At 45.2% G+C, this 71,213-nt stretch overlaps 3 protein-coding genes and 3 non-coding genes across 8 annotated transcripts in view; 2 read left to right on the forward strand and 4 right to left on the reverse strand.

The window, feature by feature from the left end:
* The first annotated feature begins 2,516 nt into the window (after window positions 1-2,516).
* Window positions 2,517-2,598, forward strand: TRNAS-GCU. Its single transcript has one exon. It is a non-coding gene; the product is annotated as a tRNA-Ser (tRNA).
* A 7,855-nt stretch (window positions 2,599-10,453) lies between these two features.
* On the reverse strand, window positions 10,454-13,897 carry POM121L2 (POM121 transmembrane nucleoporin like 2). 2 transcript variants are annotated; one of them, XM_032861673.1, is made up of 2 exons: window positions 12,028-13,897; window positions 10,454-11,985 (listed from the first exon to the last, which is right to left on the reverse strand). In XM_032861673.1, exons 1-2 carry the CDS (start codon window positions 13,679-13,681, stop codon window positions 10,637-10,639), a joined length of 3,003 nt encoding a protein of 1,000 aa, XP_032717564.1. In that variant the 5' UTR covers window positions 13,682-13,897; the 3' UTR covers window positions 10,454-10,636. The 2 variants fall into 2 exon arrangements, with proteins under 2 accessions (XP_032717564.1, XP_032717563.1); XM_032861672.1 differs by having other exon boundaries at window positions 10,454-13,897.
* Window positions 13,898-27,439: 13,542 nt separating this feature from the next.
* On the reverse strand, window positions 27,440-27,511 carry TRNAM-CAU. Its single transcript has one exon. It is a non-coding gene; the product is annotated as a tRNA-Met (tRNA).
* A 5,310-nt stretch (window positions 27,512-32,821) lies between these two features.
* Window positions 32,822-32,894, reverse strand: TRNAK-UUU. The gene has a single exon. It is a non-coding gene; the product is annotated as a tRNA-Lys (tRNA).
* Window positions 32,895-41,441: 8,547 nt separating this feature from the next.
* Window positions 41,442-43,558, reverse strand: LOC116870014 (zinc finger protein 184-like; the record flags this gene model as incomplete). The annotated part of the gene is given in 3 exon segments (XM_032861711.1): window positions 41,442-43,110; window positions 43,226-43,346; window positions 43,349-43,558. Coding segments are annotated over 3 exon segments (1,260 nt in total), but the record flags the coding sequence as incomplete, so codon positions are not given.
* A 24,969-nt stretch (window positions 43,559-68,527) lies between these two features.
* The window catches only part of ZNF391 (zinc finger protein 391), a 7,543-nt gene continuing 4,857 nt past the window's right edge, over window positions 68,528-71,213 (forward strand). For both annotated transcript variants that reach the window (XM_032861698.1, XM_032861697.1), the window contains exon 1: window positions 68,528-68,601. The gene's annotated coding sequence lies outside the window, so the exon portion shown is untranslated. The remainder of the gene's footprint in view (window positions 68,602-71,213) is intronic.

Raw genomic sequence — 71,213 nt, forward strand, 5'->3', positions numbered from 1 at the left:
AGCCTTATCCAGCCTCTCAGCGCAGGCACGTGGACTTCTGCGGAGGCGCCAGCGGCTCCCCCGTGGTGCGGTGAAACCTTTCCAGAGCGCGAGTAAGACCTGATCACCAAGCGAGGGACCTCGGGGCTCTGCCTCAGTTTCCTCACCCCTGAAACAGGGACAGGGGACCCCATCCCACAGGGCGGCCGAAACACCTGTCACGGAGCCTGCACCTCGGGAAGGGCTCGGTCTCCGTCACGGCCTCGCTTGCCCGCTTTCTGGGGCACCCAGTTGCGAACAGCGCAGGAGGAGATTCGGGGACGCAGGGGAGGATGCCTGACGTTTGGAAGTCAATGTTTTTTATTAAGACTCTGGTGTTTAAAAAAAAAAAAAAAAGACTCTGGTGTAGATGGTGTGTGACAGGTAGCAGCCCATCACTTAATCCTACAGGACGGAAAGCAGAATGCTCCCACTTTTCAAGCCACTGGATTTAAGGAAGGACAAGCAGGTCAACAAAGCCTTTAGGGTCACCACCAGGGTGCTGGGCTCCGTGGTGTAATGGCTAGCACTCTGGACTTTGAATCCAGCGATCCAAGTTCAAGGCTTGGTGGGCCCTCTGTCTGATTTCCCTTTGGATCTCGGACACTCAGCTCCTTTCTGAGAGCCATGCTCTTCTTTCCCTGCAAATCGCTGTGTCCAAACTTATTCTTGCCTGCCACCCCCTGTGAGCCAACAAGCTGGGGCACTCCTTCAGAGCCGATTGAAATGCTGTCTCCCCGGCTCAGTAAGACAACGACTGAAACGTTTACCAACCTACTCTGAAGCTGGCCTTTTGTCGTTCCACCTCCCCCCGTGGACCCCTTTGTGCGGATTGGACTAGCGCAGTCGCTCTGGGAATTGCCGGGGACGTTTGGTTTTGGAAAGAGGCTCTTTCGTTTGTTTTTGGAAAGAGGAGGAAAGCGTCGCGGCGCGAGGCGAGGAGCAAGGAAATGTGGAGGGAAAACAGCAGCGCTCGTGTTAGTGGAGATCCGAGAAGCTGGGTCAGAGAAGCCGGCGCGCTCCGCAGCAGAGGCTGGAGATCGGGAGCCCTCGGGACAGAGCGAAACACTTCCCGAAAGTGCACCTGCGCCAGCACGCACCTGCTCCTGGGGGGCGCGACCGTCTCCGCTTCCCAGCCCCTCGCCAGTCCTGCTGTTGTGTTACTTTGCACGAGACAGCTAGCTGCTGCGGCCTGCGACCTGGGGACCGGGGGCGGGGAGGATATTCCCCGTTGCCAAGAAGGAACAATTGGTTGGAAACGCTGGCGTCTCCGATATTCTGTATATATTGTCTGTAAATGAGACCCAGGGCTGCGTCTCAGCGGCGTGTCCTACAGGGCCTCTTCGCGGAGGAGGTGACAAATTTCTCATCCCCTTCCGACTGACAGCACACTAACACGAAAGGGAACGCACGTATCACTAAAGTTAGCGCTTTAATTTTTCTACACTTATTCAGACTCTTAAGAAAATGATTCTCCTTGACTTGTCCAAGGAAATAGATAATCATACTTGGTAAAACTATACTTAGGTGGTTGCAAGTCCCCTCTTCGCTATCCCTGTTATTTACTAGTAAATTTAGTAAATAATCTATTTACCGTTTATTTACTAAATTTAGATGGAGGAAATGTACCGAAGAGCATGCACCTTAAATAATCATGAAAGCACCTTTTGTAAAATGACCCTACTTAGAACCACAAACTAGTGGTCTTTTTGCTGTTAATTCCCACTAAATTCTTCTTATTCCTCTGCGGACACATGACTTGGGGAAAAATATTCCCAGCCCTTTCACTGAAGAACGCGTTTCCAGTGCAATTCTACTTTACATGCATAATAAATGACCTATGCACAAAATTATCTCTGTGCATCTTTTACTATGTGCCACGGCTAAATGCGACAGCTATTCAAGGCAGAAGAAAAGTGCTTAAATAGATGCATCGTCGCTGGAAATAACTAAAATTTGGATTTCAGTGTATGCTGTTTGTTGCACAGTGGCACGATAGGGTGTTTGAGCACTAAAATACTTCATATTAGGATAAAATTCTGTAGCAGGCATGGAGTGAAAATACATTTGCAAGAGAAAACGTTTTATCGAAGAGTCTTCAACGGTAAAGCCGCAGCAAGTAGGGCTGTAAGGAAAACGGGCGGCCGGGGGCTGTCAGGCCTCAGGTGAGATCGGGAGGCTGAGAAGAGACTGAGGGTGCAGCAGGTAGAAAACGAGATTATGGAGTTGGGGGTGAATAGAGAGAATCCCTCGGGACCGGAAGGCAAGTGCGAGCACGGAGGAGGGATGACAGCCGAGGCGGGAGACCCGGGCGGGTGTGACAGGAGCTTCCAAGTGTGACAGGTTCCCCGGGGAGAAGGTGGAAGGAACGGTCGGGTGTGAGAATTCTCTGGGACAACCGCAGTTTGAAAAACAACGGCACGCCTCAGGGTCAAAGTGCAAAGCTTTGCTAAAAGGGAGACTTAAGAGAGTCTTCAAAAAAACGCAGGTAGCCGTAGGACGAGGTGGCCGAGTGGTTAAGGCGATGGACTGCTAATCCATTGTGCTCTGCACGCGTGGGTTCGAATCCCACCCTCGTCGGCCTCTGTCCCTCTCTCGGGAGCGGAAGTTTTGTACCTCACGCATCCGGCGGGTGGACCCCTACCGGTGGCCTTGGGGAAGACATCCCCGCGGGTGCTGTTCCTCGCCGCAATCACCGCGGCTCTGCGCGGAGGAGCCAAAGCTTAGGTCGAGGCCGGCCACCCTCGGAGATCAGGTTCCCCTTGGGAACCTCCGCCCTGGATTTGCTTCAAAATGCGGCTCGACGGTTGCGGAGGCGTAGAAGGACGTCGGCAAAATACTGCAGACCGTTCACGCTGCTTGGCGGGACCTTGGGTGTTTGTGTTACTATTCTTTCTTTACTTTTCCGAATTGCCATTACAAGGATCTTAAACTTTTTACTTGGAAGTAACTTCAAACTTGAAGAAAACTAGTAAGACTAAGAATAGTACAAAAATGACCGGTATACCTTTTTCTGGGATTCACCCCTTAACACTGTAAACCATTCCCTTCCTCCCTCTCCCTCCCTCCCTTCACCCTGCTCCCTTCTCCTCCCTCTCCGACTCAGTCTCCATCTTCATCTTTGTGTTTCTCTATTTGTTTTCAGAACCGTGTAAGAGCAAATTGTATGTTTCATGGCCTTTTGTTCTTAAATATTTAAATAGATATTTCCTAAAAATAAGGATATTCTTTATATATAATGAAAGTATGTGTCAGTTTGGTGTATTTCACATGGTGTTATTTTTAAAATCTCTTGTCTGTATTTCAGTGTTGTCTGTTGACCCTTTGTCTGTTGACCCTAGATAGCATTTCCCCTCCGGTACAATTAGCTCTTTTATCAGTCGCCCATATCCCTTTTTAAATTTTTTATTTTTTTTAAGATTTTATTTATTTATTTATTTGACAGACAGGGATCACAAGTAGGCAGAGAGGCAGGCAGAGAGAGAGGAAGGGAAGCAGGCTCCCTGTTGAGCAGAGAGCCCCTTGTGGAAGATCATGACCTGAGCCAAAGGCAGAGGCTTTAACCCACTGAGCCACCCAGGTGCCCCCCATATCCCTTTTTTAAAAAATGTTTTTATTTAAATTCCAGGTAGTTAACATCAGTTGTCCATATCCTTTTAGTTTCCTTTCATCTAAAATATCTTCACAGCCTCTTTTTGTATTTTATGACAATGCCATTTTTTAAGATACAATAACTGCTTCCTTTGTGTTCTGTGTTCTTGTTGTTTTAAATAATACTTCTCATTTGCACTTTGTGGGATTTTTTCCCCTCATAATTAGGCCCAGGTTTTGCATTCCCAATCATAAGACCATGTAAGTGGTACTAAGTCTTTCTCGGGGCAGAAAACTCAAGAAGCATGCAATGTTTATTGCCCCTCATTAACGTGGTTAATTCTGATCACAGTCAAGGTCACACATGAGTAGACTTTCCCCTTTTATGATGAATAGGCAGTTTGTGGGGAGACCTCTTAAGGCCATACAGGTATCTTGCTCTAGGCAGGAAGGAAGAATTTCCTCTGCCCTTGAAGCTCCTTCAAGAATCAAATTGATATGAGAAAGATTCACAGGAAAAAATAAAAGTTTAACCTTGTTCATAGAGGGAACACACACGGACATGACGTTCCAAGGACAGTCAAGCAAAATGACATATATATGTCACTCTGAACTAAGAAGTGGGGTCTGGGACTTGAAGGGATGAAACGCAATTCTCTGGAAAATGACAAAGAGCAAATGTTTGGGACACAAATATTTGCTGGGCCCCTCAGAAACAACAGGACACAGAGGACCTTCTAGATTCTTCTCAGACCGACTTCATGGTATAACATAGTTCTCTGCTGTAACAGCTCTCTTCCTGGAGCAGGTTCTCTACCAAATTTCTTTTTAGCCATTTGTAGGGGAGATAAGCTTCTTTCCTGAATCTGCTGGGTTTGGATGACTTTTTAACTCAAAATAATCTTCACGCCAAAGTGGCCCATCTTGGGGCAGCCTGGCCTTGGCCCTGCAAAGTTACCCCTTGGAGTTAGCATGTGTTGAAAACCAGTCTTTACTATATGATGGCATATCAGCTCCCTCCTTCTCGAACATTCTACTGTGAGTCAAAGTGCACACCCATGAACGCAGAGAATCAATGCAGCACCCTCCCCGTCCTCCATCCCCCCACCCACTTTATTTCCATTTTTCCATGTGATTTTTTAAGCAATTATTCTTATTTCAGGTGCTTATTGTTATAGGAATTTGTATTTTCTTGTTATAAGAAACTCACTCCAGAGTACTTTACTCACAAAACTTTCCTCAAAGACGCATTTTTGCAAATGTCTTGCTAAGACTTCTGTGTTTTTTTTTTTTCTGATTCTGTCCGTGGGATCCTGATGCACAAACTTCTTTTATTGTAACGCATCCCTTCCATTTTTCTCTACCATTTCCCATTTAACTTCTTGGCTTCTGTTTTGCCCATAAAGTGCCTACAAATGGTGTCTTCATGATTACTGCAGCGTCTTGTTTTAGGAAGGATTCACAAAGCACTCCCGTTAACTTGATCTGATAAATCATGCATCAGGCTGAGTAAAGAAATTAAAGAAGCAGGAGACTAGTGCCCAAGTAAAGTCTAATGCAGTCATCAGGCAAAAATCTCCAATGAGAACATTTTTTTTTTTTCAAGTGTGAAGAAAATACAAAACTGGGCGCCTGGGTGGCTCAGTGGGTTAAGCCTCTGACTTCAGCTCAGGTCATGGTCTCAGGGTCCTGGGATCAAGTCCTGCATTGGGCTCTCTGCTCTGAGGGCAGCCTGCTTCCCCCTCCCTCTCTGCCTGATTCTCTGCCTACTTGTGATCTCTCTTGTCAAATAAATACATAAAATCTTTTTTAAAAATATAAAACCATAGCTAGAAACAAGTGTGTATTCTGAAAGATAATGTTGATCCATTGGAAAGTAAAGGTGAATTTTTCACCTCATCCCAAATAAGAAGGGAGAGAGATTTGTTTCTCTTTTGAAATGAGTGAGGATGTCAGCTTTTGCAGAAAAGAAAGTCTGGGGGATATTAACCATCTGTAGAGATTAGATGGTATGGTAAGGCATCGGAGGAGGGATCAAAGGAAAACTAGATTCTGCAACTTGCCCATTCCGCCTGAGATCTGGGAGGGAAGAAAATGCAGGCATCCTAGCAAAGGAGAGTTTTGACGCATCAGTCTCTGGGGTATGGGCCCAGCTCGCTTCTGCTGCACCACTCTGCTGGTGGGGCTTTAACAGATGTTTCTCCTAACTATGGACATGATCAGGCATCTCATTTTCTTGCACCACATAGATGAATTGTGGTTTGTTTATAAAATAGAATTCCACTTATCAATAAAAACAATACATTTCTATCAGTTCTGTTGTGTATGTAACAGCACAGTTAAATCTCAAAACCATAACGCCAGGCAAAAAATGCCACACAAGGCAATGTACTATAGGATTCCACTTATATGAAGTTCTGGAGCAAGCAAAACTGTCTGGTGATCGAAATCAGAAGAGTGATTGGCCTGCAGGATGCAGTGTTGACTGGTAAGGTGGCCTAAGGTAGCATTCTGGAGTAAGGAGAATGTTCTCTATCTTGATGTGAACGGAGGTCACACAGGATATACATATGTAAACTTCGTCGCTCTGTCCACACTTGAGATCTATGCATTTTACTGTGCGTAAAATATATTTAATGAAATACTGAGAAAAGAGGGGACCACAGCGATATAATAGCCGAAAGAGAAGGGAGGGAGGGAGAGGAGAAAGGAAAAGAAATACCTTCTGTGCATACTTCAGGGAGCCAAGGCAAAAGTGGCCACGAGAGGACAGCTTCCCAAAATAATTTGTAGAACCAAGAAGTGGTCCTTGGGAGCAGGAGAAAATTCACAGCACTCATTGGGAAGAGGGCCGAATCTTGGCCACCCCTCATGCATGAAAGAATGACATTCTCAGCAAGGTGCTGACCCTAAGAGACTTGACAGAATTCTCCTCAATAAGTGAGAGAAAATTTACTTTCCAAGTATACTTCCAGGAATTCATTTCTTTCATATCAGCTTGAGGAGTGTATTGAGAGAGATCAGAACTAAAATAGGGACATTTTTGTTCCAGAAAGCACATTCTTCAACAGGTCAGAATTAGTCCTTTCACCCAGTTAAATATTTTTCACGATTTCTGTAAACAAACAACAGACTTGGGTTTTCTCCATGTTGTCCAAGAAGTCACAGTTCCTCCGCATGGCCACCCTGCCTTCTCACGCTTTCCTTTCTAACCTAGCCCCTGGTGACGTGAATAGAAAGCGTAGCCCTGCCACAGGAAAATGCTGGAATTGTGTGAGGTAGCAAAGCTGAGCAGTCGGCTTCATCTCTGGCCACACCGGTAAAGATAGTACCACCTTGGTTAGAATTCCCTTCTTTCTCCTTCATATGAAACTTATTTGTATTGTTTTAATCTTTTTTTTAAAATAGGCTTCACACCCCCACGTGGAGCTTGAACACATGACCCTGAGACCAAGAGTTGTAGGCTCTACTGACTCAGCCAGCCAGGTGTCCCTAAACTTATTTGTATTTTATATGGTACAGTCTGGACTGCTTTAAAATGAGCCCCCTGAGATTAAAAAAAAAAAAATCTTGTCTTCTGCATTCGACAGATACATGTCTCAACACTACTGGGGTAATCTGCTGGAGCAGAAACCTCATTTAGACTGCAAAAAAGCATAATAAAAAATGAGAAATTACAATCACAATGAAAATTTAGTTTTCTCAAGAATAAGAAAGTATGGGAGTATCTGGGTGGCTCAGTCTTGATCTCAGCTCAGGTCCCAGTCTGAGTCATGAGTTCAAGTTCTGTGTTGGAGCCTCGTAAAAATAAATAAATAAGTCAGTCTGTTTCATGTTCCATCTCCCCTCTTACTCTGCGGTCTCATCTCAGCCACCGGTCAGAATAATAGTACCTAAAAGTGAGTTGACTGGTCATTTCTTTGCCCCAAAGCCCCCTACCCCCAAATCCCACTCTGGAGCCTGGGACCAGTTCTTCTGGCCTGAAATCCTCTTCCCTCATTCGCTGGCGTGTGAATTCACGTCTTTGCTCACTTGTCCGCTTCTCCTAAGACTGCAGATGAAACTCCCGCCCCGTCTCAGTCCTTCTTCGACCTCTATTTGGGTCGTGCCGTTTACCATCGTACTCGTTAGTTTCTATTGTGTTGTTGTTTTTTTGTTTATCATTACCCAGAAGAGAAGCTCGACAAGAATAGGAACTTTGTCTGTTACTGATGCAGCCCACGTGTTAGAAGAGTGCCTAGTAACCAGTCTCGGTCAGCCCATGGTTTGTGAGCGAGCGAGTGATTGAAGAGCCTGCAGAGCGTTTCCTTTCCACCCGAGTCATCTCACAACCTATGCGAAATTCCGTGTATTCTGTCCAGACTGTTCTTCTTTCTTCCAAGCCAGACGGCTAAGAATCCATCTTCTTCAGCAACCCCTTTCCTTCATTCTGCCTCTCTCCTCCACCCACAACCATGCAATCGGTTACCAGTCCCTGCTCCTTGATTTCTGCTCTCTCTCTGCCTGGTGAGCAGTCACTGCTGGCTACCTAGTTTGAACCCACATTTTTAACGTTTGCAGGTGTCTTCACACTTTCCCATGTCTCCAAGCCTCCAGTCTGTCCCCATGCGATTCTTCCTCACGTGACAGCCAGAACCATCAAGCCCAAACTTGTCTCTTCCCTGATTAAAATCTTTCTGAGGCTCTCCGTTGTGTGTGGAACACTGTCCATGCTGCACGTGGTTTGTAAGCACACCCAGGATCTGCCCACGATGTGCCCACAATCTGCTTTGTGATCTGCCCCATGATCTGCCCACGATCTCCCACGATGTGCCCATGATCTGCCCCATGATGTGCCCATGATCTGCCCTACAATCTGCCCACGATCTGCCCCACGATCTGCCCACGATCTGTCCAGATCTGCCAGGGCTTCTCACCAGCCACACCTGGAAGTATCCCTGTATCTCCTTGGAAGTTAACCCAAGAGATCTGCTCTGTCTTCTAGATCTGTCCGTGAACATCTGCCTTCAGCCTGCAATGTCCCTTTCCCCTTGGTGCTCCAAACACATAAAGACAGAACTGAAGTTCTGAGTCCTTTTGTTTGTTTGTTTGTTTGTTTAAGTTCTGAGTTTTAAATAAGATGACTTGCTCCGCTACCATTCCCCGGGCATTTGTACTGGACTCACGGGCTAACTTACCAATCCCCCCACTCAGTTTTCCCAGACAGGAGTCGTCCTTTGCCTCTGAATGGTGCAAAGCACAACACAGGGCATATGGTCATGACTAGATAAATATTAAATTATCATGTAAAGAACTCTTGCCCCCCTCTGTAAGATGGCACTCTTGGGTCATGGAATGCTGTAAACATCTGAAACGGCATGGAGATTTAGTCAGGCATATCTGCTATACAGCTCTAGCTCTGGGGACCTGTTGTCGTGAGGGAGAGGTGACCACAGACCTTGGAATCATGAAGTTTAAAACCCCACATCGGCCTTCACTAACAGGGTGGGCTTGGGCAAGTTTCTTAATGTCTTTCTGCCTCTCTATTGATATGAGTTTAACAGTAATTCCTGTAGCATGTACTTATTTTAACATTTATTTTTATTTTATCAAGCAATTGAAGATTGCTTGTTGTTCCAATTGGACCTCTTCCAAGATATCCATAAAACAGGAGATAGATGTGTTCAGGAAGTCATTCTTGCCTACCCCCCCCGCCACTAGGAAATGCTAAGGAATATGTCACAGTTCACTTACAGACCTCCTGTTGGTTCCAGAGCAGATGTCTGCTGACATGTCTCCCTTTCTCCCATGTTCTCAGCTCCAAGAGGCTTCCTGCCCTGCCTGTCCTCTCCGGGAGAGATGTGAATGTGGAGGTACAGATTCAAAGAAATCATGAAGTGTAAACTTTGGCTCCCTAATTGGGCCTTTCTGGCTCATACTGTAGGATCATGACTAAAATGTAGAGAGAAGAACATGTCCTTCCCTCTCCAGGCCCTATTACTTCTTGAGGACTCCGCCCTTGAAGTCAAAACCCTGTTGTGAGGTCAGGAATCAACACTTGCAGCCATTAAGTGGTCTTGCTGGCCCTAGACAATCAGCCCGGCCCCAGAAACTTCTCACAGGGGCTCTGCTCTCTCTGAGTAACATCACTCCTAAAAGCTGTTCCTCCTCCAGACTCAACTCAAAGTACAAAAGGCACAGTCGTGTTGACAAAGTGATGAGAGCAAGTCTCACAGACGCACTGGAGAGTGGACAGCAGAAGGCCGGGAGCCTTGCTCCAAGCCTGGAGGGACACTGGCCGAGAGCTTCCCTTTTCTGGAACATGGAGCAACCACTGGGGTCTGACAGACGGAGGCTTGACTTTCCCATCTGTGAGGAGCTAAACTGGCAGAGAAAGGAAGGGGCCAGAGCACCACCTCTCCCGGGAAAAGATTAAAACCAGTTTGGTGGGAGGAAGTGACAGCAAGCGCAGCACACGGTGGAGGGGGGTGCCCTCAAGCGTTGATCCGTCAGGGACAATTACACCAGATTTCATCGAATTCAAGAATGTCAAGGTCAAATTACATCCAAAGCTCCTCCAAGCACTCACTGAAGAAAAAGCAGTGAGGGATGAGGGGGAGCACCCCTGGGGGACGAGAAAGGGAATGAGTTCTTCCGGCCAGATGAGAGCAGGGTAAGGTTTAGAGAGAATCTGTTCCTCCCCCCGAAAGATGCAAGAGTGTGGGCTGTACTTGCTGCCTTCCTGGCATGTCTGTTCCCGAGGAGAAAGTCGGGGCGCTGTCCTGACCGCTCTCACCCCGACAGAGAGAGAAGCGGGCGAGAAGGGACAGTTCTTTAGTTGCGAAGGTTCGGTCCCACCCGGTTTCATTCCGCCGTTAGTGCTAGATACCTTGGCTCTTCACCTTCTTCTAGATTGCAGATTGGGACCCACATGGTGAATATGTAAAGTTCTAGCCTGAGATCTGGGAGTCGTTTGCTGTAGAGAATTGGAAGACCCCCAAGGCTCTTCACAATCCTGATGTCCAGATCAGGGGACGGGGGACACAGGCTATTTCCTGTGGGCATGATGCCTTCGGGAATGCCCTTGGTCCCGGTTCTTTGGGGTTTTTGACTTTGCACCAATGGAAAATGAAGAGGCCGGTGATCTGAAAGTTCCTCTCCCAGCACAACCCTGGGCGGGTGGAGAGGGCATCCCAAAGTTGAAGCTGCTGCTTGTCGTTACTGGCCCAGGGACAGGGGTGCTTTGAGCAAAGGGGGCCATGCAGGGGCCCCCAAACATAGATTTTCCTGAAGAAATGCTGGCCCTCCCCAAGACAAAAGGTGGGCTCTGGTTGGTCGGGCCTGGGCTGTTCTGGCTCCAGCCCTTTCCAAAAGGTGAGATGGCACCAGGGGTCCCACTTGGCACTCCTCCAGTGCTGAACACCCCAGGGTTGGAGCTCCTGTCCGGGCCAGTCCCACTGACCCCAGAGTCCCCACAGTCCATAGGGGTCACTAATCCCCCAAAAGCAAAAGGGGGTGGGGCTGTGCTGCCAAACACCGAACCACAGGCCACATTCTGGTGCGTCTGGGCCACAACCCCCAAACCATTCTTACTTGCTTGACCAGAGGGAACCGCTGCGGCAGTGCTGCCAGAGTCGGGCCGGATGGCGGCAGGGAGCGGACAGGCGGAGGCCAAGGCTGTCAAAACCCCAGAGGGTGACTTCGCAGTACTGCTTAAGGCCGGCAGAGCCGGAGCGGGGGTTGGGGTGGGGAAGGCCACAGCTGAGTTTCCAAAAATGAAGGGGCTACTGAGGCTTGGGCCAAGGGCTGGTTGTGGGGCCCCTTGCTTCTGCCCACCTGTAGCCCCCAGTGCCTGCTGGAGAGTGGCTCCTGGGGAGAGCGGGAAGAGTGGCCCTGAGCCGGCCCCTGAGGGAGACCCGAGTGTGGATATGGGAGCGGAGATGAGGGATGGTAATGAGGGCTGGGGCGGAGCTACCAGGGCTGAGGCTGACAGAGGACAGCCCACGCCCCGCAAGCTGGCAGTGCTTTTACTAGGGGATATCTGCACAGCGCTGGAAAGAACCTGGCTAAAGATGGTGACCGTGTGCACGGTAGGAACAGCAGTACGCGGGTGTGCTGGGAAGATGAAGCTTGTGGTCGGGGTGAAGCTGGCCCTGAAGGCACAGGTAGCCCCAAGAAGGAAGGAGTGGCTGGTCGGAGGGGTGGAGTAGGTGTTGCCGGGGGTACCGGTAACATTCACGACGCCCAAATCCAATGGTGGCATGAAAGAACGGTCTTTGGGGGGGGTGGCCATGATGCCAGAGAGAGCCTTGACTGGGCCATGGAGGAGGTGGGTTGAAGCAGGAGAAGCTAGAGGAGAGGTCTGCTCGAAAGAGAAAGGAGCGATCGAGGGCAGGGCTTTAAGGGGTCCTATGCCATCCAACATAGGCTCAGAGGTGGGAGTCAGGATGCTTGAAGATGTTGTAGTGGCCACTGAAGTTGTGGAATATGAAGAGACTCCGATCTCACTCTTGGGTGGGAGTCCCAACATGGGGTTTGACGTGGGGTCCGCAGAAGCTGTGGCTTCGGGGGGTGCAGAGGCAGGAAGATGGGGCGCTGGGCTGCTCATTCTGGACAGAGGACTCAGCTCGGGGACCACCGCAGGGCTGACAGCAGTCCCCTCGGCCTGAGAGGATGGAGGGGGCCATGTGGCATCAGTTGCCGGTGATGTGGGAGAAACAGAGGTCAGAAGGATGAAAGCTGACATGGGTCTGGAGTCTGAAGAGGTGCCTGAAGGGGGCTCTGACTGTGAGCAGCCCTGGGACGACAGCGGGCCGCCCTCCCTCAGGGCGGGATGGGCCACGCCGACTGCCCCTCCTGTGGCTGGTGGGAGGGCCAGGGGAGACTCCCGCATTTCTGTGAGGCTCTCCAGCTGTGGATTTGGGCCCTGGGTTGAAGCCGGGCCTGCAGAAGGCAGGGCGAGAGGCAGGGAAGGCTGAAGAGCAGAGCGCGTCTCAGGGACAGAGTCTGTGGTGAGGTCGGTGGTCTCCTCTTCCGCTTTATTGCTCCCCTGGAGTTCACCTTTCTCCCCTAAGGCCAGGTCCTCTCCAGGGTCTGCATCACCAAGCTGGGGAGGTGGGGTCGGTGCCAGCAGGTCCCCAGGACTAGAGAGCAGCCCAGAGCTGCCAGATGCTTCTGGGGACCCTTCTGATTCCAGTGAGACTGGAGAGGGAGACTGATGACCCTTTTCTGTCTTTTTTACTGGCCATTCTGGTGTCTGTAGGGACTCTCTGGAAACACTTCTCTTCCAGAGCTCAGAGAAAGTTCTCGAAGAGCTGTAAGAACTTGCTATCGCATTTCTTCTGGAGCCGAGCAGGCCACCTGTGTGTGTGCTGGCCAAGGAGCTCAGCGAGGAGCAGCTGGGCCTCTTCGTCAAGCTGCGATCCGAGCTCCAGGGCTTGAGGCTTCTCTTCAGAGGCCCAGGCCTGGGCACAAAAGAAGTGAGGGCTCCGTGTTTCACCAGGGGCCTAAATGCGGATGCTTGGGTGTCTGGACTCCTGCTCTCACTGTGCGAGCCCTCGGGAAACAGTGGCTCATCAAACCTCACTCTCCCTTTCTTGCACTGTCTGAGGGCCCTCAGCACCGTCTCCTTTGCACACGGGTCTGGGGGCTTCTCAGAGGGTGAAGACCCTGCAGAGTCGATGTCCTCTGCGGGAGAAGTGGTGAGAAGCGCTCTCCGCTCAGGAGGAGCTATCTTGATGGTCACCGGGCTCCCTGCTGCCCTGGGGTGCCGAAGAGACCAGAGAGTCCGCTGGAGGTAACTGTCCCACCAGTCTGAGGGAAGAGGCCCCACGATGGAATTCTGGGACCTCTCCAAGGGAAAGCGCCTCCAAGCCTCATGGACCGCCCACGCGATGGGACTGTCAGGATCCCGGTTTGGCGGCCTCCTCGCCGGTGGGTGCCGCCGGGCCGGGTGGGCGCGGTGGACAGCCGGAAGCCGGTGGACTTGATGAAGGGGCTGAGCCGGCCGGCGGTTCCGCGGCCTCTCCGAGTCCGTGCGCGCCTGCGCGGGAGACGACGGCTGGGACCCCGGCTTGCCCAGGTAACTGCCCATGCGGGGCGCCGAGGCGGGTCGGTTCCCCAGGTTTCTGACGGACTCAGCCGGAGTCGGAGTGCGCCGTGTTCCGCTGACGGTTGGGATCCTGGCGCGAGGAAAGTGCGAGGGTCTCGGGGCGCTCGGCAGCCCCCAGGCCCGGCACCCACAGGTCGGCGCCCCGTGGGAACAGAGGAGAGCGTCCCCGGCAGCCCCAGGAGCTTGCGGTGCGGTTCGGAGGCTTCCGCGGGGCGCTGGGGCCTGTGCGCTCTCGGCTGCCGCTGCGGCGCGCGCCGGGGAGGGGCCGGGGTGCAGCGCGCGGCCTGGCTCCGCGCCCGCAGCGCCATCAGGGGCCGTGCGGCGGTGACCGTGAGGCCGTGAGACCTGGCTCCGCGCCCGCAGCGCCGTCCCGGAGCCTCGGTCGAGTGGGCGCCGGGTCTCCAGGCTCTGGCTGCGGCCACTCGGGGGTCCAGGCGCGCGGCCCCGGAGTCGGGGCAAGACGCGCGGTCCCAGCCTCGCGGGGTGGGTGGGGACGGCTCTCGGAGCGCGCAGGGCTGGGGAGCCGACCGGGCCCCCCTGGCCGCCAGCAGCCCGGGGCGCTGATTTGGGGGATTCGGCGGGCGTTCCCCGCGCTTCTGCTTTCCCGCTGCCATTACCTTTTCGCCTCCATGGCCAGCCTCGGCCGGAAGGACGAGCTCCTGACGCCGCCACCTCCTGGACCCGTCCCGGCTCTTCTCCCCGGGGCCGAATCCCGGCCGCCCCTCAGTTGTCAGCGGGACGACGGGAGGCCGGTAGAGAGGGGCCGAGCGCGGGAGTGGCTCCGAGCGCGAGGCCAGGGCGCTGCCGTCAGTCTCAGGTTGCAGCGGGTCGGGACGGAGACTCTAGTGACAGGTTGGAGGGAACACTCTTCCCGGGTGCGCAATAGTTTCCCTTCTCGAGCCCTTCGTGACTTTCTGTGGATGAATCTGCTCCTGGAATTTCCCCTGCCGGCGATTTCAGGGCCCTCGGGAAAGAAAAGTCCTCCCTGCTCCATTCATTCAGTTAAAAGTACAAGGTTCTGAATAGAAGACCCGAGAGGCAGAGATTTCTGGGCAGAGGAAAGGGTAGAAGTCTTGTGCTTCCCAGAAGTCAAGGCCCGAGACTGCTCTCGCCCCCTCTGCTGGACACCCAGAGGCCTGGGTGGTTCCAGATCGTGACTTTCAGACGGGCTTCCCGGAGGGTTTCTGCGCTGTCAGCCTCTCTAGACTCCAAAGTATCCTGAGCCAGAAGCAATTTTTCACAGATAAAGTGACCACAGGGTCAGCCCTAGGGCTCCCCGACCCCGGCGTGCAACCGAGCAGCCATTAAAGTTAACCCGGGAAGTTCCCTGCTCACTTTCCAGAAGAGAGAGGGGGAAGGGTGGGTAGGATCCAGCAGCAGGAGGTCAGCCTGGGGGGAGTTGAACCTAGGGTAGGGGCAGCACAGAGAAAACCTTGAGACTGGTCTCTGAATTAGTGTGTAGGGGGCAGGCTGAGCAGGTGATGGGCCTGGGGAGGGCAGAGGACAGGGCCAGATCTTGGGCATAGGACAGGAGAGGGTCCATGGGAGGATTCTTTTAAGAGAAAGAAAACATGGGAATAACCAGAACGTCGGCGAACGGAACCTAGTTAAATAAATTATAGTACAGCTGTAAGATAGAATAACAAAGATAAGGCAGACCTTTATATATTAATGTTTGTCTATGTCCATGATACATAGGCTTCTTCCCAACCTCATATAATTTTAAATTCTAGGCTTTATTTGTGTGAAAACGTAGCTGTAGATTTCTAAGTAGAGATGTGGGCAGCAAAGAAGGGAGGGTATTGACCAAAGTACTAACATGCAGTTATCTCGGATGTGGTACTGGAGTTGGTTTGCAAGGAATTCTTTTTGGTTTTCCTGCACTGTGTCACATTTTCTACAAGATTCTATCTCATTAAAAAAAAAAACTATTTCCATTTTTAAAAAGAAAGTTTAAAAAGGAAAAAAAGTTAGTTGCAAAGAAGGTGTATTTGAACTCAGTATCTGGAGCCAGGAGATAAGAAGGAGGGTGTTAAAAGAATTCAGGATTCCAGGCAAAGAGGCTTAAGTAGGGATATGGACTTTGATCCTTTGACCACCGCTGCTTGGCCGGGGTGCAGAAAGAGTGAGAAGGAAGAACAGAAGATCACATTGAGCATTCTTTATGCATGATGGCTTGACAATAGTGGCACTGAGTTAGAGGTCCCCACCAGGTAAAGAGACAGCACTAAACATCTTGGTGTTGAAAGAAAACATTGATCAACTGGATTTCATTAAAATTAAAAACTTCCACTCAGCCAAAGACACTGTTAAGAGAATGAAAAGACAAGCCACAGACTGAGAAAATGTTTGCAAAACCTATCTGATAAAGAACTGGTATCCAAAATATACATAAACCTGTCGAAATTCACAATGAGTTTAAAAGCTAGTTTAGAAACGGGTAAGTCACCACGAAAGATACATGGATGGCAAATACGCATGTGAAATGATGCCCGACTTCGGACATCAGGATCAGGAGAGAATCGCAAAGGCAAGCATCAATGAGATACCAGGACAGCCACCTTAGAGTGGCTGCAATCCAGGACACTGGTGACGCCAGATGTTAGTGAGGATGTGAAACAACAGGAACTCTCACTCATTGCTGGTGGGAATGCAAAATGGTACGGCCACTTTGGAAGACAGTTTGGAAGTTTCTTACAAAATAAAACATAGTCTTACCATGCCCGCTGGCAATCAAACTTCTAGGTATTTACCTAAATGAGCTGATAAGTTTTGTTCACACAAAAACCTGCACATGACTGTTTGTAGAAGCTTTATCTATAATTGCCAGGAATTGGAAGCAACCAGAAAACACTCCAATGGAGGAACGTGATAAACCATGGCACAGTCATACAATGGAATATTATTCAGCACTGAGCGGAGATGAGCTAGCAAGTCATGAAAAGACCAGGAGGAGCCTCAAATCTGTATTGATTGCTTCCTGAACAAAACCAGTCTGAAGAAGGCTACCTACTGTGTGATTCCAGCTACATGACATTCTGGAACACACAAACCTATAGAGAGTAAAAGGATCAGAGTTTTGGGGAGTGGGAGCACAGGGGTTTTATTCTCTATGAAACTATAATGGGGGATACATGGTGTTATGAATGGCAAAACCCATAGAGTGTACAGCAGGAGAGTGAGCCCTGATGTAAACTGTGGACTTTAGTTACTAATAATGTATCAGTGTTGATTCATCAGTTTTAACAAATGTCCCACACCAATGCAAGATGTTGCTAAGAGGGGAAACTAGGAGTGGGAAGTGGGGGGAGGAGAAAGTATATGGAAACTTTCTTTCTGTTCAGTTTTTCTGTAAATCTAAAATGGTTCTTAAAAGATAAAGTCTGCTAATTTAAAAAATTAAGATAATTTTTCATTGTCTTGGAGCTTGGACTTCCATGCCTCACTCCTCTTCAAATTGCTTTGCAATTTGTAAAATAGTGCCATAAAATGTAAATCCCAGGAATGTAATTATTTTGTTATTTAAGCAGGTAATGCACACATTCACCACATTATCAGGTATGCAAGAAATCATGGCAATTTTTTTAAACTGTTTTAGTCCACAAAACTGACAAGCAGTTTAGTGTAGCTTAATTTACCCATCTGCCTTCTTGCATAACTTAGCCTTCCCCAGGACGTAGGCCCAGCGCCTTGGGATGAACTGTGAACTCAAATTGGTTTTGAGGAAGCTCCCAGCAAATATGTTTTAAAGAACCAGTAATTAGGGGTGCTGTTACCATGTCCACTACTATTGGGTGGCAAGGCAATGGGGGTAAGGAACATGGATATAACCCGCAGAGTGGCTGGAAAATTTTCCAGAGGCACAAGATTGATGTCGAGGAGGTACTGGGTGGGCTGTGTGGAGAGAGACCAGGGAGGGGTGCTGCCTAGGAAGAGGACAGATGGTCAGTCAAGGCCACTTCCTGAACAGAGGATGGTAGAGCCCAGAAGGCAGACCTGAGGGGAGGGAGGCTGAAGGTAGCCAGGATGGGGCTGGGGTAGGAGGAAAGCCTTGGAGGGCAGGGTTGCTGGAGAGTAAAGCAGATTTGGAGTAGGATAAGGCGGAGGGAGGCCAGGCAGAAAGCCACAGTGGGGCAGGGGTGGGACACAGAGCCCTCAGGCTCTGACCTTGACCAAAAGAGTCCTCTAAAAGAGGGGCCAGTTTCTGTGCATAGAAAGATGCTATATACATTTGAAAAAAAAAAAAAAACTTTTATGTGTTTTGGAAAGAAAGTAAAAATAAAGCCAGTTTCTGGACTCAGACCAGAAGAAAGTGGTGGCTTCCGCTTCTCTCTTGGGATAGTACTCCTAGGAAGCCACAGTGTTAGAATGACCAAAAAGGCTCTGAGCAACTGCAGGGCAGCGTGGCCACGCACAAAGCCGAGAGAACACAGCTGCAGGAGGTCTATACGAGGTATCCAGCAACCGGAGAAGATAAAAGATTGGAGGCAGGGACCCACGTCCTCAGAAGAGGTTGCCGGCCTGCTGCACTGTGAGCCTGAGGGTTTATAATGAGGCTGGTTTGGGGAGTGTGGGAAACAACCCCAGACATCAAAGAAGCCGTTACTGCTGGAACCTACTAGTGTCAGAGTGTGTGGTGAGGGGATGCAGCCCTCTGACCCAAACCGAGCACATGCAGGATGGAGGCTCTCCCTTCTCCCTGCTTCCAGGCTTCCAGCCTCCGCCAGGTCCCCAGGGCACAACCGAAGAAGAAAGAGGAGTGGAGGATGGTTTGCAGTCCCAGCTCCCGCTTCACAAAGCGGACTGCGGGAGTGTTAACACCATCCATGTCAAGTTCAGAAACCCAGGAAGGACCTGTCTCATGATGCAGAGCTCTGTGGCACGTCTGTAAAGAATAGCAAAAGAATGAGAGACCTAAAATAGCAATGCCTCTGGGTACAAAGAAAAGATGAAATTGAAGAGGACGATATCTGAGGCTTTAAAGCTACCGCAGTGTTTGATTTTATAAGCTGTGTTGTGCAAATCCGTGTGTCCGTTTGACCTCTTCCATACAGCACGTTGTTACAGGTGAGAGTAGTTGTAGGCGTTCCCGTTCTCACAGTGAAATATACTGCATCATATTAAATCTTATGTTGCTGAAGGCAATTAAAATACAATAAAAAATTTTCAATCCTAAGTAGGTCATCTTGTACATATCAACTAATACAGGTAATAGGGATGCTATTACCATTTGGGGGTTAGCTCGTGGAAAGAAACAGCGTTTCAGCTTGCTTTTTAATACAACTTCAGAAATATAAACCCACTCGAAATGTTCTGCTGTCACAGCAGTTTTCTAGGGAGAAAAATTCCCTGGGAAGCTGCAGGGAGGCCCACGTAAGAGCAAAGCTGCTGAGTGAAGTTCGTGGCTGAGTCGAATCAGAGTCCTGCAGCCCTGGGGAATACAGTAGGACGCGCCTCATTTGTGTTGGAAAAAAGCATGTGTGCCCAGGTGCGAACCTTCCAATTTTAATTAATGATTCTATTTGCCAGGGAGATGTGGTGTCTGGAAACCAGTCTGTGGCTCCTCTGGACATATCGGAGCAAATCCACTCTGCAGAGACACGTTCCCCAAGGATGACAAGTCCAAGCGAGGCCCAGCCTTGTCTGTGAGTGCGCGGAGCGGTCTGGGCTGCCCTGCACAGCTTGAGGGAGCGTCTGTCTGTCTGCAGCGAGGGCAGCGGAAGCCTCCTTTGGTGAGTGTTCTCCAAAGCCTTCTGCTCTGAGAATTTGAGGGAGGCCTAAGGCCGCCGGAAGCTTTTCTTATTCCCATTTAGTGTCAGCTTCATGGGTCCAGCCCTGTGTTTGGCTTATTGCTTTGCTGTCCTCATCTTGAAATTCCTAATGCTTTTCCCTGAGAGGCCCTGTGTTTGCATCTTGTGCTGGGCCCTGCGAGTTTATTAGTCCGCACGACCCTCATCAATCCGTCCCTTTCCCAAATTAATGTACATTACCCTCACATTTTTCTCCTGCTATTTCAGTGTTAGCTCCTACTAATTTGGGTGTACCAAACACTGATTCTTTTTCTTTTTGTTTTCGCTTTATTTTTTTCTCCCTTTCTTTATTTCTCTTCTTCTTTTCTGCTACTTGCTTGCAGCGGCCGGCAGGGTGGATGGATGTGAGAGGCTGCCTGCCTGGGGTCAGTTCAGTTCCAGCAGCAGAACTGGTTCAGTTCCTGGCTGGTTTCTCAGTCCCTTTGGTCCCTGTCTGTAAATTAGAAAGAATTATTGTACATATCTCATGGACTTTGTGAAAACTAAAGTATCTGTAAAGTATTAGGACACTGCTCTATGCAGAATAAATGCTAAACAAGTATTTATTAAATACCTCAGTAATCTTCTCTTATCCCTATAATGCACTTCCTGTGTTTAAATCTACTCAAGTTTCAGTTAACACTTTCACGTTATTTGTTTTCATGATTCCGCTCACATTGTATTTTACTTTTTATTTTAAAAATAATATTCTGTGTTTTGTTATTTTCTACTTATTTTAAGTCATCTGGACACCCAACGTGGGGCTTGAACTCATAATCCTGAGATCAAGAGTTACAGGCTCCCCCAGCCGAGCCAGCCAGGTGCCCCATCCTTTCACATTTTAAATCTATTTTGGCATTTATCATTTTGCTCAAGCTTTACTTAATTCCATTCATTACATCCCTCTAATATTTTTTTTAATCTTCTGCTCTTCTCTGTACTTGATACATTAAGTGACTTCCTTAAAAGATCTGATTCTCAATCTCCTTTGCTGGGTCACCTGCCTTCTGTTATAACTTCTCTTGTTTCCCTCTGCTTTCTGTTCTATTCATCTTTATTCTGCCCCCGTTTATTTCTCATTTAAGTGTTTTGCATACTTCCCAGATATTTTACATATTCTCTTTATGCTTTTTACAACCACTTGTGTACAGAGCCATCCTCCTTTCTCCTGTAACTAGATCTCTAACATCCATAAGTACTTCTGCTTTTCTCTGATTTTGCAAGTAAATGTGTGGAACTTTTATTCTTCTTCTCTCTGATAGCCTTAAAAATTTTTTTTTCCGCATAATTGTTCAAATTCTAGCATTCTCCTTTTTCCTCATACTGTATCTTCTTTGAGCTTCATTTCTCCCATTACCATAGCGTTTATTTCTTTTTTTACACTTTTCCTTCACGGATTTATATGTTTCATTTTTATTTTCTCTTTCTTTATTCTTACTCCTCTTTCCACTCATCCTTCTTAATTTCTTCTTTTCCCTCTTTATGTATGCTTATCCTTTATTAAATATTTTATATTATTTTTTAATCCTTGTGTGTTAAACAAGATTTCCAGTTTTATTTTAATCATACTTCTAATAATTCTATAAATCTTCTCTCTCTCTCTTTCTCTCTCTCTCTCTCTCTCTCTCTATATATATATATATATATATATATATATTTTTTTTTTTTTCACCTTTTCTGAGCAGCTTTAGCTAGTGTGTATTTTTAAATACTTTCAACAAATGCCACCCTGAATGGTGCTCCATCTTGAGGGGACTGTTGCAAACAAAGGTCTCTGTGCCATTCTCTCAGAGAACCACCAAACAGGTCAAAATGCAAAACCACAAACTGTATTTTAACATGCAGTCTGTATTGCTTCCCCCTTCATTTCAACAAGCCACCCCAGGAGTACAGAGAGCGGTCTGATGGGGAAGCTGGGGAAGGCGGGATGGTAGATGGGTAGGCAGAAGGGCCATAATACTTTCTTAGAAAATCAAGCACTCTTTTTCTCATTAAGCACTCCCCTGGTTCCTGCAAGTTTTCAGATTTCAGTTAGATTTCAGATTTCCAAAAATGTTGGTTCTGTTCATTGTTGCCAGTGGTTGGCCATGGTTGCTCCCAGGGAGGGAGTGATTCTTGGAGCCCCCAGCTCTGACATTTCCGTGATGCCCCTCCTGTGTCTTTATCTGTAAAGCACATTTCATGCAGGCGGATTATAACGGACTCTTGCTTTTTTCCTTTTTTTGGTCTTGTCTGACAACCTATACCTTTTAATTGTTATGCTTAGCCTACTTACATTGGATTTATGTAATTTGTAATTTACGTGGCTATAACGCTACCATCTTGTGGTTTTTCTATTCATCCCCCCTTGTTATTTGTTTCTCTCCGCCCACCCCTTTTTGTCCTTATTCTGGATTAGTTTTAAGCAAGGGTGTGACACAATCAAACACAATTATTTTCCACATAGTAAAAGAGTTGAATGGCAAAGTTGAGCAAGAAAATTGAACTAATTATAAATGTACCACAAAAGAGATTTTCAAGGCATGAGTTAAAAAATAAATGGGGATGGGGTGCCTGGGGGGCTCAACTGGTTCAGGGTCTGCCTTTGGCTCAGATCGTGACCTCGGGGTCCCAGGAACGAGCTTCATGTGGAGCCTATGTCGGGTTTCCTGCTCAGTGGGGACTTTACTTTTCCCCTCCACTCGTGCTCTCTCTGTGTCTCAAATACATAAATAAAATCTTTAAAAAAATGTGGAAGAATGAGCCAGGGAGGGATACAGTGCTTATATGTGGGGAATAGAATCAATATGACATTTCTTTGACTGGGAAGTAGGAGTTATAGAAAATCTTTTTTTTTTTAAGTTTCAGTTTAAAGATTTTATTTATTTATTTGACAGACAGAGATCACAAGTAGGCAGAGAGGCAGAGAGAGAGAGAGAGAGAGAGAGAGAGGAAGTGAAGCAGGCTCCCTGGTGAGCCGGATGCGGGGCTCAATCCCAGGACCCTAGGATCATGACCTGAGCTGAAGGCAGAGGCTTTAACCCACTGAGCCACCCAGATGCCCCTAAAATCTTAAAATAATACTACTTTTGGCTCTAAACTCAATGCTAATTCGTGAGAGTGGAAAAACAAATCTGGAGTATGAACTCATGAGCAGAGTTTGGGAAAGGTTTGCGAGTGTGTGTCTGTGGTCAGTAGTCCTAGAATTCAGGAGGAAGGTATTAGGTAGAAGCCATTACCAGATAATGAGTCACTACAAGTTCCTAAACGTGACGGGATTGTCCACACTCAAGGCTCTCCACATGTAATTTCTCTTGCTTTAGATGTTCAGGATACTTTTTCTTAAGATTTTAGTTTTGAGTAATCTCTGCACCCAAGGTGGTGCCTGAACCCAGAGCCCCAAGATGAGGAGTTACACGCTGAGACTGCCAGGTAGCCCTGGGCATAGAGGATATTTTGGTTGAAGTTGAAATCATTGGAGTAAATGGAATTGCTAGGAAAGAGCATGGAGCGAGGGCATAACCCGTGGGAGCTGTGTACTTCACATGGTTATGAGGAAGAGTGAAGGAAGTGTCGGACAAAGTCTCAGACAAGTGCTGGTCGATAGATATTTAGGAAAACTCTTACTGTTGAAGGAATTTTATGGAAAAGGCAGGAATAGATTTTAAAAGAAGAGAATGAAAAAAAACCCAAAAAGGACATAATTTTTTAAGTTAAGATTTCTACGTATACATTGTCCTTAAAAAGGGATAGTTACAGGGCGCCTGGGTGGCTCAGTCATTAAGCTTCTGCCTTCGGCTTAGGTCAGGATCCCGGGAATCGAGGGGGCCCCCACAATCCCATTAGGGCTCCCTGCTCAGCAGGAGGCCTGCTTCTCCCTCTCCCACTCCCCCTGCTGTGTTCCCCCTCTTTCTCTCTCTCTCTGTCAAATAAATAAATAAATAAATAATCTTAAAAAAAAAAAAAAGGATAGTTATGGAATTGCTAGGTGGTAATTCAGTGTCTGGAGAAGGGCTGTTTGTTAATTAAATGATAGAGATTTTGTCGTCCCTGTGGCCTGACTGGAAAGCAAATTTGTTTTGTTTTTTAATTTCATTTTACTTAAATTCAGTTAATTAACATGTAGTGTATTATTAGTTTCAAAGGTAGAGGTCAGTGAGTCATCAGTCTTATGTAACACTGCATGCTCAGTACATCACATGCCCTCCTTAATGCCCATCCCCCAGTTACCCCATCCCCTGCCTCTTTCGCCTCCAGCAGCGCTCAGTTTGTTTCCTATAGTTAAGAGTCCCTTATGGATTGTCTCCCTCTCTGGTTTCATCTTATTTCGAGCAAATTTGTTTAGTACCTCCTTAAGGCATCTGATTAACCCTCACTATATCTGTAAACATACTAAATATGTTCCCTAAGCAAAGGATGTTTTTCATAACAAGCAAAATTAGCATTTTAACAGCAGAAACTATTTAGTACTTATTAACTGTGTACTCTAAATATGTTTTATGATTCATCAAAGAACAGTGTGTGGCAATTATCCTTCTGAAAAGTGGGATTCTCTCCATGTACTGCTGTTGTTAGTTACAAGGATTGCTGTCCATAAAAAGGACAAAATAATTAAAACTAGGAGTTTACAATTAAAAAACAATATTAGAATTGGAAGAAAATTTGCTTTTTATTACATGCAAAATTTTCCTGGAAAACGGCCTAGAACAATGGTAAAAGTAGGCACATGGAGCTCAACTGCTCATAACCCTAGACTCTTCTGCAGACATTCGAACAGTACGTGGTGTCCAGCCTCTGCAAGTGTCACAGATGCACTATGAATTCCTCGGACAGTTGAGCATTTGAACCTTCGTTCTGAGGCCTCGGTAGCTAAGTTTCATATTTGAAATACACTTAATGGGACTCTTTAAGCTATGCTGCTTCAGTGTCAAGTTCCAGAAAAAGCCATGAATGTTTTGTTTTCAACTGAAGCAATTTGGGGAATTTTAGTTCTCTTTCAAACTGGCATTGGATTCATGGGCAACTTCCTGCCATTCATTATATATATGCACATTTTATTCATTCAGCCTCATCAGAAAAAGTCATTAGATGTGATTCTCACTCACCTAACTTTGGCTGATGGTAGGGGCCCTGTATATGATGACATCCTTTGGAATTAGAAATATTTTGGAGGACATTGGTTGTAGAGCAGTGACACGGAGGGTTTGTATTTGCACTTCTTCATTACTAAGTCCATCTCAGGTCATTATTATCAGTCCTGCTCATTCCAGGTGGGCAAGGTTCAAGCCCAGAATCTTCACACACGTTCTGCCCTTGTTCATTTATTTCCTGGATAAGCAATGGGCTAATCAACATGTGGGTGACTGTAAGTTCTCCTGCTACTGGCACTTCCACTGATCTTGGACTTGTGTATTCTCTGATGTTCTGTAAAATAAGACAGCTCACATACCATTATGCAGTGTTATCTCAAAGTGTCATGTTTATGCACGATTTCTTCTTTTTGTTCTTCATGATTTGGACCAGTTTCTGCATGGAGATTGTCCTGTTCAGGCATCACAAGATAGCCATGCTTATCTATAGTCCCAGCCTCTCTCCACAGTCTTTTCCAGAGACAAAAAGCCACCCGTACTGTCCTCTTGCTAGTGAGCTGCTTTGTTTTCTTCTATGGGACTAACTCGGGTCTTTCCATTCATAGGGGCTCTGTATATGAGAAAAACCTGATGCTGGAGAACATCACTAGTATTCATATGATAATAGAATTTCCAGATCTACCCGTGTTATTTCAAATATGATCATTTCCACTTGTTTACGATGGGGATTTCTCTTGCATCTAAAAAATACCGATAAAAGATATTTTAATTACAGGAGAGCATGGTTTTAGAATCCTTATGACTGTAGACAGTAGTCCTGATTACCCCTAGATAAAAATTTGGAAACTATTAATCCCTTTAGAGTCAATCTAAGAAAGTCTCATCAAGAATAAAAGAGCATATTGTAGATGAGTACATACAATATAATGTACATAGAAATTCTAACAACAGAAACTACATCAATAAAAAATTCTAATGTAGTAAAAATTTTAAAAATGTTACTACATGGTAAAATCAAATTCAGGGCCTATGAATTCAAGCCCTGCACTGGGCTCCATGCATGGGGCCTACCCAACAAAACGAAAAGAAGTTAGGATGATGGTTCCTTTTCAGAGAAAAGTGACTGACAGGTAGACAATGGTTGTCTCTGAGGTGTTGGCAGTATTTTACTTCTTGAACTAGATGGAGCTTACTTGTGGGTTTTCTGTGTGGAAATCTATTGACCTACATTCTTATGATGTGTGTGATTTAAAAAGTTATAAACCCACTCTTTAAAAGCTCAAAAATGTTATAAATCAATATGTATGCTCTTAATCAGTTCTATAAGAGCTCATGCTAGAAGGACACCTGGTTGACTTATTTGGAAGAACCTGTGACTCTTCATCTTGGGGTCATGAGTTTGAGCCCCATGTTGGGTATAGAGATGACTTAAATAAAATTAAAAAAGAAAAAAAAAAGAATTCATGTTAGAAAATGACAATAAGTAACATTAAAAAGGCCTAAGGGACACATAGAAAAAGAGCCTAGAAGGAAAAGAATATAGAGCAGCTCAGCCTGGTAGCTCTTAGAGTGCTTGGGGAGGCAAAATTGCACTTCTGTTTTGGCAGTTGCTACCTTGAGGCAAAGTGATGTCATTGGGAGCCCCTCAAAATGGAGAACAACCCTATATTATCATGTGTCCCCCCTGGTATGGCCTCAGATTAATGATGACCCAGAGAGAAAACTCAGCCCTCACTCGGAGGGTTGAACTGCAGGGAAAATGCTCTTGTCCCTTAGGAAAGCTGTGGGGTAAAAGAAATGGAAAACATCCCGGTCCTGAGAAGCCAGAGCCCCACAGTCACCTCTGAGTCGATGGACATCCTGGATGCATTTCCTGAGTAGTTCAGGGAGCCCTAAGTCCCAAATGTAGTTTGAGCTTTGTATTACTCATTTCTCTAACAACTCCAAATTCAGCGGTTGAGAAAAAACAACATTATCTCATGGTGTCTAGAGGTCAGAAATTGAGGAATGTCTTATCTGGGTAGTTCCAGCTCATGGTTTCTCACGAGGTTGCAAACAAGAAGACAGCTAGAGCTCTAGTCATCTCCGTGTTTGACCGTGGCTGGAGAATCCTGGGCCCCGGCTCCAGGAGGTGTTGGCAGGAAGTCTTGCTTCCTCATGCCCCCTGCCCCCCATAGGCGGCTCCAGGCTTAGCGACTGGCTTCCCATTGAGCCAGATCCATCACATAAGTTTGGTCACAAAAGACCATCCCTGATACAATGACCTAGAGAGCTGTGCAAGGGCATGAATATCAAGAGGTAAAGATCATTGGCGGAAATCTTGGAGGCTTCCTCCAGAGCCTGGCCTTTGGCCACCAAGGATCTACGTCTGTTCCCTATGCAAAACACACTCACCATTTCTCAAGAGGCCCCAGAGGTCTCAGAATATAATATTTAAATCATATTGGCCTGGGGTTGCCTGCTCCCCTCCCCCCTCTCTGCCTGCCTCTCTATTTGTGATCTCTCTGTCAAAATAAGTAAGCAAAATCTTAAAAAAAAAAAAATCACAAGTAGATAATAAATTTGAAAACCCCTTTACTGGAAGATGTAACAGAAGTAAATACAGAGTTTGTCACCTCCTTCTCTGTAAGACCACCTCAGCTGAAGGAATACTCCAGTGGCTCAAAGGACACGCTGGATGGAAAGAATTTTACCGTTCCAGGAACTTCAGGTTGGTAGAAACCTTTGAGAATTGTCTTCCGGGAGACAGCATAATTTCAAAGAAAGGTGGGGAAGAGGAATCCAAAGTAGAGGAGGATATGAAAGATCTAGGAACTCGTTTATGCTTTTGTCATAGCCTAATGAATAAAACTTAGCACGGGGAAGCAGGCATAAAAACTCCCTAGCAGAGGATGGTTTCGATCCATCGACCTCTGGGTTATGGGCCCAGCACGCTTCCGCTGCGCCACTCTGCTTATGCATTGTGGGTTTTTGTTTTTTCTATTAATGATCAGGATCACGTTTTCCACGTTGGGAAAATGATCCTTCTCCCCTAACTCCTTCCCTTCTCATGGGTTTGGTCACCCTCCTCTCCCTGTGCGGGAGAACCGCCCCCTCACGACCAGGTGGCCAAGGGCCGTCCCCTCCGGGGCTGCGCTTTTCCAACCTGCCAGAAGAGTGTCCAAGTTCGGGGATTTTTTTTTTTTTTTCCTCTTAATTTTATTAGCTTTCTGGAGCGGCTCTTTGCTCGGAGAGCCGAGGAAGAGCGAGCCAAGAAAAACCCGGTAGAGCCTTTATGGGCGGAATCCGAGCAGCCAGAGACGACCCTGAACCACCATCAATGAGAGAGGAATCGTGTTGACCGCAGCGCTTGCTTCCTCTCCAAAAGTCTCAAGGACAATTGCTTGGATTTTTTTTTTTTTTTAAGTTTTGTATTTGCTTGCAAGGCCGGAGACTTCCACAAGGACGATGCGCCCAGAATAAAGGGAATGAACCCAACCTACAGCTCAAGTGATTACATGGTGGCCGCAATGTCAGTTGGACCTCGTTTGCAGTCGTTGTGACAGAGATAAAAAATAAGAGACTAATAAAGATAGGCTTCCATTTCCTGTGGCTTTTATGAGAGAGCAGAACCCGTTAGGACGTCCCCGAACACCAGCCCCCGTTTGTCGCTGCGTCTGTGAGGACGCTCGGTGCTAGGGCCCGTCTGCACCACTGTGGACCTCTTCTCTTTACCAAGGTCAACTCCAGGATGCGGCGCGTCGGGGAGCTAGCTCAGCTGCACGGCTAGGCGGTGGCTTGCACGCTGGTGTCTCCCTTCGCTCCGTTTCCCCTTCCGCGGTTACACTGAGGGAGCGGCCTCTGCGGCGTTTTACTTTGGGGAAGAGTGACGAGCGCAGCGGCGGGCCCAGGCGACGATCCCGCTCCGATTCCCCGCCGCGCGCAAAGCCCTTCCCGGAGCAGAGCTGGGGCGCACCTGGCCCTTCCCCGGGGCGCGCACCGCACAGCCTAGCAGGCTCAGGCCGGTGGGAGACGTTGCGCACTGCCCTTCCCGGGACAGAGCTGGGCGCACGCGGCCTTTCTACAGGCAGATCTGGGGCTCACGCGGCCCTTCCCGAGGCCGAGCTGGGGCGCGCACAGCACAACCCAGGGGGCGTGGGTCGGCGGGGGAGGATGAGCACCGCGGTTCCCGGGGCAGAGCCCGGGCGCGCACCCGTCGCGCACCACGCTCCTGCTGCTCCGGCCGCGGCCTCCGGAGCCGGGCAGCTCCCAGACTCCAGCGTCCCCTCGCGGAGGCAGACGGAGAAACATCGCTAGTCACTTCGGCCCATTTCAGGTTTCCCTCGCTTCCAGGGAGGCCCTCCCTTCAAAGGGCCTTTCGTTTGGGCCTTCTTACAGCGGCCGGGGTGGGACCGAGCTTCCGTTGGCGCAGATTTCCTCAGGCCAAGACGGGGACAAGGGTGGTATGAAATTCAGGTTTGTTTCCCCAGACTGAACGTGAAGAAGGAGGGAGCCCAGAGGCAGGAACCAGACCGCGGGCAACCTGTTCCCCTTAAGCCCCCAGGGATACTTGGGATGCAAGACGAAACGTGATTCCTCCTCTCGGGCTTTTACCCTCCAAGATCTTCCTCATCCTGTGGAGATGCCGCCATCTTCAAAAGATGCTGTATTCTCTCAAAAAGCAGTTATTACAATATTTCTGACTGCAACCCGGAGTCAGAAATACATTTTAAATCACAGCTTAATACCGTATGAAAACAAGTATGTGTCTCTATAGAGAGTATATTTAACTGCATCCATCAAGAGAGAGAAACCCAACTCCACCACACAACATTTTACTACATGGGATCCATCCTGATATTTCTTGTTCCTATTGTATTCTATTTCATTTATTGAAATACCAGCCTTGACCTTTTTCCAAAATATTGACTTTACACTCATTCACTTCTGAGACACAGGATGGACTGAAAAACACTGTCGCCCTTATAATGGTATTAGAAATGCCTTGTCCCTCTGGGGTGGGATAATGGAGTGGAAGACAATGACCTTTTCCTGAGGGCGGGACCAGCAGTCTAAGAGTTAAGGAAAAGGTTGGTTTCCACGAGCTTTTCTTTTTGGTATGACACAGTAACCGTGTTAACTCTCTGAGAGTCTATACCCTGTGTGCCTCTCTGCCTGTTTATTCCCGCAGTGGGTGAAGGAATATTGGACATTCTAAAGAAGTCCTCTCTGGTTCAGCTTTTTCCACCTCTGTCCTACGTTTGTGAGGTGCTTTCTTTTCCCCTTCATTTCCTGAAGGATTTTTGCATCCAATATGTTCTGATGGTTCCCTCTACTTAGAGAATTCTTACCTCATATATCTATAGGATTTACCCCCCCCCCATGCCTTCTTCAAGCTTTTGTGCAAATGGCAGGATCAATAAACCCAAAGGCTTTGGATAGATGCCACCCACCCTCCGTTTTCTGTGAATACCTCAGAGATGCTCATGTATTAATTTCCCTCACACTTTCCCTAGGATGAGTACTTCTCACCTTCGGTTGCTCTCTGTGTGTGTGTGTCATACTATCATTCTGTCACTTTGTTGTATGCATAGATTTGTGTAACCACCACTGCAACCAAGATACGAAAACACTGTGTTACCACAAATAATCTCTCTCCTGCTCTCTCCATACTGACACCCACCTGCTGCTCCCTACCATCCTTCACTTCCGGTCACCACCCATCTGTTTTTTCTCCCTGGAATGTCATTTTGAGACTGATATATATACATGGATCTCAAAAAGTATGTGACCTTTTAAGATTGGCTTTTTTTCATCTAGCACAGTGACCTTGAGATCCATCTAAATGGTTGCATATATCACTGGCTCACTCATGGTTTTTACTGCTGAGCTGTATTTCATGGAATAGATACCACAGTTGGCGTAAGCAGTCACCCACTGAGGGACCTGCTGGTTGTTTCGAGTTTGGGCTGTTACAAATAAGGTCTCTGAAGAATAGTGCATGGTTTTTCTGTGGACCTAAGTTTTCATTGTTCTGGGATGGATGCCAAGCAGTGGAATTGCTGGATCATAGAATGAATGTTATGTGTAGTTTCTTTAAGAAACTGCCAAACTGCTTTCTCAAGTGGCTGCACCATCTCCCATTCCCATCAGCCATGGGCGACAGATGCAGAGTCGCTGCGTCGTATCCAGCCATAGGCAGTGTCATACAAGGCTTGTTCATTTGGGTGCCTGGTGGCTCAGTCGGTTAAGCATCTGCCTTCAGCTTGGGTCATGATCCTAGGGTCCTAGGATTGAGTCCCATATTGGGGCTCCCTGCTCAGTGGGGAGTCTGCTTTTCCCTTTGCCTGCTGCTCTGTCTACTTGTGCTCTCTGTCTCTCCGTCAAATAATAAATAAAATCTTTTTAAAAAAAATTTGTTCTTTTACCTCTTCTAACAGATGTGCAGTGAAACCTCATTATGGTCTTAATTCGCATTTCCTACCTGAGTAGTGTTATTGCACATCTTTTCATGTGCTGTTGGTAAATCCTCTTTGGTGAAATGTCTCTTCGTGTCTTTTGCCCATTTTCCAACTGTTGTTTTAATGTTGAGTTTTGAGAATTCTTTGTATATTCTACTGTGAGTCTTTTGCCAGATGTGTGGTTTACAAACATTTTCTCCCATCTGTAACTTACCTTTTTACCCTCTTAAGAGGGTCCTCTGCAGAGCAAAAGTTGTTGATTTTAATGAAATTCAGTTGGTCAAATTTGTCTTTTATGGGTGTGTTTTTGGTGTCATGTCTACAATTCTCCGAGCTGAGGTCCTCCAAATTTTCTTATTTTTTTTTCCTAGAAGTTGTATACATTTATCTTTTACTTTCAACCTTCGTTTCCAGTTAATTTTTTAATAGAGTGTGAGGTTTAGGTTGAGATAAATGCCTTTTTTTTCTTTTTTGTCTAGGGATATCAAATTTCTCCCCCACCATTTTTTTGAAAAGACTAAGATTTCCTTCCTCTACTAAATTGCTTTTGTACTTTTATCAGAAATAACTCGGCTGTAATGTATGTGGTGATTTTGGGGTTCTCTGTACTGTCTCACTGACTTGTATGTCTATCCTTCTGCCAGTAATGTACAGTCTTTATTACTGTGTCTGTCAAACATCTTGAAATAATAAGAGTGATTTCTTCCACTTTCTCTTTTTCTCAAAATTTGTCTTATTCTAACTCATTTACCTTTCCATATAGATTTTAGAATAGTCAGGTTCATATCTACAAAAATAACTCAACCTGGATTTTGACAGGAATTTTGTTAAACCTGTATCTAACTTTGATAAGACTTGACCTGAGTCTTCAATCAATGGACACAGAATATCTCTCTATTTATTTAGGTCCTCAATTTCTTTCATCAGCTTTTTGTGGTTTTGTGTTTTTCAGCATGTCCATGTTCCAGTAGATTTGCTTCTAAGTTATCTTTTTAAGCGATGTATGTGGAACTGTATTTTAGTTCTGGTGCCCACATGTTTATTGCTGGTGTCCAGAAATACAGTTGATTTTTGTATTTTGATCTTGTATTCTGTGACTTTGCTGAACACACATAATTGTTCTAAGAGGATTTTGTTTGTTTTTGGGTCCTTGGGATTTTCTATGTAAACCATCATACCATCTTCAAAGGAAATGGGAAGTACAATCCTTAGGCAGAGAGGGAGGGGAAATGTATGTTTCTGAGAAAAGTACAAGCCACTGATCAGTCTGCACCACCAACTCACAATTGGCCCAGACTGCGAACAGCAAAGTATCCATGTTTCTGGGGATGCTGAGTATTTCACCCAAGACCTTACTGCAGTGTCTGTCAAGTAACGCAGCACCCTTTGTCTCATATTAGAATGTGACATCACCAGGACTTGGCAGACAGCTCTCCCCATCTGCCAAGAAGCTCAGTTGTGAGTGTGAAGGACTGAAGATCTAAAGGTCCCAGGTTTTGACACAGCGAACACTTCACTCAATAAGTATCGTTTCCAGATCCTTTTCAAAAACACCCTAGTCTGGAGGGATAGCTTTCTTACACTCCTTGGACTGTAAGCCTTTGTACTGTGCTCCTGGGGAAATCTCTATTAAGAAGCACTGAAGTCCTTTTCTGCTTGGAAGAGAATAGCAGATCTCAGCTACTTTGGTTAAGGTTGCAGGTGACTGACTTTTTGGTGTTTTCTCACTCCAGACAGGTAAAAGTTGTCAAAGTGGAACCCAAATTTCTTTTTTTGAAAGACAAAACTTGACAATTCTCGGACCCAGGGAAGGCAAGGACACAGTGCCTGGACAGGGACTTGAACCCTGGACCCTCAGATTAAAAGTCTGATGCTCTGCCAACTGAGCTACCCAGGCTTCAGAAAGGGCTTCTCCTCCAGGTACATAAATAGGACCAAGCTTAATACTGTGGCAGATTCATCTTTGCATTTGGAAAAGGCAACTGAGCAGGTGTTTAACCTCTGTAGTCAATGCACCCAGCCCTTATTTATGTTTTCTGTAGGTAGGTAGAGAAGGAATGTAAATGGCATCAAGAAAACAATCCTTGTTTGGGTACTTGTAGAAAGGAAAAATAAACAGAAGAAACTAGCAGATGGCTCCCAATAAATATTTATGGAATACGTAGTGAAATCTGTCAGCTCTCATTTACTGGGCACCAAGAAATAACCAAAAAGGAAACACAGAGGAACAAAGAAACAACAAAAATATAAATGAATAATAAAAAAAACAAGAGAAGAAACTTGGAAAGCAACCAATGGAGAACAATGGTAAGAATCTGCCAAATTTGGTAACATCTACCAATTTTTTTCTTGGTGCAAGAAAAAAGCAAGACATTAAAAAGGAAGGGAGATGTCTGGTGACCATGAGTGGCCCAATGTTGCACATTTCACTGATGTTCTGAACCCCTAAGAGAATTTTGACAACTTGATATTTCCTCTTACAATTTTCCCTGGACATGTAACGTTTTTCTTCACATGTTCAAATTCTTCTAAAGGGTATTGTGACTTGTATCAAAGGAATCTAAAAAGCTCAGTAATTTAATACTTAGCAATATCCATTGAGAGAGAGAGAGAGAGAGAGAGAGAGAGAGAGGGAGACAGAGACAGAGAGAGAGACCCCTTCTTTAATCTTCTGTGGAAGATTTTGCATTGATCCTTTATCTTCGTTTACAGAAATGTCTTAATTTACCAGGAGAAGGGTGAGATTTTTCCGAGAAAGGTGAGAATGTGGGATTTAGAGCTGTACTTCCCTGGCAGACTGATTCTCAGAAGGCAAATTTTCTGTCACCCTGTTTAATTAAGTAGGAAAGATCTAGAAGTAGATTAAGTTAAACTGTTTGGATAGAGTTCAGCAGAAGTTGCTTATAAACCTCAGTCAAGGACGGCTTTGATCTCCAGACCCCAAGGCAGTGTATCCCCGCTAACATGCGATTCCATATCACAATTAGTGTTTCTAGTGTGAAGGTGGTTTCATTCCTTTCCCGGAGTCTTTTTCCTTTGTCCTTCCTCGTTCATTCCTCCTCCCTTTTCTCAGCCTCTTGAAACCCGGTCCCCTTGAAAAGCAGGTGGTTCCAGCAGCTCCTCCAAGTTCATGCCTTCCCAATCCACCCAGGATGCAGATCCTGAACCCGCTTCCCGAAGCCAGTATGGGAATGGTCCAGGAATTACACGGCCCCATGCCCCGTGAGAGCTGCACTCTGCACACACCTGACTGGAGGCTGTAAAATACTGCCTACCAAATCCAGATTTTAAACCTCTCCAGTGCAACTTCCCCAATCCTCTGATGGACAGCATGACAGAGAGGCTGGAACGCACAGGGACAGTGAGATTCCTGTTGTCGCATGTCCTCTCCTGCTTTCCCACTTGGCAGGGCCGGCTGCCCTCGAATTCCTGCCCCCTTTTATGTTTGCCAGTCCTTACTTGTTCTTTGGATCTCAGTTCCCACGTTACCCATGACCTCCTTCTAGAAGCTTTTGCTGACTTCTCAAGACCGGCTTTTGAAGCTCCTGGAATATCCCAGGATTCCTGAGATCATCTCATTTTGATGAATAGCACTTACCGCGTGTTGTATTATCACTCTCTTGTATGTTCCCTCCCTGACCATTAGCATGCTCAGGGCTCAGTCCTTCAGCACCACATACAAGCAAATGTCTCTTTCCGTTGTGGGCTGCTCCCTCAAGCTCCACATTCACTTATGCGCCTACCTTCTTCGAGGGAATTTATACCTAACCTTGTCAAAACCCAAACTCCTGGCCTTCCCCCCAGCTTGGCTCCTTCCCCATCTTCCCCATCTCAAGAAGCAGTGGCTCCAGCTGAAGATGCTCTTTGGCTCCGATCCTAGAGCCCAGCTCCCAGCTCCGCCCTGCTGCTCTCCAGGTTCCTATTTCCCCTTGCCCCTTCCCTGTCTGTTCTAAACACAGAATGAGTGGAAAACTCTCCAAGGGCTCTGCTCCGATTCCAGGATGGAAGCTGAAGTGCTTCCAGCAACCTGGGCCGCCATCCCCCGCTCCCTCCTCCCCCTCCCCAGCCTCACAGCTTCCGGCTCCTACTCCTACTCGCCTGTGCTGCACGTGTGCTCCTGCCTGGAAACTGCCCCCCCCCCCCAATATATGCCTTACTCATTTCCTCCTGTTTTAGAGTTTTGCTCAAATATCACCTTCTCAGGGAAATCTTACCTGTTCAACACATTTAAAAACACTTTTTAAGGAGTCATCCCTATTATCTTCTGGCTTTATTTTTTATGAAGACTTATATATTTTTCATTCATTGGTCTGAATTTCTGATAAGAACGCAAACTCCACGAAGACAGAGATTTTTGCCCATTTTGTTCCCAGCTATCGTCCCGGTGTCTAATGCACACATGTAGCTACTCACTAACAGTTTGTTGAGTGAAGGTTGAGTGAACGGCTGGTCACTTACATAGGACACACTTGGCCAGTGAGGCTTCTGCAGGAGGGTGTGTAAGCAAATTTCAGGAGCTTAACCCCGAACAGGGACAGAAATGGGCTTTTCATAGGTAAAGCGTTCCAGATTCTGTTTATAGGGCTCCTGGTTGGGTGTATAAACCTGGGTGGCTGACGGTGGGTCTTCTGTCTAATCGCGGGGTCTGATGTGCTAGCCAGTGCCCATGCAGGGGTTAACTAACCCTCGTGCAGGGTTGAGCACCTGACACCCCTAGCCCCATCTGCAGAGCCGCATGCGCCATCATTAGTTCATCCCCTTCCCAAACCTTCAGGCTGCGCCAGCATAAACCCTGACTTCTGAGCCCCTGGTGTCCAAGGATAAGGGTATAAGGCACAAGGCCCCAAGGCATGGCAAACTGTTCTAAAGACGACTCCTGTGAGGCTTCCGAATGCTGCGTTGAGAGATTTTACTCATTTGGTTGTTTAGTATTTGGGAATAGTAATGGACTCCCAGAGTTCAAAATGATTATACAGTGACGTTTCCCTTGTCACCTACCCACCTACCCGGTTCCCACTTTGTCCCCCATCCCCCACAGGTTCTGCTGTTCTTCACTTCCAACCTCTCCTTCTGGAGTTTACCCACATTCGCGTAACTTTGTTCACTTGTCCGGGCCTTGCCTTTTGTACTTCCCAATACAGGTTGGAAATCATCACGTGTTCATTCAGAGGAAGTTTCCTTGTCTCTCTTCATGCTGTTTTATATTTTTAGTGTGAAATATAACAGAGGGGTAAATAAAATCAACATCTGCGCTTAACCAGGAACATCTGTCACGTGGGACAGTGATCGGTGCTTGGTGACAACGAGAGGTTGTGTGTGTCCTTCCCTGTAAACCTCTGTCCTCCAAGTGCTCCCAATGCCCCAAGAAAAATCTCGGTCCTGACTTTCTACATCCTTAACGTATATCCCTCAACAATATAACCTAATTTTGTCTCGTTTTGAAACTTACATAAGTATCATCATCTTAAATGCTTCCTTTGTGTCTACCTTTCACAAAATTCTCTTTGTAAGGTTCGTCCGTATTATTTTCTGCAGCTCAGACCTGTTGTCAGCTGCTGAATAGCATTGGACACTGTTTATCCGAGTGAGTGCAAATGTTCACTCCGGTTGTTCCCAGTTGTTGGCTCTACGGACAACACTACGTGAAAATTCTCCTACGAGTTTCCTGCCGTACACGCACACTTACTTCTCTTGGGGAGAGATATAGGACAATAGGGTATGCACATCTTCAGCTTACTAAAGCCCGGCTGTTTTCCACAGTCTCTGTGTCACTTTAGACTCTCAAGAATTGTGATCAAAGTCATTACTTCACATCCTTCCCAATAATTAGTACTTGTCTTTTTAATTTCAGCAATTGTGGTGGAAGATCCATAGCATCTAATTACAGGATTAGTTTGCGTTTTCCTGATTTCTGACAAGGTTGCTTGCTGACAAGGTCGTTGTTTTCTAGTAGGTCCACAAGGGCGCCTGGATGTTGGTTTTGACTCAGGTCATGATTTCATGGGATGCCCGCTCCACAGGGAGTCTGCCAGAAGATTCTCTCCCCCTGCCCCTCCCCCAGCTCACTTGCAGGAGCACATGCTCATCCTCACTCCCTCTCTCTCAAATAAATAAATAAATCTTTAAAAAATAATAAAATAGGTCCACAAACTCTGTGGCACTCCTGTCATCGGAAGGTGGTCCGAATACCCTCTCCTTGCCTGAGGGTCACAGTGACCGGCTTCTGAAGAGCAGAGAGAACAGAAGAGACGCTGGTGACATCGCAGGCTAACCATTCTCGCGGCCAGGCTCCCCTCCTCTCTCACAGACATCACAGTCACAGAAGCTCTTTCCGTATTCCATATTCTCGTGGTAGTCCTGTCAGTTATGTATGTGGCAAATATCTTCTGCCATTTTGTGACTTAGATTCATCTTTTCATAGTGCTTTTTTTTTTAAGATTTTATTTATTTATTTGACAGAGAGAGAGATCACAAGTAGGCAGAGAGGCAGACAGAGAGGGAGAAGCAGGCCCCCTGCTGAGCAGAGAGCCCAATGCGGGACTCAATCCCAGGACCCTGAGATCATGACCTGAGCCGAAGGCAGAGGCTTAACCCACTGAGACACCCAGGTACCCCTTCATAGTGCTTTTTGAGGAACAAGTCCTTCATTTCACAAGTTCTTCAAGTCCTTCTTAAAATAATCTGTAAGTGTAATCTCATTAAATTTGTCCATTTTCCCTGCTGTTGTGTCCTATTCCTGTTCCTGTCTGAAAGTCTGCAGTATATTTATTTATATTCTCTTCTAAATGCTTTACACTTTTGCCTTTTACATTTCAGCATTAACGTACCAGGAATTAGTTGTTGGGTTTCTTTTTTAAGATTTATTTGTTTATTTGACAGACAGAGATTATAAGTAGGCAGAGAGGCAGGCAGTGTTGGGGGGGGTGGAGAGGGAAGCAGACTCCCTGCTGAGCAGAGAGCCCGATGTGGGGCCCCCTCCCAGGACCCTGGGATCATGACCTGAGCCAAAGGCAGAGGCTTTAACCCACTGAGCCACCCAGGCGCCCCCAGGAATTAGTTTTTATGTATGGTGTATTTTTTTCCATGAAGATATGTAATTATGCCGGCACAATTTATTGGAAAGTCCTGCCTTTCCATACTCTTCTCTATCTACTTCCCGTTATTATGCACAGAATGTGCTCCTTCTTGTCCCATTGAGCCATTTGTCTGTCTTTGCACAAACACTGCACTGTCTGAGCAGATAAGGTTTTTAAATGAAGTGTGGTTTGTTTTTTGGTTTGTTTGTTTTGAGGTAAAATTGCTTAGATTTTAGAAAACAGTAGTTTAGAAAACATTAGTTTCAGGTGCACTGTGTAATAATTTGATATTTGCACCATACAAAGTTATCACGATCCTAAGTCTAGTTATCTTGCCTCATCATACAACTGACACCCTTCGCCCGTCCTCCAACCCCCTCCCCTCTCTCAACTGCCAATCTGTTCTCTGTGTCTGGGTTTTGTTTTTTCATTTGCTTTTTTTTGGACGCCACAGAGAAGTGAAATCACACAGTGTTTCTCTGGCTACTTAGTTAACTTGACCTGTGTGGAATGTGCTGGGCCCCCTGCGGTAGTGAAGCTGCCAGGAAGCTTTGAGTGAGAGGCTGGCAGGGCCTCAGGGATGGAGAGCGCTGGGGACCCGGCCTTGGTGCGACAGGGTCTGGCTGTGCGTCTGTCCACACTGGCCAGGCAGAGGGAGCGTGCAAAGATGGAGCCCCTCTCTCCTCGGAGAAACTCCAGGCCTGTGAGCTTCCTTCTGTGTGTGTCTGCTCCCCAGAGCTGGGGTTTTGGTGAGACTGCGTCTCTGCCTCTCCTTCCCATCTGAGATGGCCTATTTATCCCTTGTGGCGGAGGAAGTTAGGCTACCTCTCAGTTCTTCTTCCACGGGGATCATTGTGTTGGCTTCCAGGTAAGCTGGACTGAAACGAACGTTCCAGTTTCGTGGACAGCTTTGAGTGGAGAACACATGAGCACATGACAGCAATGAACCTTCGCCTGGCTTGAAACCAGACTTAGATTTCTTTTGTATTGTGTTTGCTTTGGGGATGTCCCTGCTTGGCTTTGTGCTCATATCAGGGCACAACACTTGAAGGAAAGGCCTACTTGAAGGTAATGAATTAAGAAATAAGCTCAATTCCCCCATTTTGGTTGGGGGGCAAGCTCACACTTGCTGACCATGGGCCGCAACTTTGGAGAGTGTACCTGGCCTACACTCTCAGCTTTCTACTTCCCGTTATTGAGCTACCCTAGTGGGGCATCTAACCTGCCAGCCCACCTTCCAGACCAGATTCATGGCCCAGGAGCTTATGAAACCAATATAACTGATGGTGGACACAATCACACTAACATCTGCTGGCCGTTTATTATCGTTCTCCCCTTTCAAACTATGTACAACTATTCCTTCTCTGTCTCCAGTACATGAGATCATATGACCCATTTATGGTCAGCGGGATAAGAATAAAATAATACCCAAAACTTCCAAGTTACAACCCTACTGTGAAAGAGATGTCTTTTCCTTTCTGCTGGCTTGAAAAGGGATAAGATGCCTGGATGTCAGACAGAAACATGCTTCAAGAATTGTGCAGTGACATGATTGAGAGCCTATGTTCCTGATATCTTGGCGTTCCCATGCCCAGGTAACCCTGGGTTGCTCATGTCTACAGTCTGGATAACCACTGATCTGGGCCTGTTGTAAGAGATACCCATAATCCTCACGGAAGCAACCTCTTTGAATACAGAGTCGAACCTGGCTGCAAAGGGGTCCATAAAGAAAATCAACCATGTATAACAATTAACCTCAGTATATTAAAACTCAGGTAAAGAGAAAATGGAAGCAGTGATCTTACATTTATAAAAACTAATGGAGCTTCTATTGTAAACAGAGACAGGAAACTGATATTCAGCAGAGACCGAAGTGAATGAGTGATTCAATAAGTTAGCAGTTATCTCCAAAGCAAGCTAAGGAAGAAAATGCCAGAATAACTATGTGTGAAAGTCCGGCATCCAAAACTGAAATCCAGCATCGAGTTGCTGGAGAAGATCAAGGATGTCAAGTTAAAAAACTCCCAGGATAGTGGTGTTCAGCATAGATATTAGAAATTATTGTGGGGAACCATATCCTGTTTGAAAATAGCTATATGAAGAAGAAAAATACGACTGCTGTACAGTATCACTATAATCACTATACATTTTTAATTCATTTTAAATACATACACTCTAAAAAGGAAGTGCAGTTATATACCCATGGCTGGAACAAAACAGAGTTGGAAGAGTCACCTTGCAAAGATAAAGCACCTGTGTTCGTCGTGGTCTTGTTACTACAGCACGCTTCCTCGGTCAGTGAAGGTTTACTGAGCATGTACTCTATTTCTCCTTCTGCTTAGCTTCCACAAAGTGAGAAAACTCCAAGGAGCGGAGCTTACCTTTAAGGCGATTATTGAACATTGAGGAACCACTAAGTACGAAATTCCGTGCGAATAAATGCTACAGAGATTCAAAGAAAAAAGAGATGAGTGCTGAAAGCAGTTGATGAAGGCAAATCGTCACCACCACCCAAGGCTATGTGTGTGCCAAACCATAACATGGAATCTGAGAGGCAGGAATTAGGAAGGGAAAGAAGGAGGGTATTCCGACTGAAGTCAGCATATGGTCAAAGTATTGGGAAGCAGGCGAAAACGTGGGAACCGGCTGGCTGAAATATATCTCAAAGGGCGAGTGGTGTCTGCTGTCCATGCGAACAGGCTGAGAAAGCAACACGAGCAAAGTCATAGGGTAGCAGCTCAATGACAGGCTCTTACACTTGGGCTCCTGGTTTTATTTTTTTTTTAAACATTTTTTTAAAAGATTTTATTTATTTATTTGACAGACAGAGATCACAAGTAGGCAGACAGACAGGCAGAGAGAGAGGAAGGGAAGCAGGCTCCCCACTGAGCAGAGAGCCCGATGCGGGGCTCAATCCCAGGACCCTGAGATCATGACCTGAGCTGAAGGCAGAGGCTTTAACCCACTGAGCCACCCAGGTGCCCTGGACTCCTGGTTTTAAATTCATTGCATAATTCACTAAAGTATACTCCTTTTCCAAAACCATTCAATTTGTTTAGTTATCAAATGCTTTTCAAAAAGGCTTCCAACTCCAGCACATGAGGTCATATGACCCATTTATGGTTAATGGGATGGGAGTAAAATAATGCACAAAACTTCCAGGTACCCCCCTCTTGGGAAAGAGATGTTATTTTTCATTTCTACTGGCTTGAAAAGGGGTAAGTGATTATAAAACAATTCAGAGGCATCACAGGAAATTCAGAAAAGAGTAACTGGTCGACTTAAAATCACAGGTTTCTGAGATAAATCTTCATATTTTCAGGCCATTTTCTCTAATCACAGGACAAAGACAAGAGACCAAGAGACTTTTCTAGATGTATGGGATCTCAAGATTTACTCTCATTCACATGGTCTTTACACATTTAAGGTATGGAAACAAATCCATTTTCCAGTTTCATCTTTTCTTGGTAACCTGCTCAAGACTTTACAACTGTTTTCTAGTTCCTTTTCACCTGAGACATGATAGAGACCAGTTCTACTTAATAGAGACGATCTACACTGCAACATTAAATTTGGGTGCCTTCTAGGTACCCAGCCTTTACCAACAGTTTGATTTGTTCTTTTTGAGGATTTATCAAACACCATATTCTTAATCAAGACCCCAACCTTCCTACTGCAATAATTAGCATAATTTACCCTATTTTATCTCTTAATCTCCTGAGTACTCATGGTATCTTTAATCTTGAAGGACCAATTCAAAGATAATAAATAGCAACTTAGTCTATATCTTTACTGAACTCCTAATGACTACTACATCTTCACACTGTAAATCAGACCTGTTGCAGAATAAATAAGTCACAATTTGAGAGTCACATCTATAAAAACCTTCACTGGTAATAAATAAAATAAAGGTGGATCTTAAAGATCAATGAATCAGGCCTCCCAATATTTCAGGTGAGCGAATTAAGGTAAGAGGAGGTAAAGTGACTTACTCTAAAACAAATAATAGACCTGGTTGGTCACAGAGCTGAGATTTGAATCCAGGACCTCTAAACCCCAGACATGTGCTCTTCCCACTAAATCAAGTGGCCACTCTAGTGAACAGTTTTCATGATCCTCCTCCTGTTTCCCTGGGGAGGGTCTCCACAGTCACCAGACCCTCAAGGCATTCAGAGGATTTCTCTACAGTGCAAGATTTTTCATGTTGAATAGAGGAGTTTTGTCTAAAGGTTTTCCTACACTCAGTACGTATATTTGCTTTTTCTCCACTATGAACTTTCTGGTGTTTTGTAAGATATGTGCTCCGGCTGAAGGGTTTTCCACATTCATTACATTCGTGGAGTTTCTCTTCGGTATGCGTTTTCTGATGTTTTTTAAGGTCTGTCCTCTGACTGAAGGCTCTCCCACATTTACTGCACTCATAAAGTTTCTCTCCAGTATGAATGATTTGATGTCGAAAAAGGCCTGAGCAGTAACTAAAGGCTTTTCCACGTTCACTGCATGTGTAGGATTTTTCAGTGGAATGAGTTTTCTGGTGATTTGTAAGGTTTCTATTCTGACTGAAGCCTTTTCCACATGTTACATTCATAGGGCTTCTCTCTGGTGTGCGTTCTCTGATGCTGAATAAGTGTTGACCTATCACTAAAGGCTTTTCCGCAGTCCTTGCATTTATAGGGCTTCCTCCTGTATGAATTCTTTTATTTTGAGTAAGAGACAAACAGAAACCGAAAGCTTTCCCACAATCACTGCAGTCATACAGCTTCTCTCCAGTGTGAGTTCTCTGGTGCTGAATATGCCCTGAGCGATCCCTGAACACTTTCTCACATTCATTACATTTGTAGGGTTTTTCTCCCATATGAACCCTCATGTGTCGTGTGAGGAATGAACTCTGGGTGAAAATTTTCCCACATTCCTTACATTTATATGGTTCATCACCTGTATGACTTCTCTGATGTTGAGTAAGGCATGTACTTCTGCTAAAGGTTTTTCCACATTCCTTACACTCATAGGGCTTCTCTCCAGTATGAGTTTTCTGATGTCGAATACAAGCTGAGTAGTTTCCAAAGGCTTTTCCACATTCACTACACTCATAGGGCTTCTCTCCAGTGTGAGTTCTCTGATGCTGAATAAGGGCTATTCGATAGCCTCTGATGCTGAATAAGGGCTATACGATCACTAAAGGCTTTCTCGCATTCACCACATTTGTATGGTTTCTCTCCGGTATGCGTTCTCTGATGCTGAATGAGGTTTGAGCAGTAACTGAAAGCTTTCCCACAGTCATTACATTCATAAGGTTTCTCCCCAGCGTGGGTGATATGATGTTGAATAAGAGCTGAGTGGTCACTGCAAGCTTTCCCACAGTCATTACATTCATAGGGCTTTTCTCCTGTATGAATTCTCTGATGTTGGGTACGATGTGCACTCTGACTGAAGGCCTTCCCACATTCATTGCACTTGTAGGGCCTTTCTCCTGTATGAGTCTTCTGATGGTTTGTTAGGTGGGACCTCTATTAAATCCCTTTCCACACACATTACATTTATAGGGTCGCTCTCCAGTGTGAGTTCTTTCATGTTGAACAAGAGCAGTGCGGTCTCTGAAGGTTTTCCCACATCTACCACATCTGCAAGGTTTCTTTCCATCACACTTCCTTTGTATAATGAAGTCTGAGTTTTGTTTGAGGATTTTTCCATGTGTACCAGGTTCATGAAAACACTCTTCTATAGGATCACTCTGCTCTGAAACTACTGACTGTATAGTGAAAACGATTCCAAATTCTTAGATGCTATATCTCCTTCTTTGGCAGGTTCCATACAGGTGACTTTTATCTTGTCCCAGATACTTCTCCTGGTTTAAGTGCTGATTCTTACACTGTTGTCTAGACTTCCAGGTATCTCCCAGTAGAGACTTTCTCTTTTTAAGTTCTTCTGTGTTTACTCCTTGGGATGGGCCATCTTTGAAAATGTCCTGCTGCTCTACTTTTGATTTCTTGGCTTTAGGTCCAGATGTGCCATCTAAAAGACATAAAAATACAAATCTGCTATGTGTTCAATGCTGAAAGAAAAGAAACTGTTCTATGAGAAATGGGGTAATGAAATTGTAAATACTGAGAACATACAACACTGGGGATATAAATGTAACCTAGTAATCTAAGGAGGGGTTAGCTGGAAATGCCAGTGGTGTGAAAGGGTCTGTCTGATTTAAAACAAAGTAATCAAAGAGAATGGAACAAACACTGTCAGGTGAGAAGGTGATTTGGAAAAAGGCTTAACTGTAGAGATTAGAAAAGAGAAAAACATGAAGATGATCAGGTATTTAGAAAGGAAACTGTTATCAAAGAGAAATGGCTTTTATGAAGTCTTCTGTGAGAAAACTTACTTCATCAACATTTAAACTATTATCCTAAAGCCTTAAAAAACCTTTTCTTTTGGGGGTATCTGGCTGGCTCAGTCAGTGGAATGTGCAACTCTTGATCTCAGGGTTGTGATTCAAGCCCCACACTGGGCGTAGAGATTATATCAAAATAAAATCTTAAGAGACCCAAACTTTTCTTTAAATTTGGTTTCTTGACTTACACAAAGCAATATGTTTACCAGCTTCCTCTTTGTTGAATAACTGCTGCTGATGTTGTTGCTTTACAGTTAATGTAAGAAGTGCAGAAACTAGGTCTAAAAAAAAGAAAAGGTTGAAAAGGGAAAATCTTACTTTTTTTAAATGAAAAATAATTCTCATGGCTTTCCAATGACGTTTCTTTTTTACTTTACTTTTCTGTCATGGACAGAAAAGATAAGAAACATTAAGCATAGAGGGCAAAGGAGAGATGACCCTTCTTTTTATGTATCAGCATACCTGGAAGTTGTCTTTAACTATGGGTTCATACTTTTTTTTTTTAAAGATTTTTATTTACTTATTATTTGTCAGACAAAGAGAGAGAAAGAGAGAGAGAGCAACCACAGGCAGACAGAATGGCAGGCAGAGGCAGAGGGAGAAGCAGGCTCCCTGCCAAGCAAGATGTGGGACTCGATCCCAGGATGCTGGGATCATGACCTGAGCCGAAGGTGGCTGCCCAACCAGCTGAGACACACAGGCGTCCCTATGGGTTCATACTTAAGAGTGAGTCACTAACATGCTGATTGAAAGTTAAGTGTTCGGGTGGAAGGACATGATACACAATGGGTTTCACTGCAGGATTGCTGGGCAGGGACCTGGCTGTTTTAATAGATGACCCCAAAATGTTGGCACCTACAGCATTTTATTTGGGGCTGATTAGTCTCCCCAAAATGAAATACTCGGACCTTGTACTTAGGGAGGAGGGGGTGAGTATGTGGAAGCCTGACTGCCCATCTTCTGAGTCAACTGAAAAGAAGAACTGGGTGAGTAGATTTTTTGAAAGATTTTATTTACTTATTTATTTAGAGCGAGCACTGCAGGAGGAGGGGCAGAGGGAGAGAGGATCTCAAGCAGACTCCACGCTGCACACAGAGCCTGATGTGGGGCTCCATCTCATGACCCTGAGATCATGACCTGAGCCAAAACCAAGAATTGGCCTCTTCATCGACTGAGCCCCCCCAGGTGCCTCAGGAAGCAAATTTTTGCTTAAACTTGTTTTCAGTGCAAACCCTAGATCATAGCATGAAATAAGCATTAAGCACGAGGAATTAATAATTTTAACATTCAACATTCATTTCTCATTCACTAGTTTATTATTGCTTCTCCTGCCCCCAAAGCCTTTCTTGCCTTCCTTATTCTGCCCTTCTAATTCTTGACCATATCTCAGAGTCCCACTAAAATTACACTAGTCCCATGACATTCCTAACTCTCATTTTCCTGGTCTCCCACAGTATTTACTATACTGTTTTAACTTCTAATTCTAGTCTTTAAAAGCAGTGCCTTACACTGTTTACCCATTACGTCGTGTGTGCATATGTGTGTCTCCAGAGTTGGTGTTCCATGTCTTGGAGGAAGGAAATGTGAATGACTTGTGTGGGTGTGGGGTTAATACTCAGTGAGTTTATGCCAAGCCGACTCACCATATTGGTATGGTTAATTCTCCTAACAAGCCCAGGAGGTGGAAGCAGAATCTTCATTTCGGGAGAGGTTCAGGGTGTTGAAGTCACGTGCCTCAAGTTACAAGCTGGAATTCCAGAGTCCAGGCTTCAGCTCTACTGGCCTGGGAAAAAGACGGAGCAGATGATAATGATTAAAGACACAGAAAATCCCAAGTTTTAATCCCAGCCTTCAACTGACTATCTGTGCGACGTGAGGGAAAGCCCCCCATTTGGCCTCTTTCCAATCCTCAATACCACTTATAGCGCTATTTTTTCCCCCAAATACTTAAATTCTTCTCGTACTTTTCAGATACAGGTCCTTAACATTTTGATCCATTGCCTACCCAGCCTCACCGTTTGTCACTCACACATGCCTTACATCCCACCACACTGGGTTTACTTCCTAGTCATTTATCACACTTCTCACGTCTCCCAGCACATGCCGACCTTTTATCTAGAACTCCCCGTCTACCACCTGCTGATAGCTGAGCTAATTCCTGCTCACTCTTCAGGATTCAGTTCGAACATCACCCACTCTAAGCTCGTTATCTATATTCTCATCACCTCTATAATAATAAAATAATTGTTCCTATAAATAATAACAGCTAATATTAAATAAATGCTTGTCATGCTTAGAACCATCACTGTTCTAAGTACTTTACACATATTTAATCACTAATCCCTACTGGAACTCCAGCAGGTAGAAGCTGTTATTATCTTCATTTTATGAGTGAGGAAGAGGGACATAAAATTGTACAATCCCACGCAGTAACCTCCAGCCCCGTGCAGCTGCTGCGCACTAGAAATATGCCTACACCAAACTGAGGTGTGCAGCGAGTGTAAAATACACACCAGATTTTGAAGAGTCAAGAAAGAAAGGGCAAATATCTCAGTAATAAGTTTTATATTGATTAATCATTAAAATGTTTTAGGCATCTGAGATTCAATCAAAGATATTCTTAAAATTAAATGTACCTCTTTTTCATTAGTTTTCTTAAGCCTGACTACCAGAAAATTTAAAATTACACATGCGGGTTGCATTTTATTTCTACTGGTCAGTGCTGGCTTCAAGAGATTAAGACATTCGTGCAAGGCTGCAGAGCCAGTATGTGACAGAGCCAGGATTAAACCCAGCCTCAGAGCTCCCTCTTCACCACTGCTCCCATGCTGTGTCTGCATTGACCCATCACATCACATCACATCAGAAGCCTCTGAGCTTCCGGAGATTAGAGACTGAAGTCTTTAACCTCTGAGCCCTCAATTCCTGGCACACATTATATGCCTGATGAATGTCTGGTGAGTGGACAGATGCTGGTGGTTTTCTTATGAGAATGCCACAATGACAGCAGGGTTTTTTTAAATTATTTTTTTAAAGATTTATTCATTTATTTTAGAGAGAGAAAGAGAGAGTAGAGGGAGGGGCAGAGGGAGAGAATCTTCACGCAGGCTCCCCACTGAGTACAGAGTCCAACATAGGGCTCAATCCCATGACCCAAGAGATCACAACCTGAGCTGAAATCAAGAGTCCAACGTCCAACTGACTGAGCCACCCAGGCGCCCTGACAGGAGTTTTTGAAGATTAGTCCGGCCAGTGTGTGTGTGTTTTTTTTTTTAAGAGTTTATTTGTTTATTTGACAGAGAGAGATCACAAGTAGGCAGAGAGGCAGGCAGAGAGAGATGGGGAAGCAGGCTCCCCGCCAAGCAGAGAGCCCGATGTGGGGCTCGATCCCAGGACCGTGAGATCATGACCTGAGCCGAAGGCAGAGGCTTGACCCACTGAGCCACCCAGGCACCCCAGTTTTTTTTTTTTTCAACTAAACCCTGGAAATTACTTAAAGAAAAAAGGTGAGATAAAGCCACCACTCTAATATTTGGAACAGTAAGTGATAGTATCTACTTTTCAAATAATTACAGGCATAAAAGCTAAGAGGGATATTCAACCTATAAACCAAAACAACCTCTGAGGAGACAATTCTTCACAGATACCTATTATTAAGAGGCACAAACGTAAACCATGAAAGGAACCTGTGAAGTAGTCAGAAAATTAGCTGAATCAGAGCTTTGCACTGTCACGCACAGCCTGAGAAGATGGCTTCATAAAGGACAGTGAACTCGATTGATTTTTTCTGAGAAGATAAAAGGGGATTAAGGAAAGGCCATCAGATTCTTCTGGAAGGAAAGGAGTAATGTCCTTTATAAGCATATTTACAGTACAGTAGTGAGAGACAAACACAAATTAGGGCACAGATAGGGCAGGGATGCTGGATTTATGACACTGGGGATTTACAGCTCCGACGATCACTGTGGCAAGCACGCTCATGGATGAAGTAGACAACGTGCAAGAATAGGTGGCCAACGTAAGGAGAATCAAAAAAAAAAAAAGGTAGAGATTTATTTTTAAGGTTTATTTATTTATTTGAGAGACAGAGCATGAGCAAGGGGAGGAGCAGAGGGAGAGACTCTCAAGCAGACTTGGCATTCAGCGGGGAGTTGGATGCGAGGCTTGATCTCAAGGCTGAAAACCAAGAGCGGAAATCAAGAGTCACACGCTCAACCAAATGGGCCACCCAGGCGCCCCCTAGAGAAAAAAAAAAAAAAAAAAAACTGTAACAGGAATGAAGAATGCCTCTGATGAACTCATTAGTAGATGGGACACAGTCTCCTCTCCAAGAGGATACATCAATAGAACTTTCGGAAACTGAAAAGCAAAGAGCATAAAGACTGAAAAGAAAAAAAGTTTAAGAACAGACACTTGTGAACCTTGTTCTACGTATGTCTTCATCTGTCTGTTCATCTGTAATCTTTATCACATCCTTGATAATACACTAAACCGGCCAATATATGTGTTTCCCTGGGTCCTGAGAGCTGTTCTAGCAAATGATGGAATCCAAGGTGGGGGGTCATAGGACCCTCCAATTTGTTGCCAAATCAGACAGAGGTTGTGGGCGATCACGTACTTGTGATTGGCATCTGGGCTGGGGGCCATCTTGCGGAGACTGAGCACTTACCCTGCGGAGTCTTTGCTAACTCTGATTAGTGTCAAAACTGAAGTGAATTTTAAAATGCTTAGTTGGCATCACAGAGAAGTGCTTGGTGTGGGGAAAAAATCCCCCACATTTGTGTCAGAACTGTCATGTGTGGGTCGTGTGAGAGTTGGGAGAAAACCAGGAGTGTGTTTGTTAAAGGAAGTTGGACCTACATCCTATGTGTCTCTACTGTCCAAAGAGACTGCAATTACCAGTTTGTATCACAGGAAAAAATCTTTCCCTGGGCTGCAACACTCGTCACAAACAGGACTGAGTTGGCCAGTACTGCTGCTCAGTACTGTATTGTCAGTGTTTAGCACAGTGTTCAGTCAATATATGTAGAAAGAATAAAAGTTCATTAATTTAGTCATTTACTTAAAGATATCCTAAAGATGCTTGTTTTTTGTTTTTTTAAAGATTTTATTTATTTGACAGACAGAGATCACAAGTAGGCAGAGATGCAGGCAAAGAGAGAGGAGGAAGCAGGCTGCCTGCTGAGCAGAGAGCCCGATGTGGGGCTCGATCCCAGGATCCTGGGATCATGACCTGAGCCGAAGGCAGAGGCTTTAACCCACTGAGCCACCCAGGCGCTGGGTTTTTTTATGTGATTAAATTCTCCAGGATGAAGGGAAATGATACTGGATGGAAATTCTGGTCCCCCAAAAGAACTTAAGAGTCTTAGAAACGGTAAATGTCTGGGTAGATTAAAATGTATTTTTAGGAGTTTGTTTTTATCTTTTTAATTTAATTTATCATACGTGTGGCTATTTAAAGGAAAAATCATAACCTAATTGCCTTGTTCAATTAAAAACACATGTACAAGTAATACAGGAAACAACTAGAAAAAAAGAATAGGGTGTGGTAATGGAAACTATATGGTTGTAAGGTTTCAATTATTTATTTATTTATTTATTTATTTATTAAGATTTATTTATGTATTTTAGAGAGAGAGCATGAGTGGAAGGGGCAGAGAGAGAGGGAGAATCTCAAGCAGAGCCCAGAGCCCCATGCAGTGTTTACGCTCACGACTCTGAGATCATGACCTGAGCCCAAACCAAGAGTTGGACACTCAACTGACTGAGCCCCCCAGGTACCCCTAAGGTTTCATGCTTTAATGTGAAGGGACATTAATGCTAAGAAGCCTGTGAAGATACTGTAATTCATACAGGAACTACTAAAAATAATAATGGAAAGGAGCACAGCTAAAAGCTAATAGGAAAATTTAAAACAAATATTTAAAAGTATTTAAATAGTCTGTGAAACAGAAGGAAAAGAAAGTCAGGGGAAAACAAGGGGACAAACACAAAGCAAATAATAAAACAGTGAGACAAATCCAAACATACCAGTAATTACTAATGTAATTCAGTCTAAACCAGGGGCCAACAATTTATGGCGCCCAGGGCCAATCTGGCCCAATGCCTGTTTTAGAAAATAAGGTCTTACTGGATCACAGCTGCACCCATTCATTTATATACTGTCTACTGCTGCTTTCCCTCTCTTTACAACTCTTTATAAACTAAATGGCCCGTGAAGTCTGAAATATTTCCCATTTGGCTCTTAAAGAAAAAGTCTGTCCAATCCTCATCTAAGCCCCCTGATTAAAAGGCAGAGATCATTAGAATAGATAAGACAAACTATATGCTTTCACAAGAGACATATTTCATATATGAAGACACGGGTCAAGGGTAAATGGATAGAGACGGATTTACCATGCACACTGTAGATTTCAAGATAGAATATTATCAGAGCTGAAGAAGGACATTTCTTAATTTTCAACAGCCATCTCTCAGCAATTGACCAAGGGCAGTTAAAAAAAAAAAAACACAGTAAAAACAGGAGATCCGAATTACACTCTCGAACACCTTGACCTGTCTGATACTTAGTATACAAAACTGCTGGATTCACAGTTCTCTATGTCCACATGGCACAGTCCCCAGGACAGACCAGATGTTAGGCCAAAACAATTTTCAGTAAATTTAAAAAGATAAGAATCAGTGTCTGAGCTGGGACTTGCACGTCCAGCCACAGTGAAATAACGAGAATCAGGTGTATCCTCCCGCCCGGAACAACCAAAAAATACATGAACAATGACAAAATCTGGAGTGACAATATATATTTTGACAGCGGACAAAATACATGAAACAATGGTTTTTAACACACGGGACATCCAGTGGTAACGGCGACCTGGAGACACAGGAAACAGACGGGGAGAGCCCTCCACTGGCCTGGTGTGGTAGGCGGTCTCAAGACCATCCTCGGGGATTTCCTTCTCTTAAGTAACCTGCTCCAACCAATAAAATATGGCAACAATGAGGGAATGATTAGGTCACAAAAGGATGTTATTTTCGTCTCGGTAGCAGATTCTCTCTCTTGCCGGCTCTGAGGAAGCAAGCTGTAATACTTGGAGGTCTGTGTGGCCAGGGGCCCAGGATGGCCTCCATCCAATAGCCACCAAGAACTAAGTCCTGCGGTCCAGTAACTCGACAAACCAAGTCCAGCAACAACCACAGAAGGAAGTTCGGAAGTGAATCCTCCCCTGCTTGAGCCTTTAGATATGATCCCAGACCCGGCTGATACCTTGACTGCACAGCTTTTCGCAAAAACCCTGAGATAGAGGATCCAGTTAAGCCATGTTCAGATTCCTGGCCCTGGGGTAATAAATTCGTGTTGTTTTACGCCTGCTAAGTTTTCAGGGCGATTCGTTACATAGCAATGGATAACTAAAACATCCAACATCCAACAGACTGCCTTGAGAGTTTCCAGGCGGTGGCACAGAGTTAGGGAATCCGTACATAAGAACTGACCAGATGGGGATCCGTGTCGCTGGAGTTTGCAGAACAGAGTACTGAGAAAGGGGACACATGTAAAGAGGACTCTGGAGATCTGCAGAGGGGCCCCCTTGTTAGCAAGACACAGATCACCACATGCATGTGAAGAAACTACTCGAGGCCAGGAAAAGAACTATTTACCAGTATATTAGTGGTAACAGTGCTCGGAGCTCAAACATGGCCCATTCTGAGAGCCATACTAGAAAACTGCATGATACATGAAACACTGGGTGGAAATCACAGAACAGTCATGTTATATGAAGGGATAAATAGCTCCCGGCCGAGAACTGCTTTGGTCCCACTTAACAAATCTTAAAAGCAAGACCTGAAAGGATCAAAGCGTTTCCAAGAAACTTAATTGCATCCCAGATAAAAGCTCATAAATGTTTTTAGGAACACAAAAATACCTAGCACCCCAAAAGATAAAATTAATGCTGTCTGGCATCCAAACAAAGATTATTGGGGGAAAAAAAGAAGAAAAATCGCAGCCCATAGTGAAAAACAATCAGTCAATAAGAACCAATCTGAAAAAACATATGTGAGAATTATAATCGATAGAGTTACATTCCACGTGTCCAAAATAAATAGAGAATAGGGGGCAAAATTTTTTAAAAAGGCTCAAAATGAACTCAGAGATAAAGACTAAAATGATCAAGATGAAAAAGGCACTGGTGGATTAATGGCAAATTAGACGTTGCAAAGTAAAGATTGGTGAACTTGAAAACAGCAAAAAAAAAAAAAAAAAAAAAAAAAAAAAAAAAAAAACCAGAGAGAAAAGATAATCTTTTCAAAAGATTGAACAGAGTATCAGTAGCTGGGTGCAAATTTAAACAGACTAATATTTGTGCAGTTGAAATATACAGATTGGGGGAGTGGAGCAGGAAAAAATACTTGAAGAAATAGTAGCTAAAAACTGTACAAATTTGATGAAAACTCTAGACCTACAGACCCAAGAAGCTCAAAAAATTCTAAGCACAGAAGCATGGAGAAAACTGAACCAATGCATATAATAATCAAATCAGTCAGAACTAGTGACAAAGAGAAAATCTTAAAATCAGCCAGAGACGAAAAAGACACATTAGAAATAGAACACAGACAACACATCAGAAACCAAGCAATATAGAAGACTGTGGAGCAACCTCTTTAAAGCACTTATAGAAAGAAAAAAAAAATGTGTCACCTCAGAATTTTATAGAGAGAGGATATACCTCTCAAAAAGGAAAATAAAATGGGCACCTGGGTGGCTCAGTTGGTTAAGATCTGCCTTCAGCTCAGGTCATGATCCTAGGATCCTGGGATCAAGTCCCATGTTGGGCTCCCTGTGTGTCTCTCTCTCCCTCTGCCCAACCTAATACTTAAATAAAATCTTTTTTAAAAAAAAGTTAAGTAACTAACTGGTGTAAGCTCATCACACAATCAATAAATCTCAAACCAGCACTTAAGTTCAAACCAGTTTACTTTTCAAAACCAGGCTGAATGAAAACTTACGTTCACGGGAAAACCTGTACATGAGCATTTGGAGCAGAACAATTCATAATGACCCCAAACTGGAAAAACGATTCAAATGTTCTTTAATGGGTGAACAGATTAAAACAACACCAACAGTGGCATATCTGTTTAGTGGAATGTTACTGAGCAATAAAGAACTCACACAAAACAAAGGACTCTCCAAGGCATGGTGCTGAGTGACAGTTGCCAGTCCCCAAAAGTTATACATGTAAGTTTCCATGTATATGACATCCCGGAAAAGACGTACTAGAGAGATGGGAACCATTCCGTGGCTGTCCGAGGTTAAGAGTGGGAGAAAGGTGTTAATATAATAAATGGAGAGCAGGAGGCCAGTTTCTGGAGTCAACAAAACAGCTCTGCCTCCTGGTTCTGGCGGTGGTTGCCCTATTCTCTTCACGTTAGAACTGTACGCCCCTCTCCTACCAGTTTTACTGTCTGAAAACTTTGAAACTAAACAAACCAGGCCGTTTTCATTAAGCCACAGTGGATAAAGGGCTGGCGTGGGAGAAGGTGTCACGGGGAGTGACACAGGAGGGGCTCTCCTCCCGGCTCTGCCTGTGTTCCCTACAGACCCACAGGCCAGGGGGCCTTCCTCCCACCTGCTCCTACAAACGTCCCTCCCTGTGCGCTCTTGAGGGAAGGCAAAGCTGCGCGTCCTCACAGCCCGGCGGCACCTCGGCCCCTGTTCCGTACAGAGAAATGTTTTTGTGGTTTGTTCCATAGAACTGACCTCCTGGACTTGCAGGTACACAGTAAGGCTCAAGAGTGTGGTTTGTGAGACTAGGGCTGTGTTGAATAACCTTGGGAGTTAACATGATCTGGCCTCCAGGTCGGAACTGGCCCTTCTGCTCCGAACACCAAAAGCTACAAATCTTGGCTCGCGTCCCCTCCTGCTCCAGGGGGGCCGGCCCCGCAGGGTGGCATCCAGGAGTGGGGCAGACACACAGCCCGGGCTCCTTGATGACACAGAAACGTGAGAACCTGGAAAGGCAGCTCGCTGCAAACTGCACATCGAACAAGTGTTTCCCTTCAGACTCCGTCACTCACCCTGTGAATGTGGCCCCTATGGGGACGGTGAGTCAAAGTCTCGGCCGAGTGGGGGACGCTCCACTCAGGCCTCAGTCAGGACCGCAGCCCGGCCGTGTCCACCGGGCTTCCCCGGCCGATGCGGCAGCACGTGCGAGGACCCGATCCGATGTAACTGTCTTACTCTCCTTCACTGCTTATTAGTGCTCCCATCTGTGTGCAGAACACCCCCACGTCCCACCGGGTCACTGTCTCACCTCTCTCTCCCTGCAAAGTCGTCGCCGCCACCGCGGGGTGCTGCGGCTGCCGGGCCATCCCGCGGGCTCCGCAGTGGGGCCACCGCTGTCCCCTCCCCTAGTGGCCTTCCCTGCGGACACCCGCCTCCGTTCGGCCTCTGGACCCCTGGACGGACCCCGTCACGCTCCGGGGAACGCCAAGCGCCGGGCTCCGAGGCCGAGCATCCCCCGAGACGCACCGCAGACCCGCGGTCTGGAGGGGCGTCCGCACCCCGACCCCCGCTCTGCTCGCGGACAACAGCAGCCGCCCCTGAGAAGGTGAACCTGCGCCCCTTCCGACAGAGGAAAGCCCTGCGAAACTTCGGGACCTGCGAGGCCTGATCCACCGGCCCCGCTCTGGGGCACTAACTACCCGGTCCAGATCCCAGTCCCTGAGGCTCTTGGCCGGGTGGTACCGGCTTCCGCGGGGACATTTCCAGCTGTCTGCGGCAGCGCGGACTAGGGGAGGGGGCGGGGCTAGGGCGGTCCACGTGACTCTAGCTGGGCGGGGCTTCGGGGCTTGGCTGCTCTTGGTCTCTAGGACGCCGCCGCAGTAACTGGGGTATACCTGAAGGGTTTGCGTCCGCCGAAGGGCCTCGGTGTTACAGCACTGACTTCTCTAGCCCGCAAAGGAGAAAAGCGGGTTCCTGCCATCTTTTCTCGTGATACGTTCAAACACTAATGAAAGATCAGAGAGCCACAGGAAAATCAGACTGCTTTATTTCTGGAGAGCGAAAGATAGTGACTGTTAAACACGTAGAGGGTGTTAGGCACCTCTGCTAAGCACCTTCCATGTATTATTCCACTTGCAAAAGGAAAACTCGGCTGGGCCATAGACCAGACGTAGATAACACAGATAGAGCCTGCTGCAAAGTTAACAGCAAATCTTTCTGCCAAAATCATACTGCAGCTGTAAAGTTTAACCAACATTCTCTTTGAATAATTACTGCTTTCTTATCAATGATATCTTTGCCTTGCTACTCCCACTTACAAAAAAAAAAAAAATTAACGAGAAATCTTCTTTGCTAAGATCAGAGACTGTCAGAAACTGTCTGACATCATTGTGAGGATAAGTAAATGTCCCACTCTTGGGAGGATCAGAGCCATCTTCAACGGAAACAATCTCTCTTCCCAGCTAGTTGTAGAGCTTCATGTACAGCATTTTCACACACAACGTGTCCCATTTATAGTAACCTTGAGATTTCAAAGACAGATCAGGACCCTGAGTCTACTTTTTAATTCAGACCTGCTGGGGCTCCTGGGTGGCTCCATTGTTGTGTTATGGGCCCTACTACTTGCCCAAGATAAGGCGTGCTTCAAGTTTCACTAGCAAATGGCAAAACTAGGATTAGAGTCCGTGTCTCATCCCAATCCAGTTATTTTCCTACCCTACCTACTGTGGTATTTGCGTATGTATGTTTGTGTGTATGTATGTGTGTGTGTGAGAGAGAGAGAGAGAGAGAGATGTAGATTCTAGCTCATCTACCTGATCTTTTATAGCTTCAATATATTTACCAATGACAATATCTCTGAGTTCCAAATACAGTCATATTTCAGATGGAAACTGTCAGATTGCATCCCTTGGTAAGGTATGGCCTTGATGCTAGTTGTTCATTCTGACAGTGATGAATGTGAGGGAAGGGGCCTAGCTCTGAGAAGCACATTGGTAGTTGGAAGAAGTCAGTACTGAGCAGAAAATTGCAGTGCCTGGTGCTGAATTAAGTGCTTATGGTCTACATTTCCGACAATGTCCTAGGCTCTTGTTCCTTCCTAAATAGACAACCTGAGAAGCAACATCAGTGGATTTATCTGATTGTCTCTCCACACTTCCTGAGACTTCTATCCTTATATCTAAGCAAGCCTCTCACAACCCTTTGGTTACAAATGGGCAGAACTCGGCATTCTCCTTTGGTGCATTTCCAAGATGGTTCCTCTGTGGTTCCTTCCATAGGTTGTTACGGAGATGAAATGTGCTATTGATGTGATGCTGCTAAGAACCCAGCCTGGCAAATGACACAGGGAGCCTCTCAAAGAAATTGGGAATAGTTACGAGCAAGTCAAACAGAACTCAGAATTAAATATGTAGAACATTAATGCTCCTCAATGAAAAACTGCCACAAAGATTCAAATAAAGCAAAATTGGAAAAAGACAGGCAATTCTATCTGGAAAAATTAAAAACTAGAAAATCATTGTCAAAATAAGCTGGAAAAGATTAAAGTCCATGATCTTCAATGATGCAGCAAGACAGGGAAATATATACATATATGGGTGTATGACGAGTGTGCGGAGAGAAATAGATGCGTCTGAGCTTGAATGTGGATCCTGTAGATTGGCAAATCTAAATAGAGAGCTAGGTTTACGAACTTCTCAGGAATGTATACATACTGTAAAGAAAAAAATGTATGACCTTAAAGAGAAATAATAGAAATTAATGGTCTATTTGCATAATACTTTTTTCAAATATTTTTTGGAAGTATTTTAAGTATACAGGTGAATGACTGACAAATGTAGACACTTGAGTAACCACAGCCCCAGTCATGATACAGAACATGTCTGTCCCCCAGAAAGTTCCCCTGTGCTCCCTTGCAGGCCGTATCCCTGTGTACAACATTTTAATGATTTCCCATTAAATAGATGAAATCAGAATTATTTTTATTAAAAACATATTTGAATCATTGATTCTATAACAAAAATTTACATACTACTTTGTTTGAAGTTATGTCTCTTGGCATTTGTTAACTAACTTTGATTGATTTTGCAAACAAAAAATAGCCTTATTGACTTTTAGGTACTCAACCTGCCCCAGGGGCCAGTTGTTAGAGTTGTACCATGTCATTAACCCATGTCATTAACCCATCAGTGGACGGATTAAATGGAAGTTAATGGAAGTTTAAACCTGTGTTTTCCATGTAATCTTACTGAATACTGGCCTAAAGATTTAGACACTGCCACTATTTCTGATCTCGATGTTCGGTTGTATTGTAACTGTTGCCATACAATTTAGAGTATATTTTAAGTTGTACTTGAACTTACACTGATTAACAGCCAACTCAAACTAGATAGAAGTGAATTTGCGGGGAGAGGAATCAAGTTTCACGGTTTCATCATGTTTAGGTCATTTCTGGTTTCTTCCTCCTCTGATGTGGGGTTTCTCAAGGGAACTCGGATTTACTATCACCTTATTTTCTGACCTAAGGCCCAATCTACTAAAGTGATGTGACCTCATTTAATATGGATAATTAGGTTCACTCATGAAGCATGATAACATAGTGCTCTTTTAAAAAGATTGTATTTATTTAATAGGACACACACACACAAGTTGTGGGGGCGAGGGTCAGCTAGAGAGGGAGAAACAGACTTCCCAGTGAGCAGAGAGCCTGATGTGGGGCTCGATCCCAGGACCCCGAGATCACCATCCACTTCGAAGGCAGATGCCCAGCCGACTGAGCCACTCAGGTGCTCCAGCATGGTGCTTTTTAAACCAAGTGCCAAGTAATAAGAAATAGGCTCGGAGGTATAATATCTGCATGTCTTTCCAGATCCTCTACTTCTTCATTGGTATGTTCAGAGGAGAGAAAATAAACTTCAAAAAGTACATGTCTATATCCTGTAGAAATGTATTCTTATGAAACACACCTTGAAAATCGTTCTCTTCCCATATGTCTTTCACCCTTGGAAAAAATCTTGTGCTGTTGGGGATGAGGAAGTGAAGAGAAACCTAGTGAGGGAATGAACAGCTCTGTTAAAGGGCTCAGTTATTTAAAAGGTGTCCCTTTGCTTCTATAGGTCCTCTGGAATCGTCTCTGTCACCGCCAAGAGGGCTTATGTGATAGATACTTGGATTCTTAGCTTCTCTGTATAGAACTTGGGATATAGAATTTGGAGTGGTCTTCCAATGAAAACATTTTCTCCATCCTTATTTGGGAGGTTCTATTTCCATTTGGGGCACTATTTTTTTTTAAATTTTCATTATTAAAGTATAACTGACATTCAAGGTTATATTAGTCTCAGGGACACAAAATAGTAATTCAATAATTCTATATATCACACAGTGCTCACTACCTTAAGAGAGGTTGCCAGCTGTCACCATACGACATTAGTACAGTATTTTTTACTATATTCCCTGTGTTGGACTTTTCATCTCCATGACTTATTTGTTTTATAGGGGAATTCTCGTTTTTTAAGGTTTCAGGAAGCTTCTGAAGATGAGGACATAAAAAGACTGACCAAAAATGTGTTAATGAATGATAGAAGCATTGCATGGAGTATCTGTAAGAAACACTGACAAAAAGTTGAAATATCAGAACCACACAATACTTGTCCTCAAGTATCTTACAAAACTTACTTGGTAGTGTCTTGCGCACAGCATTAGCTTGCTGGCTTTTCATGTCAAGTGTCATGTCAAGTCTTAAAGTTTCCTTGTATTCCAGTGAAGTCTTTGATCTCAGGGGATGACTGATGTTTACCTGAAGTCAAAACATTCGTCACATTCACAGAATTTCTAGGGAGTGTGAGTTATCCGATGCTGAAAAGGATTCTACTCTGGGGGCGCCGGGGTCGTGTGGTCACTCATGGTTTCAGCTCAGGTCATGATATTAGGGTCCAAGGATCAGGCCACATCAGGCTCTATGCCCAGCATGGAGTCTGCTTGAGAGTCCCTCTCTCCCCCCGCCTCTCTCTCTCTCTCTCAAATAAATAAACAAATCTTTATTTAGAAAAGGCTTGTACGCTAGCTTTTGCAGACTGATTATATCCGTAAGGTCTTTCTGCAGTGGGCAGTCTTCTGATTTTTGGTGAGACTTGTGCTCTAGGTAAAGATTTTGCCACATTCACCACTTTGGTATGGTTTTTCTCTGGTATAGGTTGTCTGATGTGTGATAGGGTGTCAACTCTGGCTAAAGGCTTTCCCACACTGGCTACATTCATAGGGTCTCTATCCAGTATTTTTTCTCATGTTTGGTAATATTGGAACTCTGGCTGGGGTGCCTGGGTGGCTCAGTTGGTTAAGCATCTACCTTCATCGCAGGTCATGATCCCAGGGTCCTGAAATCGAGTCCCACATCCCCAAATCAGGCACCTTGCTTAGTGGCGAGTCTGCTTCTCCTTCTGTCCCTCCCCCTGACGTGTTCTCTTTCTCTCAAATAAGTAAATAAAATCTTTTTTTTTAAAAAAAGAAGTAAGAGGCCTTTAAAGTGAGAGTAAAGTGAGATAAAACTTCTAATTTATCCAGGAGGTGAGAACTGGACAGTGCAAGGCATCTCGGGGTCAGAGGGGTGACCTTGAGGGCTCTGTTTGGGAGGAAAAACAAACAAACAGTAGCTTCAAGAAGGACTGAGAATCCCACCAGTCTGGTGGCAGAACTGGCTCTTAATATGTTGTCTACTTATTTTGCTGACTCTTCTCTTTTCCCTTCTGTTGCATAGTCCACGGGAGCACACATTTCTATTCAACTGTGTACACTGAATAGGACCTAGTAAACAGGAGCACATACTAAACACATAAATGAATGGATGATTGCCTTTCCTTTATTTTCTTAAGCTTATTTATGTTTTATTTAAATTCAGTTAATTAACATATAATGTACGATTGGTTTCATAGGTCAAGGTCAGTGATTCATCCATCTTATATAAAACCCAGTGCTCATCACATCACATGCCCTCCTTAATGTCCATCCCCCCATCACCCCATCCCTCCACCCACCTCCCCTCCAACAACCCTCTGTTTGTTTCCTGTGATTAAGAGTCTCTTATAGCTTGTCCTTCTCTGACTTTGCCTTGTTTTATTTTTTCCTCTCTTCCCCTTTGATCCTCTGTTTGTTCCTTAAATTCCACATATCAGTGAAATCATATGGTATTTGTCTTTCTCTGACTGACCTATTTCACTTAGCATAATACCCTATAGTTCCATCCACAGCGTTGCAGATGGCAAGATTTCAATTTTTTGATGGCTGTATAGTATTCCATTATATATACATACCATGTCTTCTTTATCCGTTCATCTGTTGATGGACATCTCAGCTCCTTCCATAGTGTGGCTATTGTGGACATTGCTGCTATAAACATTGGGGTGCACGTGCCCCTTCAGATCACTACATTTGTATCTTTGGGGTACATACCCAGGAGTGTGATTGCTGGGTCATGGGGTAGCTCTAGTTTCAACTTTGTGAGGAACCTCCATGCTGTTTTCCAGAGTGGCTTCACCAGCTTGCATTCCTACCAAGAGTGTAGGAGGGTTCCCCTTTCTCCGCATTCTCGCCAGCATCTGTCATTTCCTGACTTAATGTTAGCCATTCTGAATGCTGTGAGGTGGTATCTCATTGTGGTTTTGATTTGTATTTCCCTGATGCCGAGTGATGTTGAACATTTTTCAATGTGTCTCTTGGCCATCTGGATGTCTTCCTTGCCTTTCCTTAACTCATATTTTTTCTGACAGCTTTGTCTATCTGATGGTTGATTATATATCAGCCAGTTACTTAGCTGACTTTACCATTTTTTAAAAAAAGATTTACTGGGCGCCTGGGTGGCTCAGTGGGTTAAAGCCTCTGCCTTTGGCTCAGGTCATGATCCCAGGGTCCTTGGATCGAGCCCCACATCGGGCTCTCTGCTCGGCAGGGAACCTGCTTCCCCCCTCTCTCTCTGCCTGCCTCTCTGACTACTTGTGATCTCTGTCAAATAAATAAATAAAATCTTAAAAAAAAAAGATTTACTTAGTTATTTTAGAGAGAGAGGATAATCAGGAGGAACAGAGAGAGATGGAAGAGATAGAGAAAAAAATCTCAAACAGACTCCACGCAAACCATGGAGCCCAACATAGGGCTTGAACTCAGGATCTTGAGATCACATCCTGAGCTGAAAGCAAGAGTCGGACACTTAACTGACTGTGCCACCCAGATGCCCCTGATTTTACCTTTCAAAGAAGACCCACTATATGCCTAAGTTGCAATATATATTAAAGAATTGAAATCTTACACAGAAAATATTCTGACCAGCAGAACTAAATTGTTAATTAGTAACAGTTTAGTTTCCAGAAAAGCCCGAGACATTTAGAAATTAAAAACACACGTTTCTAGGTGACTTGTGAGTCACAGGAAAAATCACTAGGGAAATCAGAAAATATGTCAAATTAAACAATCTCAAAAGTGTAATGTAGCAAAATGTGTGAGATCTAGCTGAACAGTCTGTTAGAGGGAAGTTTGTTCCTTTAAATGTTTATACTAGAAAAGAAGGTTTAAAATGTTATCTGAGTGCTTGGCTTGAGAAGCTAGAAAAAGAACATATTAAACTCCACATAAGTAAATGGCTGTTAAAGACTAGAAGAAAATGAAGTAGAAAAAAAGGTTTGAGAAAATCAACAGAAAAAGGTTCTTTAAAAATATTGGTAAAATTGGTACTTCCTAGAAAAACTGATCAAGAAAAAAAGGGAGTACACAACTTATCAATACGAGGAATGGACAGGAGATATCACAGATTCCACAGACATCAAAAATAATTAGGGTATAGTATGAGCAAATTCCTGCCAGTAAACCCAACTTAGAAATGGACAAATTCTATGAAAAATGCAATAAAACTAGCACAAGGAGAAACAGAAAATATGAATAAATAGCCCTGTGCTTGTTAAAGAAATTTAATGCATTATTAAATGGAATTCTACAAAACAAAACAACAACAACAACAAAAAAAAAAACCCTCCTAGGCCTATATGGTAAATTCCATTAAACACATAATGAAGAAATAATACTATACTTCCCCTAAATCTTTCAGATGATGTAAAGGAAGGGAACGGTTCCCAGGTTGACAAAGTTATTATGATAAAATTATAGATCAATATCCTTCATGAACATAGATGCAACAATCCTTAAATGTATATTATCAGGGGCGCCTGGGTGACTCAGTGGGTTAAGCCTCTGCCTTCAGCTCAGGTCATGATCTTAGGGTCCTGGGATTGAGCCCCACATCAGGCTCTCTGCTCAGCAGGGAGCCTGCTTCCCCCCCCCCGCCCCCTGTCTGCCTCTCTGCCTACTTGTGATCTCTCTGTCAAATAAATAAATAAAAATCTTTTTTTAAAAAGTGTATTATCAGATAGAATCCACAATATTTAAAACTGTTTTTTTATTTTTTTAAAGTTTTATTTATTTTTATTTTAGAGAGAAAGAGTGGGGGGAGAAGGGCAGAGAGAGAGAGACCCTCAAGCAGATTGCATGCTGAGTGCAGAGCCTGACATGGGGCTTGATCTCACAACTTCAAGATCAAAAATCCATCCATATTTAAACAAAATAATATGTCAGGATCAACTGGGGTTTATGCCTGAAATATAAGGTATACAAAACATTTGAATAATCAATGTAATTCACCATATTAACAAAATAAATGATCTTACATGATCTTTTAAATAGATGCAAAAAATGTGGCAAAATTCAATACCCATTTAAAAAAAGAACTTTTAGCAAACTATGAATAGAAACAAAATTCTACAATCTGATACAACTAATATATTTAATGGTGAAATATTAGTTTCTACTTACAAGATTGGAAACAGAACAAAGACATCTGCTGTCATCAGGTCTCTTCAGCATTGTACTGGAGGTCCTAGCTGGTGAAATAAAAGTAATAAACACATATGAGGAATAAATAGAAAATAAATAACAGGAGATGTAATAAAAGTAATTAAAAAAATAGAAGGCCTAAAGATTAATGCTATTCACAGTCAGCATTATTATTTACATGGAAAAATCCCAAGAAACCTACAAAACAATCATTGAAACAAGTAAACATAACAGGGTGACAGAGTTTAACATCAGTATAAAAAAATCAGTTGCTGGGGCACCCAGGTAGCTCAGTCAGTTAAGTGTCCAACTCTTGAGTTCAGCTGAGGTCATGACCTCAGGGTCGTGAGATGGAGCCTTTGTATCTGGCTCCATGCTCAGTGCAGAGTCGAGATTCCTTTTCCCTCCCTCTGCCCCTCCCCTACTTGAGCATGTGCTCTCTCTCTCTTTCTAAAATAATAAATAAAATCCTTAAAAAAGATCATCATCTTTCTATATGTTAGTAACAAACAACCAGAAAATAAAAGGCAAATAAGTCCATTTCTTTAAAAAAAAAATTTATTTATTTGAGAGAGAGCATGAGCAGGGGGAGAGGGAGAGGGAGAAGCAGGATCCTCATGGAGCAGGGAGCCCCATACGGACTTGCTCCCAGGACCCTGGGATCATGACCTGAGCCAAAGACAGACGCTTAATGGACTAAACCACCCAGGTGCCCCCAAATAATTCCATTTCTAATGGTATAAAAACCATAAAGTATTTAGGGCTAATTTAACAAAACACATATATGATCTTTAAACTGAGAAGTAAATAGATTGCTCAAAAAAGTAAAGAAAATGTAAATAAATTGAGAAATCTATCATGTTCATAAAGTGAAGGCAGAATATTGTTTAGACACCAACTCTTCCCAGAGGGATACATTTATTTAATACAACCCCAATCAAAATCCCAACAGGAATTAAAACAGGAGCTGAAGTTAGGGATTCAGGTGCTTATAATCTATGTTCATAGCAGCACTATTCACAACAGTCAAAAGTCACAATGTTCACACTGTTCGCAAACACCCCAAGTGTTGAAGAAGAGAGGAATGGATGGTACTATAATATGGGTGAACCTGGGACAGGGTGAACCTGATACATGCTATACCGTGGATTAGCCTTGAAAACATCACACTAATTAAAAAAAAAATACGCTAAAAGATAAATGTAGGATTTGACTTATATGTGTCGTCTAGATTGCATAAATTCATAGAGACAGGAAGTGGAATGGAAGTTCCTAGGGACTGGGGAGGGGGGTGATGAGGAGTGAGTGGCTGCTCAGTGTGTTCAAGGTTTCTTTTGGGGTGAGGAAATGCTCTGAAATCAGACGGTGGTGGTGTTTGCACAACATTATGAATACACTAAAAACTTTCTCGTGCACTTTAAAGTAGTTAAAATGGGAACTCTGTGGTCTGCATATTTTAGGACGATTTGAAATTTCAACGGGCCCTCAACTCTATGGTCAAATAATCTTCGACAAAACAGGAAAAAATATACAGTGGAAAAAAGACAGTCTCTTCAACAAATGGTGCTGGGAAAACTGGACAGCTATATGTAGAAGAATGAAACTCGACCATTCTCTTACACCATACACAAAGATAAACTCAATGTGGATAAAAGACCTCAATGTGAGACAGGAATCCATCAGAATCCTAGAGGAGAATATAGGCAGTAACCTCTTTGATATCAGCCACAGCAACTTCTTTCAAGATATGTCTCCAAAGGCAAAGGAAACAAAAGTGAAAATGAATTTTTAGGACTTCATCAAAATCAAAAGCTTCTGCACAGCAAAGGAAACAGTCAAGAAAACAAAGAGGCAACCCACGGAATGGGAGAAGATATTTGCAAATGACAGTACAGACAAAAGGTTGATATCCAGGATCTATAAAGAACTCCTCAAACTCAACACACACAAAACAGACAATCATATAAAAAAACTGGCAGAAGATATGAACAGACACTTCTCCAATGAAGACATACAAATGGCTATCAGACACATGAAAAAATGTTCATCATGACTAGCCATCAGGGAGATTCAAATTAAAACCACATTGAGATACCACCTTACACCACTTAGAATGGCCAAAATTAGCAAGACAGGAAACATGTGTTGGAGGGGATGTGGAGAAAGGGGAACCCTCTTCCACTGTTGGTGGGAATGCAAGTTGGTGCAGCCACTTTGGAGAACAGTGTGGAGATTCCTCAAGAAATTAAAAATAGAGCTTCCCTATGACCCTGCCATTGCACTACTGGGTATTTACCCCAAAGATACAGATGTAGTGAAAAGAAGGGCCATCTGTACCCCAATGTTTATAGCAGCAATGGCCACGGTCGCCAAACTGTGGAAAGAACCAAGATGCCCTTCAACGGTAGAATGGATAAGGAAGATGTGGTCCATATACACTATGGAGTATTATGCCTCCATCAGAAAGGATGAATACCCAACTTTTGTATCAACATGGATGGGACTGGAAGAGATTATGCTGAGTGAAATAAGTCAAGCAGAGAAGAGTCAATTATCATATGGTTTCACTTATTTGTGGAGCATAACAAAAAGCATGGAAGACAAGGGGAGTTAGAGAGGAGAAGGGAGTTGAGGGAAATTGGAAGGGGAGGTGAACCATGAGAGACTATGGACTCTGAAAAACAATCTGAGGGTTTTGAAGGGGCGGGAGGGGGGGCGGGTGGGAGGTTGGGGGAACCAGGTGGTGGGTATTGGAGAGGGCACGGATTGCATGGAGCACTGGATGTGGTGCAAAAAACAATGAATACTGTTACGCTGAAAATAAATTAAAAAAAAAATATATATATATATATATAATGAAAGGGATGAAGCTAGACGGTCTCCCGGTCCCTTGCAGCTTCCTGGTTTGGCTGCCGCTTCTCCTGGATTACGCCAGGTCCGCGAGCAGCTGTCACACGCCAGGTCTGCCGCTTTGCCCACGCTGTCCAGTCGTCGAGCTCGTCGGTTCTTTGCAGCGTTGCCCTCTGCTGTACTCTCCATGGTATCTGCTAAGAGCCAAACGCGGCTGATGCCCCTCATCCCGTAGGCTCTCCCTTCCGAGCTCCAGAACAAATTTACCGATTTTGGTGCGATGACACAATCCTGTTAAAATTGTGTAGAAAAGCGCCCCCACCAATCGATACTGATTCTATACATCCCTACAGCTCTTGATGGATGTTTTGTTTTGCTATTAATTAATTTGAGAGAGAGAGAACACACAGGCGGGGGGAGGGGCAGAGCGAGAAGCAGGCTTCCCGCGGAGCAGGAGCCCGATGCGGGGCGCGATCGCAGGACCCCGAGCCCGCCAAAGACAGGTGCTTCCCGACTGAGCCCGCAGCTCCCGCGGTTGACTGCGTGAAGTATCGAGGCAAAGAGGCCGGTGTCCGCAGTGAGGTCCGGGACAGCCTGCCCCGGGATCCCGGTCGGCAGCGCCGTGTTCCCGCGACTCTCTTCAGACCAGGGCGGCGACCCCGGGACTCTGTTTTACCCAGTTTTCCTGGGACGCTATCTACAACCACACGGGTCGGCGCGGTCCTCCGTGGACCGCGGCTCTCCATCACCGACTCCCCTGCACTCACTGCGGCAGGGGCTCCTCACAGCGAGCGCCACGGGGCCGCAGCTCTCGGGCGCAGGCGCAGAGCCGCGCCGCCGCCGCCCCCCCCACTCCCGCCCCGCCCCTACCCTGTGCGCCGCTCCGTGCTCCTACGGCGCGTCTGCGAGCTGCTGGGGTCGTCGGGGGTCCCCGCTAATCCTTCCGGCTGCCTCGAGCGCCGTGCACTCGCGTTCCGTCGCAGCGCGGGCCCGGCCCCAGGTGTGCCCGGGTGCGCGGCCGAGGCGGCCGGTGAGTGGAGCGCGCTGCGCGCAGGGCCGGGCCTGGGCGGGTGGGCCTGCGGGCTCGGGGACAGGTCTTGCGGCGTGGCGGCGCAACACCGGGCGGGGCGGCGGGGTCACCGGCTGCGCCTGTAGGCGGCTCCGCCGGGTCCCGGGGCTGCGTGGGGGGCGGGCGGTGGTCCCCGGGGGTGCGTGGCCGCGACCTGCAGCCGGGCGCGTGAGGGCTTCTGGAGCCGGCTGTGCCCGTCGCCGCTCCACGACTCTGTACCCGGACTGACCCCTCTTACCCTCGCAGGCACCCCGTGACATGCGCCATTACCGTCCCCATGTTGCCAGCGAGGACACTGAGGCACGCGGAGATGAAGCGCCTTCCCGGGAGTTACACAGCTCGTGAGTAGCAGCCGCTCGTTTCTGCCTCCGACGAGGGCACTCGGGACTTGCATGGAGAGTACGTGTTTATCTATTGGTGGAGCCGCCGGCCAGTTCTGCGGATCAGATTTCTGTGTTATTTTGAGCCAGTTTCTGCCCACACTGTTGCCTGAAGATCACCTTTCAGGAGGTCTCCGGACTTGGTCGTCTCTGCTCTGGGGTGGAACTGGGGCTGCCGGGCCCTCGTGCTGATTCCTTTGTCCTTCAGCAGAGGCTCCAGCGGGCTAACCTGGGCCTGAAAGCGAGCACCGGGAGAAGAGCTGTTCCAAAACCTTCCGAACCTGCTTCCTTCTGACCGAGATAAATTCTTAATGCAGAAGGCGGCAGAAAGAAGGGAGAATTCTTGCTGAATTCTTACTGGAAGAGGCGGTGACATGGTCCAAAGAATTTCAGATGGTTAGGGTCACAGGAGGTGCGTGTCGCTGGGAAGTTGGTCCTAAAAGCAGATTGGTTTGCGGGGGGCTGCAGCCGTTATGACCACTGGACTTGGGAGAACAATGATTGGGTAGGATGCAGTATAGTTGTAGCAGTAAAGTGCTCCAAGTAGCTGAAGCATGAGGTAGGAAGGAGGAAGAGTGGAAAGGTCTTGCCACACCATGGTGCAGGAGTCCTCCGATGGAGCCTGAGCAAGGGAATGGCTCCCAGCCTCTCTGAAATCTATCGGAAGGTTCGCCTTCCTGTGCGTCCTCCAAGACCAGGAATGAGAGCTCCTCTGTCCCGGCTCTGTAGCAGCAGGTGCTAAAGGCAGCCTCACAGATTCTCTGAGCATCTGCTTTACAGGTACACCCTCACACTGTTAAATTGCATTCATTTGAGGTACGCCGAGCAATTGTATCTATTTACGTTGTATGTGATATTCTTTATTGTAAATGCTTTGCTGTTTTTTTCACTTGTAGCACTGACAGAAGCTTTATGAGAAAAGACACCCAAGTCCTAGCTGTGCCATTTTACCGTGTGGGACCAAACTCTCAGAGAGGTAAGTGACTGGCCCAGGGTTGCACAGCCCTATGGTGCCACAGCGGCTTCGGCAGCCTTCCTTTTGGCTTTTCAGGAGGAATGAAGAGACTGCTGTCAAACTCCATTTGAACTCCTGTCCTGTGTGGGAAAATTGACCAAGAGCCTGGATTTTATACCTCAGATCACCTAGAGAGTTTAGGGATGGTTTAGACTTGGCCCAGATCCATCCCTTGTACCTTTTATTACTGAGGAACTAGGGACTTCAGGTCAGACGTCAGTGTCTGTTGTCCTTTTCTCTGCATCTGGGAGGAGGTAGGATTGCTTTTAGGCATTTGTTTTACCTCGACCTTTAAGGGTGCATTCAATGTGACATTGCATTCAGATGTGCATTCAGATGTGACATTACCAGAGCAGTGATCCTGGCTGCCTAGAATAAGATCTTTGCCAGCTTTGCCTTTGACCAAAAAGAAAGCCAAGAGAAGGTAGACGAGGGAAGGGTAATTGGCTGTCTCACTAGAAGAGTATGTCCCATGAAAGTTAAGGATTCTTCCTCTTTTTCTGAATGGGTCATCGCACCAAACAGGGGATACATTTATTTTTCTTTTCACAGAACTTCCTTAGGCAAGTCTGCCAAATTTTGCCCAGGATGGGACTATTCGTTGGTTGGCTGCCGATTGCTCATAGTGTCTTCCTCAACACTCCTTTTTCTATTTCATCATTCGGTGATTGAAGAACATCTTACTGGCCTGAATGGTTTCATCCGAAACATGGACCTTAGGCTCTCACATGTCTCTGACGATTTGAAAAAGACTAGGATCATATTAGTCTAATGCCCTTAGTGTAGGCAGACAGGTATGTGCCTTAGTGTTTGGGACTTAAAATTAAACTCCCTGAATCAGAGAGCTTTGTACCAATCAAGTCCAATATCTTCATTTGACAGATGAGGAGACATAAAAACCAAATTGGTTATTTTCCCCTGGGTTTTATATAGCTATCGTTATATCGCTATAATCAAAATCCAGATTACTGGGGTGCATGGGTGGTACAGTCAGTGGAGCATCTGACTCTTGGTTTCGGCTCAGGTCATGATCTCAGGTCTTGAGATAGAGCCCCATGTGGGGCTCCTCACTCAGAGTAGAGTCTGCTTGAGAATCTCTACCTCTTCCCCTGCCCCTCCCCTGTCAAACAAATAAATAAATTTTTTAAAAATATTTTATTTATTTATTTGACAGAGACACAGCAAGAGAGGGAACACAAGCAGGGGGAGTAGAAGAGGGAGAAGCAGGCTTCCCATCCAGCGGGGAGCCTGATGCGGAGTTCGATCCCAGGTCCCTGGGATCATGACCTGAGCTGAAGGCAGATGCTTAACGACTGAGCCACCCAGGTGCCCAATAAATAAATCTTTTAAAAAATCTAGATTCTCTGGTAAATGCTTACATCACAGGGCCTCTATGTGAGGTCTACTGATTCGTGGTGAGGACACCAGCTGCGCTGGGGTGTCTGGAACATTCCACATTCAGCTGACATAGATCAGGCTGTCGTATGAGCGGGACTTAGCACAGCCTCTCAGGGCAGTCACCTTTCAGAGGCAGGCACTCTCTAAACCTCCATGGCACTCTGCAGTTAAGGTCATGCTGGTATCCTGGGATCAGTGGGGTTATTTTCTTGGCCATTTAGGGCCACAGGAGTGGAAAGTGAAACTCAGGTTTTGTTCCCTAGTGAGTTTGAGTCTAGGATTTAATGCTTGGCTTGGGGCCAAATTATTTCACCTTTCTGTACCTCAGGTTCTTCATTTGTTTTGAGGGGATAACAGTAGTACCCCTCTCACTGTTGTGAGGCATAAAGGACTCAATACTCATAAAACGCTTATAAAAGACAGATGCAAAAGACCTAAAGAATCTCCCAAGTTAGGTTCCTTTGTTTTAATGTAGAAGCTCTCCCCAGTGGGGTTTCTATGTCTCTATCATGTGTCACATATACAAACAGAAAATGCATGATACAGTTATACATGTAATGAACTTCTCTGTAATGACAACATAACTACATTTTAGGACACTTGTACTATACAGTATATATACGAATTGAATTCTGTAGATCAACTGGTATCACATTGGCTTAGCTTACCAATCCCCAGGATATTAATGAGCATGAGGAGGACCCTCCACCTCAAACTGTCCGTCTGTCTTTGAATTCTGTCCTCGTCCTTTCTCTCTTCAGGATGTTCTGCATACTTTTAGGGAGCCTAAGTTTTCATGGATCTAAGAAGACAATTTACAAAGATCTTCAAATTTCGGATCTTCCTGGTCAAGGGGAAAACCTAAACCACCAAAACTTAAACATCCTTGGAACAATATCTCTTCCCCAGGATGGGATATAATGTGTAATAATGTAGTAACATCCCACTGGGAACCAAAGTCCAACTTACCATCCTGTAGTAAAACTGACAGATAGTATTAATTACTTGTAGATATAATTTCCAAAATATCAATGTCTTACCTAACTCTGATATGAAGGAAAGTAATTTATATTAGAATAGTGTGTAGTTCAGTGTGTACAGTTTGGATGAAATGGATATCTGCACCTGTTCACAAAATCACTGTGAATACAACAGTTACAAATATGGCCTGATAG

Source organism: Lontra canadensis, unplaced genomic scaffold, assembly GCF_010015895.1.
Source record: "Lontra canadensis isolate GAN:19392208 unplaced genomic scaffold, GSC_riverotter_1.0 scaffold21, whole genome shotgun sequence".
NCBI classification, from domain to species: domain Eukaryota; kingdom Metazoa; phylum Chordata; class Mammalia; order Carnivora; family Mustelidae; genus Lontra; species Lontra canadensis.

Excerpts from the sequence above, each read along its gene's own strand:
- POM121L2 (XM_032861672.1), bottom strand. The coding sequence starts at position 13,681 with ATGGGCAGTTACCTGGGCAAGCCGGGGTCCCAGCCGTCGTCTCCCGCG.